Source organism: Phalangium opilio, unplaced genomic scaffold (assembly GCF_054372755.1).
Source record: "Phalangium opilio isolate 3A_F unplaced genomic scaffold, DU_Popi_V2 ptg000090l_1, whole genome shotgun sequence".
Classification (NCBI taxonomy): domain Eukaryota; kingdom Metazoa; phylum Arthropoda; class Arachnida; order Opiliones; family Phalangiidae; genus Phalangium; species Phalangium opilio.
The window spans coordinates 2,791,032-2,863,120 of record NW_028324195.1 but is presented as its reverse complement, the minus strand read 5'-3'; the positions used below and the strand labels follow the sequence as shown (position 1 = coordinate 2,863,120).

Genomic DNA, 72,089 nt, shown 5'->3' with positions numbered 1-72,089 from the left:
TAGATTCTGGTAAAGCGCACCCCTGGTGAGGCGCTGTGAACAGACTAAATAAGAAGATGGAAGTCCTGCAAAATTAACCACCGAGTGTAGTATACTGTATACTTCAATTTTAGCTTGTCGTTCTCGAACTAGTTATCTCGAGCTGTAAGTCTCTAGCATTACGAATTTGTATAGGTATAGTGTCATATTTATAGAGCTTAACTTATAAAGTTATGGTTCCACGGAGTATGAATTTATGGTCTTATCTAAATCATGCGCTGCAACTCGATGCAAAAATGATATAAAAGAACACTCGACGGTATCGGGTATCGTTCCTTTCAACCGAATTCCCAATGGACCGAAATCCCATTCGACCGAATATCCCGCAATGATTTTAGATTTCCAGCCCAATGGCTATATTCCCGATGGACCGAAATCCCAATCGTCCGAATATGCCCCTAAAATTACATGAATATAACTTGAAACACTGTAGCCGTCAGCGATTCGGTGGTGTAGTGGATACGATGTTGGACTGCGAAGCGATAGGTTGTTGGTTCGAATCTCCGAAAGGTATGTTAATAATATTAAAAGTAAATGTTTCGTGATACTAATTAAAACGCTCACTTTCATTCCTTTCAAGGCAGGAGATGCATAGAATTATTAAACAAATTGTGCTTAAAATGAAGTACAGTCTTAATGGTGGTTCCATCAATGTCTTTAAATTTTAAATTAAAATTTTAATATTTTGGTTTCGGGTGGGTTAGGTTAGGTTAGGTTAGCATAGGTTAGGTTAGGTTAGGTTAGGTTAAGTTAGCTTAGGTTAGTTTAGGTTTGGTTCCTATAATTCGTTGACACCTTTTCCAAAATATTCTCCCTTTAAATAGCTACCACCTTTTCCAAAACATTCTCCTATTAATTAGCTGCCACCTTTTCCAAAAGATTTTCCTATTAATTAGCTGCCATCTTTTTCAAAATATTCTCCTATTAATTAGCTGCAACCTTTTCCAAAACATTCTCCTACTAATTAGCTACCACATTTTCCAAAATATTCTCCTTTTAATTAGCTACCACCTTTTCTAAAATATTCTTCTATTAATTAGCTGCCACCTTTTCCAAAAGATTTTCCTATTAATTAGCTGCCACCTGGTCCAAAATATTCTCCTATTAATTAGCTGCCACCTTGTCCAAAATATTCTCCTATTAATTAGCTGCCACCTTTTCCAAAATATTCTCCAATTAATTATCTGACATCTTTTCCAAAATATTTTTATTATTGCTAATAAATTGTTCGTGGTAAGAGGCGGGCTTTTAATACTCATATAAATAATATTTTTACCTCCAAACAAGGTTGGGTTGGGTTAGGTTAGGTTAGGTTACGTTACGTTTGGTTAGGTTAGGTTAGGTTAGGTTAGGCTAGGGTAGGTGAGGTTCGCCGTGATTAAAACGTAGTTAAAATAAGTGCAGTAATACATTTTCAACTCACATTTATTTTAACAATAATAAGTTGTGAAATTAAAAATATATTTAATGCAAAACCACACAGTATGTCTTCTTCCAGCTCAATAGAATTTCGGTCCAATGGGACTATAATAAAACCGCACCTTTGGCTACGTTCGGTCGAATGGGACCCCAAAAAAAACCCCTTCTGGGAATTCGGTTCAATGGGACCAAAGCACGGTATCGTGGTCATTCCGAGATATTACTGGAACCAGACTACTGAAAATTCTACTGTCGACGAAACTCTGCACTATTGCCTAAAGATGAACAGCAAGTACTTCTCAACCCTTTGCGTGGTTTTGTTGCTGGTGGTGGCGATGCTGGGAGAATCCAATGCAGAAAGTGGTATGTTTTACTATATTTATATAGAATCTGTAGTATCCTGCATATGAGGGTATTCAATTCACGCACGCTATTTAATTGCGCTTAAATCATCACAAATTATCAATTTAATCTAGTTAATAATTAATCATAAACCAATTGAAAATCACTTGAATACTGAGATCTAACTAGCATAAAAATACACATTAATTAACTAAAAAGCCGTCAAATACGTAGTTAAAAAACCCAAAAATAACACTTACTCAAATGAAAATAAGCCTAAAATTCAGTTATATTTCAGTAAAAGTACATATTATAAATCTGAGGTAATCGGGACTAAATTTATGTAATTAAGAAAATCCCTTGATTTTATCAAAATAATAAAAATAAATTAAAGCATTGAAATTGATCTTTGACGTAAATGAAATGCAGTATAATCAGAAGTAAGATAAGGGACTAGAAGTATCGAGCTAACCAAATTCTTCACTTGGCGAAAGTGAATATTCTTGAACGGTTGGCCCTCTGGTAGCGGTTTCTGAATTTTCCCTCCAAAACGTGAGACGCTCGTGGCGGTAGACGGTCCAACTAGATTCAAGCACTCGCGTCTGTGTTACGCCGCTTTAGGTTGAGAAGAAGCGGGTTGGAAATGATTTGGAACTCGACCAACTTAAAATCCTCAAATTTGTTCACTAGTGCCAGGATCCATTACCAATGCTAGAGCACTTTACTTCTAGCTTCGTATCTTACTTCTGGTATAACGAAAATAACTACGTAATTAGATGTAGAATCCTGGCGTAAATTATCATAGATTCAAAATGATTTAGTACGCAATTAAATATAAGAGTTAAATATAAATCTTCTTAGATTTAATTAGATGTAAAATATCGATCAATCCCGCTCTTTTTGTCTCTCTATAGTTGCGAATAATGAGAAATCTCCAAAAATGGATTTACTGCGCTCTAAAAGATCCGAATCCCGATTCAAGAATTTCTTATCTAAAAGAGCCGGAAAACCATTTTCTTTAAAAGCTTTAATCGATTCATGTTGTAATTGTCGATGTGGTAGAAAATAGAATGGTAACAAAAGGCAGATATGGTGGTGGGTATGTTTTAATTATTTCTGGCTTCAAAACACTCGCAATTATTGTAATAAAAATATACTAATTAAGTACAATAATGTTAATATAATGTATAAATACTGAAATAAAGAGAAATATTCGGTTTATTATTTCTAAGATAATTACCGATTAAAATCTCCATTGTCCGAGTCTCTGTTTATGATTTTGAAACGCCGCGTCATTGGTTGTTGAAAATTGCGTATGTTAGTGTTACTCAAACGATAAATTTAAGGGGTCACACCTAAAACATTCCGATTAAAAAACCTTGTAAAATGTGTCCCTTAAGCATGGTTTTCACTGGGCCGAAAAAAACTACTTTGCAGCTGGACGTCAAACGTCAGATTTGTTTTTTACGTTGTCGGTCAGCGTTATAGCGTTTTCACTTAGCGTAGTTCATGCAAATAACGGAACGAAGGCTTAACAAATAAACTGAACACTGCACTAATTGCGGCCCATCTATAGTATTTCTTTTTTGCAATCTTTGTTTCTAATATCATAAAGATTTGTATTGTTCCGAACCTCTTCAATAAACCTTTCAGCGTTGAACTTCGGCATTCTCAGGGATTTGTACTAGTAACTGACTCGATTAGGAACGAAATCAATAAAAAGATGGCGGACCACGGACGGCCTCTTCCGAACACGCGTGGTCGAAAATTACGTCAGGACTCTAGCTTATTGCTGATTGGCTCGCGCAGAGCGTTAACGTTGAACGCGGCCGAAAAAATAGAAAGCCAATATCGCCACACTCAACGTAATTTCTGTCCAGCGTAACTAGGTTTTTTTCGGTTGTCGCTTGACGTCGGGAGAAAAGTCGTGATTGACGCCAAGTGATAACCATGCTTTAGGGTGGCAACATGGCGATAGAAGTTACATTTCCGATTCTCAAAAAATACAAAATGTAGTTGAATGTTTTGTTACGAAAACCTAGTTGTTTTTCGCAAAAATGAAACCTGCAATTTAGTTATGAATTTATGGCCTTAGCCTGGATGTTTATTGTTTTTGCCGAGATAATTAAAATTGCGTCATGGATGTCTGAGTGGAGTCTAAAACTCCAGACCATGGGCATTGCTCGACGCACGCATTCGATGGAGAACTTTGCGATACATCTAAACAGAAGTGAGATGAGACCAGAAGTACTGAGCTAACCAAATTCTTCACTCGGCGAAAGTGAATATTCTTGATAACACACCAACGGTTGTCCCTCTAGTGGCGGTTTCAGAATTTCCCCTCCAAAACGTGAGACGCTCGCGGTGGTAGACGGCCGAACTAGATTCAAGCACCCAAGTTCGTGTTTCGCCGCTTTAGGTTGAGGGGAAGGGGGTGGGAAATTTTTTTGGAATTCGACCAATTTTTTTCTCTCTAGCGTAGGCGCGATTGAAGCGGCGTAAAATCCTCAAATTTGTTCACTAATGCCAGGATCTATAACCAATGCTAGAGCCCTTCACTTCTAGTATCATCTCACTTCTGATCTAAACCATCTCATTCAGAGATATTACGATAACAATGGACTGCTGGAAATTCTACTGTCAACGAAACTCTACACTATTGCGTTGTTTTGTTGCTGGTGGTAGCAATGGGAGAATCCAATGGTACGTTTCACCAAGAAGTTATATAGAATCTGTAGACACCGGAATGAAAGAGTCTATTTAACTGCACTTAAAATCGAAAACGTGAATTTAATCTAGGGTGACCACTGAAATTTCTAAATTAATTTAAAATTATGGTAGAATATAGAAATTTCCATGAAATTATGGGACGATATAGGAATTACCATGAAATAATGGGAAAATATAGGAATTACCATGAAATTATGGGAGAATATAGGAATTATCATGAAATTATGGGAAAATGAGAAGGAAATATTGGAGAAAATAGGAAGGGCTTAAAAATATAGCGAAACAATAGGAAATATAGAAGAGTGGTCACCCTTGGAGGTTGAGAAATTACTAATAAATCATAAATAAATTGCGAGTAAATCCCATGACTTACGAAAAAAATATATAATAAACCAACTTAGCATTGAAATTCATATTAATCATCGATCATGACTCTCAAATATATTGAAAATCCCATTAACTAAAACCATTAAAAATATATAAATAATATCCTAAATTTAACTAGATATAAAATCTGGAAAACGATTTTTCTAAATTGTTCTTTCTTCTTTGTAGTTGCGAATAATGAGAAATCACCGACAATGAAATTACTGCGCTCTAAAAGATCCGAACTTCGATCGAAGAATTGTCTTCTAACCTAATTAATATTCACAGTTTAACGGAGTTAGTAGAAGATTATTTCGGTAATGACAACGGCTACTGTTCCTGACAACAACATGAGAAGAAAGTAGAAAGGAACGCTGACGCTACTCAGGTCCAAGGCTACTGTGCTTTGCGATGGTCTCTTCCAAATGAACTCTTCAATCGAGTAGTAAAACTCTCCTTTCAGATGTTTGAAAACTTGTTAAGATTTAATCAGGGGAAAGGGGTTTCCATGGGAATATTTATTTTTCTAAGAACACGCAATTCAACAATGAAGCAGAAACATAACGCTGGGTAGCTTTTTCATCAAATTTACTTCATCATATTAAGGCAAAATAATATAGGTCAGGTTTTATTGAATGTTTCAAGCCGTTATTACAATCTAATCTTTTAACTTTTAGAAGAAAATACAATATCTGCAGTGTGAAAAGTAATTTTTTTGCAATTTAGCTTGGAATACATCTATTTTCATTGACTCTTTTTTGAATAACGAAAACATTTTAGATTCCAAAAATATTATATAATGTTCTTATGGCCAGTTTACAAGAAAATCAATTATCAATCATTTCGGTATCCTGCAATTGAAATGAGATACCATTGGACAGAATTCCCAGGCCTGTGCGAGTACTCGATCGAGACTCGAAAATCTAAATTTTAGGACTTGAAAATTATTTCGAGTCCTTAAAAATCTTCACTATTGGACTCGAGGAGGACTCGAACCGAGACTTGACGCCTTATCAAGTCAAAAATATTTACTCGGTGACCCGGAATTTTAAGTGAGTGCCGCATCTAGTGGGGTTTAATCGATTTAAAGTTTAGAATAGACCGGTGATTGGACAAAAATTTGACTTCAGCTAAAGGAGTTAAGCAAACCAAAACCAAAAGTTAAAATTATTGTTACTGCGCGTCATTTTCGTTGTGAGATTTATACTTTGTGAGCAAAATTTGTCCTTATTAGAAATTAATTTATTATAATTCTTGTATTATTAATTATGTAAAATTAAACTAAGTGAATTAAATTAAAGTTAGAATTAATAGAATTAATTTAATAGGACTCGAGTGGGACTTGATATAATTTATCAGGACTCGACACGGGACTTGAAACCTCGTTCTTAGGCTGACTTAAGGAAGGACTCGAGGACTCGATACCAATTAAAAGAATCGACTCAAGATTCTATAAGCGCTTTTTTAAGGACTCGAGACTCAACTCGAACCCCAAAAAACTGGACTCGCACAGGCCTAACAATTCCAATTCAACTGATATGCGGCAATTACTCTGCTTCAGAAACAGCGAAACGTCGGATATCTAGTCACTGGGATTTTATAATATCGGAATGCAGATTTACGTACTAACCCCGTTGAAATTAAACAAATAGAATAATGTTCTTTCTTTTGAGCATGGTCAATGTTTAGGGTGGGATCAGGAACGGAAGTAAACCAAATATTAAAAAAACTAAGCTCAGGAGTATTTTCATACTTTGTTAAAGCTTACCCTTCACGCTCAATAATTTGCGCAAATAACGTGGGGTCCGTTGTTTAAGTTACAAAGCATAAAAATACGTTATACCAGAAGCCGATTAGGCTTTACACATGAAGTACGTTACATGTGCCTTGGGGAGCTACACGATATTCTCTAAGCTCCTAGGAAAGAACCTCCCCTTACGCGGAGGGAAATAGTTCAGTAACGCGGCTCCTTCGGATCCATCGGATCCTTCCGCCTAAAGAACCGATTTACCACGTACCTAAATTCGAGAACAACTATAAAGACTGAGTAGGGTATCTAAAATATTCTTTAGATAAAACTGTTCACAATACCAAAGATTTTTTGGGAGTAAGGCGTTAAAATGTTATCAATCTGGGTAGCTTTTGCTTGGACTATTTAAGACGCCGTGAATCTGTTTTTTACGAGGAATGTTTTCTGGTCTCGCGGTTACGGCGAGCTCAGCCGTCGGCGGCTCGGGAATCGGGATACCGCTGTTACCTAGTAGTTTTAGAGTCTATTATTATTCGCAGAGCTATTTTTCTGTTGAAATTAGGGAACTAGTATAAATATTAAGTAGAGTGTCTGAAATATTCTTTAGTTAAAATTATTCACAATACGAAAGATTATTTGGGAGTAAGGCACGAAGATCATATCAATCTGGGTAGCTATTGCTTGGCCTATTTAAGACGCCGTGCATCTGTTTTTTAACGAGGTATTTTTCTGTTCTCGCCGTTACGGCAAGCCCGGCCGCCGGCAGCTCGAGATGCGCCGCTCGGCCTCAGCCGCTGATATCTACCCAAGGCTTAGTGTAGTTTTCGTGTCTAATTTTATTCGCAGAGCTATTTTTCTGTTGAAATTAAAAGAATATCTTATCATATTTAGTTGAAGACTAAGTAAAGGTCTCAAAACATTTCGAAACTTGAGCTTTAAAACGTTGAATATTTTATAACGACTACGGAACGGTACCGCAAATTCGCCATCCGGGCCTCCCGGTTATGTCGACGGCGAGGTCGAGTCGAGGTCCCATGTAAGAAAATAGTAATAGCCGTCGCCTATTGGTCTGGCATTAAAGAGGTTATCTATGGTAAGGGGGCTCATGATTGGTTAAAAGCTTTTTTGTTAGCTTTTACTTCGGGAATATCATGAAATCCATGGTGAAAGCTATGGAAAAGTGGGACTTACCTACTTTATGTGTGAAGCATAGTCCGCTTTTGGTTATACAGATTGCCATTCGTTCAATGTTTAAATACAATACCATAAAAAGTTTTTGGGAAATGGAATATCACTTGGGGTATATTTTGGACAATATTTTGCGTAAAAAACTGAACACATATTTTGAGCGAGGCTTTATTTATCAAAATGTTATTCAATCAATTGAACAAATTTTGCATTCAAATTACTTTAAAGTCGGTGTGTTTTAGGCTTTATATGTAATGTTTGGACAATAAAGTTGTAAACGGTCTATGGAATACACATCAACTTTTATTGTGACCAAAATATATTCAATATAATTGAATAAATCATGTGGATTTAATCAATAGATTTGTCCAATAAAGTTTTTAAGGTTTTTTATTTTCTAAAAATTGGGCATTGAACATCATGATGGATTTTGGAGTATAGCATGAACAATATTGTGCACACGTTGCCTACGGAATAAGAATTAATTAATTAATTCTTATTCCGTAGGCAACGGTGCACATAATTAGAAACAAGTTGGGAAAACCAAAATATTACCTCTCCGTGTCGAGAAGATTATATAAACAAAATTATCCAATGAAAACACTTTTGCCCTCATCCTTTATATATATAGGAGGCAATGAATGAAATATATCACAATGCACGGGCCTTGGTAGATATAGGAGGCAATGAAGGAAATATATCGCATGCACGGGTCTTGGTTGATACAGGAGGCAGTGATAATCTCTCTTTGTACGAGAGGTTTATCTTTAATATTTAAAAAAATATAATTATTTTTAATTATTTTAATCTTCAATAATTAACATTAATAATAGTTAAATCGTTTAAAATAAAGTTATACCTATTATCTTCTCAAACTTTGCTGATATTGACGTTTAAAGTGAAGGGTACCCCTCTTCCCGCTTTCTTCAAATTTTGGGGTATATATACGATTCGATTCCATTATAATAGTAAGGAAAAAGCGCAATTGCGAAAACCTTACGTCACTCGGAGAGGTAAAAAATCTCTGTGTCGAACGGTCGACACACACTCAGAGGCATGACAAATGGAGAATTTCTATTGGACACTAAACTGTGGCGTCAAAAGTTTATATACCTCCATCGCGTTTGAAAGCAATATCTAAGGAGGATAAATCTCTGCTTGAACAAACATTCAAGCAAAAGCGGTGCCCATGAATGCTTAAAGCTAGGTTCTCACTTGACCGAAAACACGACGGAAACCCGGCGTAACTCGAGTCGACCGAAAACTTTAACGCTGAGCACGACGGAATTGCCGTTCCGCTCGTTTCGGTCGGACTTAAAACGCGTACTATTTTTTCGGTCGTTCCCAGCGTAAATGGAATATACCAGCCAATGAAAATGTGCATTGTAGTGACGTCACTATCGTATGTCCGGGAAATTTAAAAATATTGCGCAATACGCGGACGGTGGATAGTTTGGCGAAGCCAAAAACGACTCGTCTCGAAATGCCTCCCAAAAAGAAGAATGTAAAAAAACAGATTGCATTCAAAGGCTTAACCAAAAGTTTTCTCATCGTCCGATCGTCGCATTTCACTGACTAAATTTTCTTTGTATCCTCATTGTTGCCGCTTCTAAAAAATATTGCTAACCCGCTAACGACTACTTGCACCGAGGACTAGCACTCTCGTGATAGCGTTTGTACATAAAATACGCTATATTTAAATAATTACAAGTTGGGAAACCAAAATAAACCTCTCCAAGCCGAGACGAATTTACTTTCCAAACACAGGTCCGCCAGCCAATGAGACAAACCGTAAATACATAGTTCTAATCGGCGAGATATTGCCATGATCATTTGTAAAGTTTAAAGCGCTTAATAATTGCCAGCGTATCCTCAATAGTTCTAATGAGGACCTAATATCTATCACTTAATGTGTATTTAATTTTCGGCTCACTCTGAACCGTTAAGGTCAATTCTGGTTAAAATCTTATCTCATAGACCCAGTCGTTTCAACACGTATGGAGAGATGCAGTATTAACATCCTTATTATTTAATGAAGCTAAAAGTTACGTTTACACTATATATAAATGTAGTAAAGATGAATTAAAAAGTAAACACCAAATTTTAAATGTTAATATCAAAAGATGTTCTTGGAATATTGAGATGAAACAGAGCTTTATAGCTACACAACTACTAAAAGAATCGTAATGCCGAAAATTATTTAAAATATTTCCATTTAATATTCTGCAAAAAGGAAATGTTATCGTTTTGTAAGAGATCTTATCATTCTACTCGCTTTATATTAACTTTGATATGCGTGTAGTGTTTCGATTCAGATGTAATCTTCATTACTAGTTCTATATAAACTCTCACTTGTGTCACTTCAAAGAAATAAGTTTATCATAAATAATTAATTAAATATAAATGATATTAATTATTTTAATCGCCAGTAAATAACTTTCAAACTAGTTAAATCGTTTAAAATAAAGTTGTTCCTTTTATCTTTCGAAACTTTGCTAATATTGACGTTCAAAGAGAAGGGTACCCCTCTTGCCCGCTTTCTTCAAATTTTGGGATATATATACGATTCGTTTCCATTATAATAATAGATAAAAACGCATTCGCGTGAACCGATGGTGGAAGCCCTGCCATTGGGAGGCTAGACGTTTCTCGTAACCCTAGCCGCTCGCCGCGTACATCTTAAGCTTTACGACGATGATGGAGTAGAAGTCAATGTTACAGATTGTTGTCTATGTGGTATAGACGAAAGACCAATAGATGGTGGTGTTTGAAGCCAATGTTACAGATTGGTGTCTATGTAATACTAGCCGTTACCCGCGGCGTCGCTCCCGTGTAATAAGAACTTCCATCTAAAATGATATAAAGAATGTGAAGATTTTACTGATGACTAATATTTTTGTAGCACCCTAGGAGCGAAGGCACTCGGGATATTTTTTATTACTTTTCACGCGGACATTATTCCATAAAGAAGGGTTTTTAAGATTTTGGCCGCCATTTAAAAAGATGGCAACAAATCGAACCCAAAAGACCTTTCAGCCCGTCTATAGGTTAAAGAAAACCATTGTACTAAATTTTTGTGAAATCGGTTGAAACGCGCGTACTCAGTGGCGGCTCAAGTCAAGTGGAGGCCCCAAGCGGTAACCATTTTGGGGCCCCCAAACTCAAGATATTAAAATTAAATTGTAGTTGTAAGAAGAAATTTATATAAGAAGGCCTAAAATAGCGTCCGGTGCACCCGTGATAGTCGACAATCCTCCCTTAATGGGTGGGAGGGGGGTTGAAAATGAGCCGGGACTTAATATTTTATCTTGATCGTTTTTCTTTGGGGTCGCCTGAGAGCGCTCCGAGATCGCTCCAAATTTACGTGTTACGTCATCGCTCTAGCTCGGAGGACCGAATGTAGTTGCTCCGAATGAAAGACAAAAGTTTTTTCAGAGCGATTATGTGACGTCTTCAGGCGCTCCGAGCGTCTCTAGAGTTGGAGCGGTTGGGATCAATCCGGGTCATTGTAAGACGCGCCACCGTCTCGGAGCAGCTCGTTTTTACCGCAAAGAAAAACGCTCTATGTTTTCCACCATCTATTTCTTTTACCTTTTCGTTAAGCCTTGGTTTGGTATAGTACACTTTATTCAATTTAGAAACAATTACAGAACGAACGATTTTCACGAAGAGACACATATTCAAAATCCATCAAAATATGTATGTTCAAAACCTTTAACTAACTTGTTGATGGCAATTAAAAGCAACCGTCGTGCCGTTTCAGCACTATATCTTCAGTTTCCTTTGCTCGAAGTTTGCTTTTTCTCTAGGTGGAATACGTCATTCGCGTCCGTATGACCTATCCCCATTGGATCCAATGGGAAAGCGCAGAGCAATGAGGGGCATGAAAGGGGTGGGGCTTACTTGTCCACTGACACCGGCGTAAGAGTAGAAGCGTAAAATCTCGCAACTCAGGTCTTCTATATCTATATAAATCAAAGTCCTGAGTGACTGACTGACAGACTGACTGATAATCAACGCCCAGCCCAAACCACTTGCCCTAGAAGGCTGAAAATGTTGCAGGAATGTTACTCATAAGTAGTAGGCGCGTACTAAGAAAGATTTTTCCAATACGCCCCATCTTAAAAAATGCCGACCAGAAATGTTAAAAATCTTCTCTATGCAACAAAGTCCGCGCGTTTCAACCGATTTCGTAAATATTTAGTACACTGGTTTCCTTTAAAATATAGACGGGCTGAAAGGTCTTTGGGTTCGATTTGTTGCCATCTTTTTAAATGGCGGCCAAAAACTTAAAAACCCTTCTTTATGGAATAGTGTCCGCGTGGAAAGTAATAAAAAATGTCCCGACGGGCTGACGGGCAACGCCGAGTGCCTTCGCACCTAGGGTGCTACAAAAGTATTAGTCATCAGTAAAATCTTACCATTCTTTATATCATTTTCATGGAAGTTCTTATTACACGCGAATCCCTTCTTGGTAATACTGAAGGGAAAATATTCGTCATTTATTTCCTTTTAAAACTATTAGTCTCTTCCATTTTTTACTTTGAAAAAAAAAATTGTTAATGGAAGAAAATTAATTTTGCTCAATTCGGGGCCCCATGGCATCCCGGGGCCCCAAGCGGCCGCTTAGTCCGCTTACCGTTAAACCCGCCACTGCGCGTACTTAATTGCATAGAGAATATTTTTTACATTTCTGGGTGCCATTTTAAAAGATGGCGAAAAATCGAACCCGAAACACCATTCCGCCCGTCTTAAGGTTAAAGCAAACCAGTGTACTAAATATTTGTGAAATCGGTTGAAACGCGCGTACTTAATTGCATAGAGAATATTTTTTACATTTCTGGGTGCCATTTTTTAAGATGGCAGCGGATTGGAAACATCTTTCTTAGTACGCGCCCACTACTTATGAGTAACGTTCCTGCAAATTTTCAGCCTTCTAGGGCAAGCGGTTTGGGCTGGGCGTTGATTATCAGTCAGTCAGTCAGTTAGTCAGTCAGGACTTTGATTTATATAGATATAGATAGACGAAAGACCAGTAGATGGTGGTGTTTGAAGCCAATGTTACAGATTGTCGCTTACATCGTACAAGAAAGTGTATTTTTTAAACCTCCTCAATAAAGACTTCCTTATTAACATCTTACCTTTATATACTTCCATTAGATACATTTTTCTTTCTTCGTGGCATGTTTCCGACCACAAAAAAAATACATGGCGGCTATCAATCTATCTAGCGTATGCGTGCACTCTCGAAATTTATGACGTAGTCAGTGGGATAATTTCATTGGCTGAGACACGGGCGTAACATTGAACACGACCGAAAAATGGAACACAATTTGCGCCTGGCCGAGCGGAAATTCCGTCGGGCTCGGCGTAAAGATTTTTCGGTTGAACCCCTTTCTGCCGGATCTCCGTCGTGATTTCCGTCGAGTGCAAGTCTAGCTTAAATGTAGCAGGTGATATATTATTAAACCAGCCCCACTGATGTCAAGTACATTAAACTTAACTTGTTTGAGAGAGTTACCTCTGTTTCTATCGAGGTAATGTGGTGAAATATTTTTGACTGTGATAAATGAGATGAACTTAAATCAGCATCATTTAATAATAGAGCCATTTCAATTCGTGGGTAAGGAGAGTTTTTGAGGCGGGGTTTCGCCAGTCCCCGCCCAGGTGGCTTATTGTGCGCGAAATTTAGCTAAGAGTTCTTCAGTGGCCCGCACGGAGGGAGGGTGAAAATCGGCTCCGTTTATTGGCAGGGCCAACTACGACGTTTCCCCCTTCAACTAATATAACTCTATGCAGGCACATTTTATTTCAAACTCATTCAATGAAAACTTCTAACGTTAAATTATTATGTAATGCAAATAAAGATACAAAAATGCTACATTTTAAACCTCATCTGGTTCATAATCCGAATCAGTCTAATAATCAATATATACGGTTTCATCGTCATAGTCACCCTCCCTCCGTGTGGGCCACTGTTAAACTCTATGCTAAATTTCGCGAACAATAAGGCACCTGGGCGGGGACTGGCGAAACCCCGCCTCAAAAACTCTCCTTACCCCCGAATTGAAATAGCTCTATTATTAAATGATGCTGATTTAAATTCATCTCATTTATCACAGTCAAAAATATTTGACCACATTACCTCGATAGAAACAGAGGTAACTCGCTCAAACAAGTTAAGTTTAATGTACTTGACATTAGTGGGGCTGGTTTAATAATATATCACCTGCTACATTTAAGCTAGACTCGCACTCGACGGAAATCACGACGGAGACCCGGGAGAAAGGGGTTCGACCGAAAAATCTTTACGCCGAGCCTGACGGAATTTCCGCTCGGCCGGGCGCAAGTTGTGTTCTATTTTTCGGTCGTGTTCGGTGTTACGCCGGTGTCCCAGCCAATGAAATTATCCCACTGACAACGTCATAAATTTCAAGAGTGTACGCATACGCTAGATAGATTGATAGCCGCAATGTATTTTTTTGGTCGGAAACATGCCACGAAGAAAGAAAAATGTATCTAATGGAAGTATATAGAGGTAAGATGTTAATAAGGAAGCCTTTATTGAGGAAGTTAGAAAATATACATTCTTGTACGATCTAAGCGATAATGCGACAGAGATACCAATTCAGAGTGCAAAATAAATGTTATGGAAACCACTATAATCTGTCACGTGACCCAAAAATATCTACCGCCAAACTCAAAATTCAGTCGTAGTGTGTTTAGTCTACAGCCGGACGACGGCGTAAGGTAAAATTTCTACCGTATGCTGCGTGATTTGAGCCGGTTTTTTTCGGTCGAGTGGGAATCTAGCTTTATCAGGCACGAAGATGTCATAGTCTGACGCAAGAATCAGGCTGTCAGATTAAACCTAAGCCACGTATTTTCCAGTCAGATTTTATATTCTGTTATTTAGCACGACCAGATCTATCAAACAACACCGGATTCATACATGTACCTCATGAGGTAAGAATTCATACCTCATTCGACCATTTTAACCCCCGTCTGATTTATTAATGGGCCCCCTTTGATGACGTCAGATTTCATATATTTGGAATCACCATTGCCAGTTCTATCATTTGCCACCTTATTTATTCATGTACCTCATGAGGTAAGAAATCATACCTAATTAGGGTCAAACATGACCCCGCCCCTTCAAATGCCCCAGCTGTGACGCGTAAGACGGCCAAGTCTATTAATGAGCATCAAAACTGAACTCATTCCAATAGTCAGACCTTTTGTACTTTATGAGGTAAGATCCAGGCCACTGGCTCTTGGTCTAAAGGGGTTTATGAGGGACGCTGGCTCCGTCCAGATACAAGGCGATATGATTTAAATCAAAATGTTTAAAATTAAAGGGGGACTTTTTGTATTCACCCAAATAAGCATTCTGATCTACCAGAGCAAAAAGTACTCTTTTAGGTAGTTGACCCATGAATAAATTATCTCTAACACATATTTTTGTACCGCTATTAATAGAAAAGGAGTTACACTCTGTGCGAATAATGGGGTATTTCATAGTTGCCACTTCGAGGCATTTGGCGTGGGCTATAAGCACTTCCGATGGTAATTTTACTTTACGTACATAGAGAGATGCCAACTCGTAAACCACTTTCCATTTAACCGCCCCTTCCGCGTGTATGCAAAATTCGTTTGGACTTTTAACAAACTTGAATTTAAGATCCGTCATATTTGGAATGTAACGTGATTGTTGACACAAATCCAAGTGTACAGTTCCGACATATCGATCATACCACTTTTAGCGAAAGCCGCCCTCGCCTTAAAACCCTCGTTCTCGGCAAAAACGTCAAATTTACCGGCCGTGTCTTTGTAAAACAAAAAACTAGTAAGAAAACTAGTTTTGGCCGGTCCTCCATATGTTTCAGCCGTTTGAAACATGGCCTAGTAAGGGTAGTTTTGCGGTGACGGTGTCACGGATCTCTCTTGCATCGAAAGGTGTACTTCGCTGAATAGACTATGGTGAAACAGATTGACGGGTCCCACATTTTTCGTTGCCGCCGGTAATGTAGTTCCATCGGCGGGATTAACGATCCTAACTTGAAATTGCGTCAAGGTCTTAGACATGTCCAAGTAAGAGTCGGTAGTGCCGGCCTCGGAGAACGTGATGGTGGAATTTTCGTTAATGTTAGAGATTGGGATGTATTCGACCCATTCTCCACTCAAAATACTGGTGTTGGTTAGAGGTACGTTGAAAAGTTCAACTTCCGAACTGACGGATCCATGCGAATCGGGGTGAATGTGCGCCATTATATTTTAGAAAAAATATCAGGCCGTGTAAAATATGGTGCTTTCCTCTTCCTTCTCACGACTGAACTGACTAGGTGTTTGGTTTTGCGTTTCCTTTTATTACCACCTCACGTCATTTTTCGAATTTCTTCCGCCGCGCTGAGGGCTACGTCTTTCGCAGCGACTTTACCGTGGGTCTTTACGGATGATCTTATAGGAATACCGCTAGCCACGTCGGTCGCGACCTTTGCACCCGTATTTAAAAACTTTCTCCCAAGGAATATAGCCCCCTTTTTAATTAGTGGCATGGCTCGACGAAAAGCAGAGGCTATAAAATTCCCTAACCCGTAACCGACGTGTTGCGACGGAACACCCCTGTACACAGCCAAAGAACCACCTAGCTGAGAGTGAAAGTGCTTATAGAAATCAACTCTCGATCCATGTCCAATCTGGTTCAGAAAATGATGATCGTAATCCGATTGGGACATTTTCCTGCTCGTGACGCGTTGACTTTAACGCTCTAAATGCAAATGATACGTGAATCACCGTCACTTTCTTATTTATAATGGCGTCCACATTCTACGAGGCCTAAAGTGTAAGGTAACGTGAAGTCTGCCTCGCTCCAAATGTACGGGAATACCGAGCTCGCTCATAATGTTAACTTCAATCGACTGGAAAGTGTTACTAGCAACGGGAAGGTAGTGCGGTCTTAGAAAGTCTTTATCTACCGTCTCACCATCATTACCCTGTATGCTCACGATTCTGAGTAAAGGTACGTGCACATCTCAAACCTGTCTACTTTCGACTATGTCCGAATAAACAAAGAGAGAATGGAGACCCGCGTCCAAATCCACGGGGTACGAAGCTGTTCTAGAGTGAACAAAGGTTGAGGTTTTCGATGGGTCTTTTGAAAATCCCAGCATAATGGCGAGTTGTCCCGGTATAGTTAACATATAATTATCCGCCACGTAAATTTCCACACGGCGTTTACGTCATATGTAACTGAAACTATACTTGGCATTCGAGGGGGTTTCGGACTCTATGATATCGTCATCATCGCCGGCGTGGTTTTTAAGAATTGTCATATCCGAAACGTCATCCTCATCGTAATTAAGTTGCTCTAGGAGATCCTCTATATTTCTATAAACCCTGCGGGTAATTCCACCATTCTAGAATAGGACAGATCCTTCCTAATACCGGTGAGCATGGACGTGCACGTAACGTTCATGTTATTCCAAGTGTGTGGATATGAAATTTCCGCTAGGCTGACTTCATACGGTCCTTGTAATTACACTGGTTAGAGAAGATAAGAAGGTAGAGTAACGGAAAAACTCATGCCTTATCTATTTCCTGAACGCAACTATCGAAGGACGGTGGATAACTTTTCCAACGAACTAACCTCTCTAGTGTCCCGTCTGGTCTGCGACGTTTCCGCAAAATCTTTTCTATTTTAAACACGCTGGTACTTTGGTCTTTCCCAATTTTCTGTAGTTGTTCCTTGTAAAAAATTCCAGTAATGGGGTCGGAATTCAAGTCATGGATCTTATATACCGGCGGACTTCGGGGTAATCTCTCCGCTATTTTCAATAGTTCTTCCGTCCATGTGGGTAAATACCCTTTTTCAAAGATATTCTTATGCTTGCTTATACGAACCACATCGCCAACATTGAAAGGATACTTTAAAGGTGGTGAAAAGTTTACTCCCCCGTAGAGGTTTTCCCAGACGCGTTTCGAGGTTTCCGTGGTGACTTCAATCGGTTTGCATTTTATGGACCGGTGATAATTGTTGTTGTAGGCCCACACCAAATCTTTTAGCACGTCAATATACTTTAAGGTGTTATTTTCCGTAAAGTAACGATACATACGGCTCTTTAGAGTCCTATTGAACCTCTCGACTACCGTAGCTTTTTGCTCGGAATCAGGGGCGAAGAACTCTATCTCTCTTCTATTTAATTCTCGCTGAATTTCCTTGCAAATAAACTCATTTCCATGATCACTTTGCACCCTCTTAGGTGACCGACCAGACTCTAAAACAGCCTTAAATGCAGAAAGAATGGTTGGCCCTTTCTTGTCCTTGGTCGCTACCACAAAAGCGTACTTACTGAAAACGTCTATGCAACAGAGAAGGTACCGGAAACCCTTATTATGACGAGCTACGCTTTTCAAATCCGCCAAATCAATCTGCCACTGTTCGTCGACTCCATACACAATTGTTCTATTTCTTGGGAAATTTTTCCTGGCACTCTTGTGTAGAGTATACGTATCTTGAGTTTTCAGGAAATTTTCAACCTCTTTCAACGAAACATTTAAACCCTGCACTTTAGCCGCTCTATATAAACCCTGCATGCTACCGTAGGAACCCGGGTCGGACACATTAGAATAAATCTCTTTTAAGCTATCCATTAAAGGTGCAATTCAGGGAATTTTGATAATGCCAGAAGAGAAAATCACTAACTTCTATAATTATTATAATAAAAATTATTAATATAACGCTTAAGACTTTAGGGTATTTAAAAAATGACTCGGGTAAACTAGTTAACAGGCTGAAAGCAGCCACCTGGCTATCACAACCTTCCATGGCTTAATACTTAAATCAAATGAAACATATTTTATTCTGTATGACAAAAATACTACGAACAAATCCAATCTCTGAAACCCTCACCATTCATGGACTCGGAAGCTAACTTAAATTCATCAAGTTCCTTTTTTTCAAGCTTTTCGGGAGGACCCAAATCACTTTTTCTAAGTTTAATTAAAGTTCTGGGAACATTCGAGTTATATAAATGTTCGTGAAACTGGTCAGAACCACAGACGGGGGTATTTTTCCTCGATTTCACAGCAGTATACGCTAATAAGTCTACTATATTAGAACCGATTATTCTACTCTTCTCATAAATTAATTCACCGGCGTCCGTCCATTTTATATCGGATGCGAGTTCCATCCACTTGTACTTTGTGGCTTATAGCATTAAATCGCATTACATAACAATTTTAATCACAATTGGGCTTAACCTGTGTAATTTTGGTATATTCTTGTTTAAGTTTTTCTAAACTTTTCAAGATAAAATCAATATTAACATTTTTTATTCAACATTATTTCTGATATAGTCAAACTTCGATAAAAATTAATTTTATTCAATTAATCTTAATTCTTTCTAATCTGTTTTGGTTAAACTTAACATTTATTTCAAGATTAAAATTTACTCTTATTGAAAATTAAGACCACGTGGAAGGCTAGCCCGCTTACTTCTCCGCTTGGTATGCTCCCAATTACCCCAAAACCATTCTCCCATTTCTCACTTAACTCAAAAATATTTTGGTTCCCATTTCAACCAAACGCGTTTCTCCCAATTCCCCTTTAACCCAAAAACTTTCTAAATCTAGCGTTTTTACCTCTCCGAGTGACGTATGTCACGGAGAGGTTCTAATTTCGACGTGTCTGTCTGTGTGTCTGTCTGTCTGTGTGTCTGTGTGTGTGTCAGTCTGTTGTTATTGACTTACACCCCAGGGGTCCGCGTTCGCAGTTTTCAAATCGGAGCAAACGTTTTCCCAAATTCCGGACCGCATTTACAGTTCCCGGAAATTTGGAAAATTGTATTCCACTTACAATGGCTATTATCCATTGCCTATCTAACACCACTATCCTCAGGCCATTTGTCCATCTCATATGGACACCAGTCTTTACACACTGGCTTCTACACACCACCATTTTCTGGTCTTTATCCATCCCACTTGGACACCAGTCTGTACACACTGGCTTCTACACACCACCATCTTCTGGTTTTTGTCCATCCCACATGGACACCAGTCTGTACACACTGGTTTCTACACACCACCATCTTCTGGTCATTGTTTTTGTCCATCCCACATGGACACCAGTCTGCACACCTGGCTTCTACTCCATCATCATCCTTAAGATTAAGACATACGCGGCGATCGGCCAGGGTTACGAGAAACGTCCGGCCTCCCTAAGGTGGGGCTTCCACCAAAGGTTCACGCAATTGCGCTGTTCTTATCCATAGCTGCGATTCGAAATCCTTATATACTACCTATTTGAGTGAGGCAAAGCAACCGGCGTATGCTTCATTTCAAACGCCAATATTAGTCGAGTCTCTCAAGAATGTTTAATTGTTCTTTTTTAAAACGATGTAACGTTCAATAAGGCGAATAACTAACGAAGAAAATATTAAATATTAATTATATTTATTTTAATATTTAAGATAATCTTGTTTCTCAATTCAAAATTAATACGGAAAGAGTTAAAAAGCAGTCTATGTTTTTGTCTGTGTGTGTCCGTCCGTTGTTACACTAGTGCGCTGCGTTAGAAGTTCGTTTTATTTTGATGTGTAAAGAAATCCTACAGAACCATAATATTTCTTTTATCCTTAATATAAAATGAATATGTGGAAATATTTTTCGTAATTATGATGCATTTAGTACTTTTGTAGCTTTAAAGCTCTGTTACATTTTGATATTCCAAAGATCTTTTTTAATATTATTATTTGAAATGGCTGTTTATATTTTACTTAAGCTATACTACATCTATATATAGAATAATCCTGGTCTTCATGATTTCTTGAAGAAAGCTAAGGTCTAGACTCCGGCGGGTATATCTAATATTACCCGCAATAGGCTTAGTGAAATAAAGAGTAAATAATTGAGGCCTGAGGTGAAGTAAACTTTGGGTTTTGATTTTCGTGTCTGAAATGAAGAGACATCAACGGTTCCGATTGAGCCGAAAGTTAGATATACTCTAAAATAATCGGGTTAAGATTTTATAATAGAAGAAAAGATTATGGTGGCAATTAGATTAGTAGGGCTAAGCTACAGAGTTTTTTTGTTCTCTTTAGGGTGCGCATTGACTATCAGTGCGGCTAGCTACAATTTAGCTTTGGTATTATTTAACGTTAACGCTCATGTTGGCAAACTAAGAATATTGTTTAAGTGAGACGAAACGATAGTGTTTACACTGCTAACCAGTTGTGAATGTAGCTATCAGAATATAGGGTAAACAGCTGAAGCGTAGACTTCATTTCCTGTTCTTTTTGCCATTGACTGATTTCCATGTGTCCAAGATTTATCCTTATTGGATGTAAAATGTCGTCTACTTTACTGTATATTCGCTATGCTTGGAATACTGCTTCAATATTTCGTAAATTTTTACTTCAAAAAAGAGATAAAATTCCATATCTAGGAAAATAACTTTGTAGTAGTAGACCGCTTGTCTCGGAGAGGTAATATTTTGGTTTTCCCAACTTGTTTAAGTATACAATGGTTATACCTTTCTTTTTAATTCTTAAGTGTAAAATCGTTATACATTTGTAAATTTTTTGAAGGGCACAAAAAAGATTAGATTAATTAATCTTTTTAGTTTTCGTATATAATGGGGTTACAAATATGTGATTGTTGTATTGGTGTTTGATTTCGTCATTATCAAAATGGAGTGGGTTAGAACCTCGAAGGATCGACTTGTTCCGGTTATTGGTAGGCAAACGATGATGTTGAAGAACACCGCTAATTGTGGAAAATATGGCGTTGCCCTTTTAGCGAGTGCAAGGTTACGGCCGGTAGCGATGATCAGACTATTCTTTATGTGAAAAACCAGCATAACCATTGAGTTAATCATTTGGAAGTTGTGAAAAAAAGGGTCCTACAAAAGTTGAAGAAAGAAGTCGCAGACAACCCATTGAATTCTGTTTTGGAGGTATAAACTGTCTTCGCCTTTATTAGCATTATTATTAATCTCCATGATTCAACAGATATACATCTATGAACTCATACAGTTTATGAAAAGAGAAGAGGTCCATCAAGGAATTGAAATAGACTCCATGAGCCGTCTTCACCCTGTTAGACCACCTCTGAAAAAGTTCCGCGATCTTGAGAACAAAAGGAATATTCTAAGAGAACAATTGGACACCGGCGCTAAAACACCCGAAGAGTATTTGGAGGCAATAAAATATGGTTTTAATTTAGAATAGTAAAATGTATACGATACTTATTTCAATTTTGGGAGAAATAAATATTTGGGTTAAAAATCATTGGGAGAGATAATTTGGGGTAAACTGGGATTGGGATAAGTAGCGTTTGGGAGAACTATTTTGGGGGAAATGGGATTTCTGAATTCCAAGGCTGGATTTGTCCCTTTCTACCCTCTAATCTACCGTTACTCTGCTATTGGCTTCCGTATCCCATTCTGAGAAATCAGTACGTGGAAATACTATTTTCAATCATAAAAAAACATGTCGAATCGTGGCTTTTGTGCACTGCATGCTATTGTTGAATCAAAATTAAACATTCCGTATCTTGGGGAAACCCAGACCGACTTTGGTGTTGTTGTCGTTTTTTTTTCTCTGAAGAAAGAGTTAAAAACTCTAAAAAATTCCATTTTGAAAGCGACAAAGGCCCCAATGGGTTAGTTTTTCTTTTCTTAAAAATAGTAAGATGTTTTCATTTTAACGTTTTTGTACCATTTGAACTTAGTGGAGTAGATGTATTTTAATTTACAGCCTGTTTTTCAAAACTGTGAGAAGTGAAGAAGCGTTATTTAGAGTTTCAGTTCATTACAAGTAAGTGAGTATAATTAAGATTTATAATTTTACGATTAATTAAGTTTGGTAAAGGTTAATATTGAATTGAGTTAGAGTTTAAATCGGTCCTTTTCCCAAATTTGTTTTGGGGAAATCTTGTTTTGGTTAAACTAAACATTTATTTCAAGATTAAAATTTACTCTTATTGAAAATTAAGACCACATGGAAGGCTAGTCCACTATACTTCTCCGTTTTAATTGCTCCATGGTAATTTCTGAATCCCAAGGCTGGATATGTCCCTTTCTACGCTCTAATCTACCGTGAGAGAAGAAATTCCGCTATTGGTTTTCGTATCCCATTCACAGCAAAACTGAGGAAATATAAGTTCTGTTTTACTAAAAAATTTCTGGAACAGTTTTTCAAGGGACAACTCTAAAGGTCCTATATTAAAGGATGAGGAATATGAAGAAATGGTACAGAAGTTGGAAAAAGAGTGGAAAAATAAGCAAATTGATTGGGGAACCATAAAAGCCTTGCTACGTGAGAGAGTGTGCAGCCATTATACCGATCCAAGATGGCGGCGGGTTTTCCCGTTCTCCTCACTTTACCTGTCAGTATTTGATTGATTGATTGTATAGGCTTGAAGTATTATAGGCTTATAACAAAAGATGGTTTTGTAGGAATAAATTTATATAAAGACCATAATATAAAGTAAAAAAGTTATTTTATTTTCTTTAAAAGTATAGGTTCTAATATTAAAGATATTTTTTCAATTTTCATTTTAAAATGCATTTGATTTATTCTAAAATAATTCCTTCTATCTTCGTAAGGAAGATGATAAATTTTAATATTATTTTTAAATCTTACGTAAGTCATTAAGTCTTTCTTTGATATACAACGCGTTAAGTTGTTTTCTAACGTAGAGTTCCAAAACTAATCTTTCGAGATCTTTAGTTTTGACTTTAAAGGTGTGATAAAGTTCTTCCGGGTTTTCTTGAGGTTTTTCAGGCGTTTTTTCTTCAGTCTTGACTTTTATATTTTTAGTGTACGTTTCTGTCTCATCAATGGTAAAGGGTATGTTTTTAGTAGGCCTACCTCTGATAAAATTACATTTAGGGAAATGTTTTAAATGTTCTTCGTAAGGATTATCGAACGGTTTCCATGCTAGCAAAATCCCGTTGCATTCGAAACATTGTATTAGATCATCAGTATGTAACGAATAAAAACCCGCTCTGCTTAAAGCTTTTTTGTAGTTTTTATCTTGAGGCCAGGAGTAAAAAGAGTGATATCTTTGCAGCTCGGAGTTCATGATGCTGAATGAATATGATGATAGAATTATCTGAGTTATATCCCCCCTAAATTTACTACCCCCCCTTTTTTTACCTTCCCCCCTCAAATTCCTTAATACACGAAATAAAAGAAAACAGTATTTAAAAAAAAGGTGACACATTTATTTTTTAAAAATACAAAAGAGATTACAAAGAGTATTTGTTAACAAAAGGATTAAGTTAATCTTTACGGGCGCACTTCAACATGTTTGTAACAATGACGTCATTTTTCAACCGATCTCGTCCAAACTGCTTCATGAATGATTTGTGGCTCTTTCTTTTTGTTCTTTGTATTATATACATAATACAATATAGTCCGCATGTCGAACTTGACAAGTTTTGAAGTATTCTTTTGTTAAAGGACCATTTTCTTGAATTTCTTTTAACAAATTCTTTAATCGAGGGGAGAAAGTTCCCTAAAGCCATGGAGTAAAAATAATAACCCCTTCTGTTTCCATCAAAGTAACAGCATACCGAGTGGGACCCGTCTTTATAGTGACTGTCTAAATTTATTATAATAGATGAAGAAAACTTGTCAATTTTTTCGGGTAATAAATCACTTGGGTAAACACCTAGGAAATGTGGTGTGAATCGTAGAAAGCGTGTTATCTGATCGGTGTTCATTATTTGTTTAACAAACGATTGACACGTTTCTATTTTTATCTATTTGTAACAAAGCCTGGAATTCGGCTAATACGATACAACTAAGAGTAGTGGGTGTGGTTTTTCAAATCCCAATTCTAATCTTAATTGTCCTTGCTTCGTGGGACTCCAATGATCTGAATGACTCGCGTAACCGTCAGGTGTTAAGTCTAAACAGTAAATGGCGTAACCCGAGGCAAAGTCGTCCATAGAGATATTGTTACCCTTGTCATTGTAGTGGCAGTTTGACCCCGAAAATAAAGTGTAATAGCTTCGGACAAATTGCTTTTTACTGTAGTTGGGTCTTAAGGCTCTGGATGGGTTTTGTTCGGAATTGATGAATGCTGCTAGATGACTGACATTCCAATGTCCAAAGTCGAAAGGGTTACTATCCAATCCCTAGTAGCACTGCCGACGTAGGGCCTACATGGTCGGCCTTGTGTGTTACCGACGAGTTGGTAAAAAAGCCACTGATAAGTCGGGAGAGTAATGGTTTGAAAGTCGAAATGTCCGCCTGGAGGGACGACGGCCCGTCGGTTTTCCTACTGTTTTGAGGCTACTATAAAACGACTGTTGGCCGACTATATGTCGGCGTCATTATGCCTACATAAAGCCGCACTCAATCCGACGATTTCGCGGCTTTTTAGTATAGGAACGGTAAATCGTCGGTAAAGGGCTGGTAGAGTAAGTGTTTGAGAGTCGAAATGTCCGCCCGGCGGGACGACGGCCCGCCGTTTTTCCGACTGTTATGAGGCGACTATAAAACGACTGTTGGCCGACTATATGTCGGCGTCCTTATGCCTACCTAAAGCCGCGCTCAATCCGACGATTTCGCGGCTTTTTAGTATAGGAACGGTAAATCGTCGGTAAAGGGCAGGTAGAGTAAGGGTTTGAGAATCGAAATGTCCGCCCGGTGGGACGATGGCCCACTGGTTTACCGACTGTTACGACACGAATGAAATACGACCCTCATACAACACTTTTTAGAGTCGACTTAACCGCCTGTCAGCAAGAGGTCCGACACTTTTGCGACGATCAAACCTTAACTCGAGGCCCGACGGTTTTGCGACGATCAAGCCTTAACTCGAGGCTTCATTCGCTTATAGTAAAGGATACTGATACCTAGTATTGAAATTTCTTTAATACATTTTCAAAGAAAATCACTTTAGAATTTGTACTTTGAATATTTCAAGTAACATACAGGTGAGCATCAGTTATAGCAATTTCAAATATTAAACAACGTATTCGATATTACACGACTAGTCTAATGGAAATATTAGCTGCCTAGCTAATTGGTTTCAACGAAAAGTAAACTTTTTCAGGGCGAGTATAATATTTACATAAATTAAAGCATTTATTAATATTCATTGTTAATATCTTCGATGTGGCCAGTTACTATCTCTTAAAAACAAAAATCTTAATGAAAAATATTATTATACGCTGCCAGATTTTTTAAGGAAAAAGAAAAACATACAATTCTAAAGGGTATTATTTCACACATTTTTCTCTTAAAATGTTTGAAACCGCGTAAAAATTCTGTAACTAAAACAAATTGAGATCTATTTTGGAATTCAGTTTTATTTTCACAACCAAAAATCTCTAAAATACTTAATATATAAGGTTTTTGAACTCCAAGTGCCCCAAAACACTTGCTTCTTTTATATTCAAACAAAGAAACTGAAGGTATACATAAACGTTTAAGTTTTGGTTTCACTTTATAGGGGTGTGGTTCCCAGCAGATGAGAAGCTAGGTAAAAGCATAAACCTGGCTCTAAGAGGTAGATAAATTGATAATTCAATAACAAAATTCAAACCTTACGTGACAAACGAAGACGTTTCTAGTAGAGGTGTGCGGTTAACCGTTTCAATCGATTAACTCGATCGAATACCGAACAGAATAATTCGATTCGGTATTCGATAAGCCCATTTTCACAATTCGATTCGAATATCGAATACCGAACTGACTATTCGGTTAAAGTTCGACTACCATAAATTTAGGTCCTTGGCAATAGAGAGACCCACCTTATTTAAAAAATATCATCCCAATTTTATTTTTCTCCCATCAAAAACTACCAGCAAGTGCATAGAAAAATTTTAAGAAATACTTGACCACCCATGCGGAGAGGTATTTTGAAATTTAGGAGCTTCTAAATGTTCTCCTTGCTTTGTATTGACTATTGGCGAATATTAGGGTTAAAACCCGACTAACCGCGAATAGTTGGCATAGTATTCGCGAATATTGGGGTTAAATATTCGCGGTTACTAGGCTTAACTATTCGCGATTTATCGGGAAGGAAAAAAATTACCAAGGCCCAACTATTCGGTATTGGATTTGGAATAAACTATTCGTTTCGGTATTTGATAAAGAAATTTTTTGGTATTCGATAACCGGTTCGATACCCAAAAAGTGGTATTCGCACACCCCTAGTTTCTAGTTTATATAGTGTGACAAAGAACCTTAGCGATGAAATTCAAAGTTAGCAAGCCTAGAACTAATCATTTTCGACCACAAAAATCTCGTTTAAACATTCTAACGACTCAGCAGCGTCAGAGATACTGGAAAGGCTGACTTGCTTTCGCACTAGCAGCGCCCTCTTCGATGATGACGTGCATGGCGTTAACTAAGTTACGCCAGTAGAACAGAGGCGTGTCACCTGACCCGAGAAATTACAGGAGGGAAAATTCAAACTAGAAAATCAGATGTGTTTTCTTGCTTTGCAGTTTTTTGAAAGGTTATGTTTCTAGTGTTGCCAAAAATAGAGTATTATCAACTTCTAATTGTGGGTCGAAATATAGTATAAGTTAAATATTTAACAAAAATATTTTGGTGGCATATGCTGAATAGTAAAAGTCAAAAAAAACCGTCCCACGGAAAAAGAAGGCCTACCAACAACTTCGTTTATCATTTTACTCTTTTTAAACTTGACAATACCGACTAGCGGGAAGGAGTTGGTAATCAATTGGAAAAAAATAAGTCGAAATTTTCTAGACGGTAGGCAAGCCTAGTTCAAACCACCACAGTTCCAACTGTCGGATAAATGTCGGTTACTAAACGGCCTAAGAATAACTTTGCTTTTAAATTTACTCTTCTTAAACGTCACAATACCGACTAGCGCGAGGGAGTTGGTAATCAATTGGCAAAAAATGTGTTGGAAATTTCTAGACGGTAGGCAAGCCTACTTAAACTATCTCAGTTCCAACTGTCGGAAAAATTTCGGTAATTAAACGGCCTAAGAATAACTTTGCTTTTAAATTTACTCTTCTTAAACGTCACCATACCGACTAGCGCGAGAGAGTCGGTAATCAATTGGCAAAAATAAGTTGGAATTTTCTAGACGGTAGGCAAGCCTACTTCAAACCATCTCAATTCCAACTGTTAGATAGATGTCGGCATTGCCAACTAAAAGAAGTAGTCGGCTTCAAGAGTCGGAAAAGTGTCGGAATAAGCATGGTACAGCCGACTGGACCGCAAACCGACTATTCGACCTTTAACCGACTGTTATGCGGAAGGCTTGTGCTACTGGGGATGTTCCATTGTAAGCGGTATGCTTTACAATAGCTACTGTAATCCTTAAGGGCTGGGTGCCCAGGTAGATGTTTCCGATTGATGTGTTTAAGATATTAGGCGAGATTGTAAATATTTTAGTTTCCGTTCTAGTGTAACTATATTGGGCGGCTTTAATACTTAAGGCTTGTTCATGAGCAATAAGAATTTTAGGGGCTAATTGCAACTTTAAGACGTATAATACGGCTTCCACGATGACGGGTTTATAACCAGTGCCTGCCGCGGGAAGTTTACCCATAAGACAAAAATTAGATTTGCTTCTGTGTAATTTTAATTTCATAGAAACGCCGTTTATCAGATATCGAGGGATATTAAACAGGTCTACGTAAAGGCTGGAATACATTTCAATTTCCTCGGATAATGCTGTGAGTTTCTGTCGTTTAACAAAACCCATATTTTCTGTAAGCGAATCCATACTTCCGCTTGTATCTTTGTAAAACAAAGAAGCCCCCAAATGAGATTCTTTAGCCGCCGGACCGTATGACGTCAGAGCCGAAAGCAAAGCCGTGTACGCGTAGTTACTAGCAGCGGGTGTTGTTGCGCAATCACCCAGCTTCAAATCGACACGCTCAAATTGACTGTGTTGGAAATTATTTACGGGTCCAACCTCGTCAGTGGATGTTAAAGCGGTTCCATCTTCATTTACAATTTTAGTTCTGGTGTTGGCCGTGTTGTCCCTGTTTCCCAACGTAAAACGTCAGACCACCACCTGACATCGCTTGTTGAGTATAATAATCCGTGTAGACACATCTTTTGTTATCAAACGCGTTGGACTTGCGCATCTTAAATGAACTTTACAGTGCAACAGTCCAAACTGAAATAAAGCCGGTTCGCCCATGTGATCCTTTATATAAATGCCAACCTCGCTAATATAATGTTTTGACAAAGGGACGTAATGGGGTGAGACAAAAGTAAGGCACACGGCATCCCCGTGTTTCTTGTCTTCGATGGGTATAATACGTAGGAGGGGGGCGTGGATGTTACCGACAATTTCCCCTTCTACCAGGTCGCAATAAATATATAATTGAGATGGTACGTGGTAGTTTAACCTGGCTGGTCTATCGCTCAAACCTTGTATATTGAGATGGTCTTTGTACCCCAAGATGTCGGCTAATGATTTGTGGGTCTTGGAGATAATTTTTGTATCACCAGAAGCATCGGTTTTTAGTTTTACATGTCCCGTCGTTTCATTAATATGAAATCCAACACAGTCAATTTGAGCGTGTCGATTTGGAGCTGGGTGATTGCGCTACAACACCCGCTGCTAGTAACTACGCGTACACGGCTTTGCTTTCGGCTCTGACGTCATACGGTCCGGCGGCTAAAGTATCTCATTTGGGGGCTTCTTTGTTTTACAAAGATACAAGCGGAAGTATGGATTCGCTTACAGAAAATATGGGTTTTGTTAAACGACAGAAACTCACAGCATTATCCGAGGAAATTGAAATGTATTCCAGCCTTTACGTAGACCTGTTTAATATCCCTCGATATCTGATAAACGGCGTTTCTATGAAATTAAAATTACACAGAAGCAAACCTAATTTTTGTCTTATGGGTAAACTTCCCGCGGCAGGCACTGGTTATAAACCCGTCATCGTGGAAGCCGTATTATACGTCTTAAAGTTGCAAATAGCCCCTAAAATTCTAATTGCTCATGAACAAGTCTTAAGTATTAAAGCCGCCCAATATAGTTACACTAGAACGGAAACTAAAATATTTACAATCTCGCCTAATATCTTAAACACATCAATCGGAAACATCTACCTGGGTACCCAGCCCTTAAAGATTACAGTAGCTATTGTAAAGCATACCGCTTACAATGGAGACCAAGTTCAACAATGTTCTTCAAGAAGAAAATCTTGAAAATTATTTTTATAATTATAATTTATTTTCTTTAATTTCGGGTCAAATAACTTATTTAAAAACCCGTACGCATTTACTAACTCATTTTTAATTTTATTTGTATTTAATTTTATAAGTTTTATGTTTAAAATAAATTGAATTGAACCGAAAAACAGTTATATTTTCTAAATACATATCATACATTTTTAAGCTATCTTTTTTTCTTTTACTAAATTTAATCCTATGAAATTAGAGTTTAGAAAAAAACTAAACTTTGAAGGTAAAAATATAAGCTTAATTTAAATAAAGAGAAGTATATAAAGCCAAATCAGAATTTATTTTTTTTATAAAATTTACAATTTTTTTTAAAAAAAAAATTACAAAAAAGAATTTTTTTTTTACATTTTTTTTTAGTTCCCTACCCCCCCCCCGCCTCACGGCCGGCTGAGTATCTGCACTAGAGCCGAGAACCCTTGGAATAGTACGTCATCCCAGTTCTCGAACACTAGTGCAGCAGCCGGCGGGACCTCCAGATACCTCACCCGGCGGTACAAGGCCAACTGCCCCAGCTCGAGGGTTACACTGAGGAAGAGAGAGAGTAAAATTAGTTATTACTTGTTAATATTATGTATAAGAAATGTATTTAGCTTACCGGAACCCTCGGCAGTTAAAGGCTAGGAGGCTGTAATAAAAATTATAAAATTTGGTTTAAAATTTTTTACGGAATAAAACCTTTTAAAAATACTTACTCATCAGGGATGAAGATCGAATGATTATAAATGACCTGCCGAACCTGATTCAGCAGGTCATTTAAATAATCAGCATCCCCAATGACCTCAGCAAGTACCGCCAGGTACAGCTGGACTTGGTAGACGAGGCTACGAATAAATAGAAATTATAATTTCGCGTTATATTACCCCAAAGATAAAAGGTTCACTTACAAGTCACTATTGACATTTAAGTCAGCCTCTCCCGGCCGAGGCATGGCTTGCCACGGATAGTATATGGCCGGGAGAGGTTGATAATAGTGTTGAGGTTCGGGCGTCGGCGGTGGGGTAGGTGGAATCGATGGACTAGTCGGTGGCGGTGATGGACTGGGCGGCCGGCGCTGTGGTCCGACGACGCAGTGAGGGCGCCGCTGTGGGCGTTCGGGAGTCCCCGAAAGGGATGTCCCCTGTGAGTCGGAAAACTCACAGGGGGAGTACGGGGTGTCTACACCATGCACATAACTATAGAGAAAGATTTTTTAGGTCTTCTCTCAAAAAACTAAGTTTAAAAAAAGTTTTTTTTTCATGCCTTGATGTTGAAAGGTCCATAGGTTGCTGGCTCATTTTTGGTTCGAGAGAAAAGTGATGTCTTTGGGGTCTGAACCTCGGCCTTTTATACCTTTTACTCTGGTCAGGGCGTGTTCGAGATCAAACACGTGTCCCCAAGATGGTTAGCATGTACAAGGGTAAAAATTTTCGCGGGCAAATTGGTCCGAAGCCATGTCATTGGACCACAGTATATCTCCTTTTAAGGAGATTTTTGAAAAATTCCCCCAGCATTTCTTTATTTGCTCATCCAAGCTTCTTTGGTTATCAGTAGAAGCTTCTTTAACCGTATTTACCATCTCGAATAGTGACAGATCATGTTAAAGGCTTATAGAAGATACCATAGTGAGAGGCAAGATGATGTCAACGCGTTTGTTATGCTGGCCTACCCGCGTGAACCGCGCTTTTTCCCCCCCGCGAGCCGTTTGGGGCGTCCGACCGCGTTTAGGGGGGTGGGGGGGGGCACGCGCGCGCTTTAATTAATCGTGTTTAAGTAAGAATGATAATTACAAAGTTGTTTCATTCAAGTATTAGACATGATACCATTCACTACACCTGGAAACTTAATTATTTTTGGTCCTTCGGGATCAGGTAAAACAGTTTTATGTAAAAGAATAATAGAAAATAAGGATAAAATGTTTCAACCTAAAGTTGATTTAGTTGTTTGGCATACAGTATATATCAGAATGGTTACGATGAATTAAAAGAAATGGGTGTAATTATGCGTCAAGGTTTACCCGACGTTACTATATACGATGGTACTCAAACAACATTAATCGTATTAGATGATCTCATGTTAGAAAATAAAAATAATATTTTATCAGAAATATTTACTAAACAATCGCATCATAGGAAATTATTCGTAATTACCCTTTTACAAAATATATTTGAAAAAAACTTGAGAACAGCTTCCTTAAACGCTTATTACATGATTCTTATGAAAACCGTAAGAGATCTTATGCAATTAGTGGCCCTTTCTAAACAATTGGCACCCAACAACTCAAAATTTATAGTAGAATGTTATTTGGACGCGACTGAAAAACCACACTTTGTGATTTAACCCAAAATTGTCATTCCGATTTAAGGTTTAGAACAAATATTTTACCGGGAGAACAAATAGTCATCTATACTCCCAAGAAGAAAGCTATATAATTAAACAACATTTCCTAAATTCAATCATTCTTTACGATGTCTCCAAAGAGAAAGGTCAAGAAAACATCGTTGAATAAAAAGAAAAAAAGTTTAGCAGCTAAGAATATCAATTTAATAGCCGCTTTGGGGCATTTAAAAAAACCACAAAGATTAGCTATTCTTAAAAATTCTAATAGAGAAATTATTGCTTCAATTAGCGAGTGTTGTCATAACGCTTTACAAGGCGCCATCAATTTGAAACCAGACGTTTATAATAAACTGTGTAAGCATAAGAAACATATTCGAAAAATTGCTTGCAAAAATACTCATTGGAAAGACAAAAGAGCTATTTTATCTAAACAAACCGGAAGTGGTTTTTTAGCGTCCTTTTTCCAGTAATTTCGAGCCTTTTAGGCGGATTATTTGCAAAATGAATAAACAGTTAGTTTACGCTAATAAAATGACCTTAGTGCCTTGTGAACAACAGCAACAACAACACGAACAAATTCCTAACCCCCCACCACCACGTCAATTAATAACTACAACAACAAACAATGATATTTCAAAAAACAATGCAGTGTTATCAGTTGGATAAAGAGATGAACCTAATTATCTCAAATCCCACTTTAGATGAAAGAACCAAGTGGGTTTTTTACGAGGAAGCCTTGAAACGATACCAGGGCATCTTGAAACCCCGCCCATCGAATAAACACGACACCTGGATTAATATGTTTCCACTGAAATATAGGGGAGCAGCGAAAAAGATATTTGATCACTTGACAAGTAACTCTCATAGTATACGCTGGGATGATGCGGGGGTTCTTTATGTGAATGACCTTAAGATCCCTGATTCTGATATAGTTCAACTAGTATATTTTACTATACAACCTATGCTCTTCAACAAATACGGGGTAACTCGTTCGCTTATGGGGATTCCCCCTACAGGATGGACAGAATTTGAACCTTTTGTTCAAAACTTTCTACCTCCTAAAAGTAAATCAAAGACTCTCTCAGCAGCACCCTCATCAATCAAGAAATCGCCTCTCTCCGTACCCTTAAAAAACAGGCTTCGACCCCGAACGTATTTAAGAGCGAAGAATAGATTAACTTTTGACAATAAAGCCAGCCCCTTAATATTAAAGAAGCAACCTTTTAATACCAAGGGTACAGTATGGGAGGTCTATCGCAGCTCCAAAAAGAAGAAATCTTAAAGGACACCTATCTCAACAGCAAACACAGGTCAGGGTTCACGGGTTTAGCCCCCTTGTGCAGGGCGGTTCAACATCTTGACATTTCGAGAAGCGACGTCAAAGCCTTTCTAGAGGCCACTGACGTTTACACACTACATAAAACTGCTATAAATAAATTCAAAAGACGTAAAATCCCTGTATTTAACATCTCGGATAGGGTCGAAGTTGATCTAGCTGACTTGGGGTCAATCGCCAAGTACAACGATAACTGGAGATACCTTATGGTAGGCATTGATTGCCTTTCCCGAAAAGCTTTTGTGGTACCCATGAAAAGAAAACACGCTGCCGAAGCTACGAAAGCTCTCGAAATAATCATCGAACAAAGCAAACCTAAAGCCATCTGGTCCGATTTAGGAAAAGAATTTATTAATTCAAGTACGCAAAACTTTCAAAGAAAAATAAAATCAAATACGGTTCTATGACGTCAGAAAAATTCCTCTGTCCTTTTGTAGAAAGATTAATTAAAACTTTAAAACATCGAATATTCAAAATGTTGACTCATTTCAATTCACATAGATATATCGATCATTTGCCAGACATAGTTAAAGGCTACAATGCCTCTTATCACTCCGTAATAAAAATGGCACCCAATAATGTTTCCCCATCTAACGTTCTGGAAGTCTACAAAACATTTACAAGCCTGAATTGAGTAATAAGCCTACTAAAAAAGATGTCAAATTTCGTGTTGGTGATTTTGAAAGAATAAGTAAGCTTAAACCAGAATTTTCTAAAGGTTAGGAACCTAATTTCTCGACGGAAGTATTTGTCATTTCCTCTATTCTGAGTTTCAGAAAACCAGTGTTATATCGTCTGAAAGATTTGGACGACAAGCATATAAGCGGGTTGTTTTACTCGGATCAGCTCATTCGAACAGTGGAGCCCAAACTGTTTAAGATAGACTCCATACTCAGGAAACGTAAACGTAAAGGGAAATTAGAATATTTTGTATCGTTTATCGGTTTACCTAAATCACAGAACTCTTGGGTAACAGCCGAAAATGTCGAGAAAATCTGAATTCTATTTAACGCTACCTAGCGACGCTAGTATGGATATCTACCCTAATAACACTATGGGTAGTTACATCACTAAACTACCGGATCCTATTAATTTACAAGGACAGTGGGAAATTTCGTTAGTAGACATAATATTTACAAACAGCTTTTACAATGTAATATACAAAACCAATAAGAGAAAAACACCTGAAGATTCATTGGATGATGGCAACTTTAAAAAACCTAAAAACACCAAGTCATGCGACTTAACATACCAGGTTGAACGAAAAGGTGCAAAACTGACCAGATACGAAATCTATCAACTGCATAATATACCGGCTGGTCATTACAAATCACTAAACCACGTTGTGGAAACTATCAATACTTCCAAAGTATGCGAAAAAACAGCTTCTTTATTTCATATTAATGAAACGACGGGACATGTAAAACTAAAAACCGATGCCACTGGTGATACAAAAACTATCTTCAAGACCCACAAATCATTAGCCGACATCTTGGGGTACAAAGACCATCTCAATATACAAGGTTTGAGCGATAGACCAGCCAGGTTAAACTACCACGTACCATCTCAATTATATATTTATTGCGACCTGGTAGAAGGGGAAATTGTCGGTAACATCCACGCCCCTCTCTTACGCATTATACCCTTCGAAGACAAGAAACACGGGGATACCGTGTGCCTTACTTTTGTCTCACCCCATTACGTCCCTTTGTCAAAACATTATATTAGCGAGGTTGGCATTTATATAAAGGATCACATGGGTGAACCGGCTTTATTTCAGTTTGGACTGTTGCACTGTAAAGTTCATTTAAGATGCGCAAGTCAAACGCGTTAGATAACAAAAGATGTGTCTACACGGATTATTATACCCAACAAGCGATGTCAGGTGGTGGTCTGAGTTTTTACGTCGGCAAACAAGGACAACACGGTCACGGCCAAAATGGACATGGCATAGGGTCCTTCTTGAAATCTTTCGGTAGATACGTATCACCTTTCTTAATTAAAGGGGCAAAGTTCCTTGGTAAACAGCTTCTGGGCACATCTTCAGAGATTATAAACGATGTCGCCGCTGGAAAGGATCTGAAAACTTCCGCTAAAAGAAGGTTCACCGAAACGCTGGATGATGTACAACAACAATACGGTAGAGGGGGTGCCAAACAAAAGAAAAGACTAGCTAAAAAGAAAAAAATACCAAAGAGAAAGAAATCTATAAAACAAAGCAACACAAACAAATTTAAATCAGATAAACGTAAACTTTCGTTCAAAACGGTTCGCGATATTTTCTCTCCCTAAAAAATGACCGAAGCTTGCAGTACTGGTTTCGATATTTTCGCCACCCCTCCCCTTCAAACGGCCATCGAAAATTCCAAATGGGTTCTGTATCAACCTTTGACTTCCTTGAAAGGGGACCAACCTATTGAATTTGAAGTAACGTCTAGCGGCAGCGAATACGTGGATACAGCCTTAACAATGCTGTACACCAGAACTAAAATTGTAAATGAAGATGGAACCGCTTTAACAGCCACTGACGAGGTTGCACCCGTAAATAATTTCCAACACAGTCAATTTGAGCGTGTCGATTTGGAGCTGGGTGATTGCGCAACAACACCCGCTTCTAGTAACTACGCGTACACGGCTTTGCTTTCGGCTCTGACATCATACGGTCCGGCGGCTAAAGAATCTCATTTGGGGGCTTCTTTGTTTTACAAAGATACAAGTGGAAGCATGGATTCGCTTACAGAAAATATGGGTTTTGTTAAACGACAGAAACTTACAGCATTATCAGAGGAAGTTGAGATGTATTCCAGCCTTTACGTAGACATGTTTAATATCCCTCGATATCTGATAAACGGCGTTTCTATGAAATTAAAATTACACAGAAGCAAACCTAATTTTTGTCTTATGGGTAAACTTCCCGCCGCAGGCACTGGTTATAAACCCGTCATCGTGGAAGCCATATTATACGTCTTAAAGTTGCAATTAGCCCCTAAAATTCTAATTGCTCATGAACAAGCCTTAAGTATTAAACCAGCCCAATATAGTTACAGTAGAACGGAAACTAAAATATTTACAATCTCGCCTAATATCTTAAACACATCAATCGGAAACATCTACCTGGGTACCCAGCCCTCAAGGATTACAGTTGCTATTGTAAAGCATACTGCTTACAATGGAACATTGGATAGTAACCCTTTCGACTTTGGACATTGGAATGCCAATCATCTAGCAGCTTTCATCAATTCCGAACAATATCCATCCAGAGCCTTAAGACCCAACTACAGTAAAAAGCAATTTGTCCGAAGCTATTACACTTTATTTTCGGGGTCAAACTGCCACTACAATGACAAGGGAAACAATATCTCTATGGACGACTTTGCCTCGGGTTACGCCATTTACTGCTTAGACTTAACACCTGATGGTTACGCGAGTCATTCAGATCATTGGAGTCCCACGAAGCAAGGACAATTAAGATTAGAATTGGGATTTGAAAAACCCACACCCACTACTCTTAGTTGTATCGTATTAGCCGAATTCCAGGCTTTGTTACGAATAGATAAAAATAGAAACGTGTCAATCGTTTGTTAAACAAATAATGAACGCCGATCAGATAACACGCTTTCTACGATTCACGCCACATTTCCTAGGTGTTTACCCAAGTGATTTATTACCCGAAAAAATTGACAAGTTTTCTTCATCTATTATAATAAATTTAGACAGTCACTATAAAGACGGGTCCCACTGGGTATGCTGTTACTTTGATGGAAACAGAAGGGGTTATTATTTTGACTCACTGGCTTTAGGGAACTTTCTCCCCTCGATTAAAGAATTTGTTAAAAGAAATTCAAGAAAATGGTCCTTTAACAAAAGAAGACTTCAAAACTTGTCAAATTCAACATGCGGACTATATTGTATTATGTATATAATACAAAGAACAAAAAGAAAGAGCCACAAATCATTCATGAAGCAGTTTGGACGAGATCGGTTGAAAAATGACGTCATTGTTACAAACATGTTGAAGCGCGCCCGTAAAGATTAACTTAATCCTTTTGTTAAAACTCTTTGTAATCTCTTTTGTATTTTTAAAGAATAAATGTGTCACCTTTTTTTAATACTGTTTTCTTTTATTTCGTGTATTAAGGAAGGGTGGGGGGAAGGTAAAAAAAGGGGGGGTAGTAAATTTAGGGGGATATAACTCAGATAATGCTATCATCATATTCATTCAGCATCATGAACTCCGAGCTGCAAAGATATCACTCTTTTTACTCCTGGCCACAAGATGAAAACTATAAAAAAGCTTTAAGCAGAGCGGGGTTTTATTCGTTACATACTGATGATCTAGTACAATGTTTCGAATGCAACGGAATTTTGCTAGCATGGAAACCGACCGATAATCCTTACGAAGAACATTTAAAACATTTCCCTAAATGTAATTTTATCAGAGGTAGGCCTACTAAAAATATACCCTTTACCATTGATGAAACAGAGACGTACACCAAAAATATAAAAGTCAAGACTGAGGAAAATCCACCGGAAAAACCTCAAGAAAACCCGGAAGAACTTTATCACACCTTTAAAGTCAAAACTAAAGATCTCGAAAGATTAGTTTTGGAACTCTACGTTAGAAAACAACTTAACGCGTTGTATATCAAAGAAAGACTTAATGACTTACGTAAGATTTAAAAATAATATTAAAATTTATCATCTTCCTTACGAAGATAGAAGGAATTATTTTAGAATTAATCAAATGCATTTTAAAATGAAAATTGAAAAAATGTCTTTAATATTAGAACCTATACTTTTAAAGAAAATAAAATAACTTTTTTACTTTATATTATGGTCTTTATTCCTACAAAACCATCTTTTGTTATAAGCCTATACAATCAATCAATCAAATATTGACAGGTAAAGAGAGGAGACCGGGAAAAACCGACTCCTCCCCCTTGAGTGGCCGCCATCTTTGTTCGCTATAATGGCTCCACACTCTCTACCCTATCTCGAGACTCGTAGTTTCCCCCATTCTTGGCCCTCTCTACCTTATTTGTCCATGAAAAAGGGGTATGAATTTACTGTTAATATTTCTAATGATCGCATCAAATAGACCAGTTTTTTGTAATTCTGTTAATGAAATTATAGAGGTGGCATTCAATATTCCATTAGAAGCATTAACATAACATGTATGATTTTCCAAGGTGTTGACCATAATGCATTTACAGGGTTGCCACGGAATATTCAAAACCAAATTCCCTGACTTTTCCAGGTTTTCCCTGACCTTTTAGGCCGTAAGTGTAAATGTTTACAGCACGTTTTAAGTGCTTATAATTAAATAAAGTCTCTACATTTAAGTTTTCCAATGTATTTTTCACACCAAAATGATTAAGAAACATTTTAACTCTAAATAACAGTCTAAGAGAGCATTTACTTTACAAAAACAATTCTAGACATTTTTAAGGATTAATCTAGAGTTTTCTGTGTTAAGAGAGGATGAGAAACTTTCATTACTCTTTCAATAAAGACTTATCCCCAGAAATTTTACCTACTAAAATAAAATTCCCTGACTTTTCCCTGACCTTTTTGGCCCATTTTCATATTCCCTGACTTTTCCAGGTTTTCCAGGTTCTCCCTGACCCGTGGCAACCCTGATTTATCATTGGGGTTTGGAGTGGTGCATTTGTCGGTCGTAGTTTCATCGGTAGTTTGTTGAAAAGCATCAATCCCCAATCTTTCAGCTAGAATTTCTGCGTCTGCTGGTCCATTTATTTCAGCTGTTTCACTTGCATGCAAAGTTGGAGATTGTGAGAGATGATTCCTTTTTTTCAGTCTTTCCAATCTCCCATTAGCCTTGAACTTTTGTTGATCATGTTTCCTTAACGGGAGTTTTTTGGAAGGAACAGCCAAGGGTCTAAGCCTGGGAGGGTAACTTAACTTATCTACAATAATAACTCTTATTATAATTGGTTTTAAATTAATATTATACGCTTAAAACATACCTGAATGTTCATATTTCGGTTGAAGGCGGTAATCCTCTAATTTAAAATGAAGGGAGCAGACAACCATGGACTTGGTGTGTGGCTTACCCATTTTTAAAGCTATATCCCATTGTTTCGACAATTTAACGTCGAGTGGAAATTTACACCCATACACGCTGCAGTATTTAACCATTGTTTAATTACGTTTAAATAAACAGCAAAACTGACAAAAACTAGCCAAATTATCGTTGAGCAGATAGTTGAGTTGTTGATTTAATTTTATAATTATCTTTGAGCAATTCAATTTAATTAACTTTAATTAAACCATGAGTATGTTGATTGCGTTTGTCATTAATCATGGTATCGCCGGGATTAAGTTACATTTAAACACCTGATTAAACTATCTAATCATCGATCATCCGTTAAGCCTTGAACCTTGCAATAGGAGGCAGAGAGACAACAAACTAATATTTGGATCTTTCAGCAACTATCGTTAAATTTATTACTTAAAAAATATAATTTTTTTTAAATATAATAATCATATTAGCTAATTATAATTATTTAACTTTAAATGAGTATGTAATTGATATAAATTACATTGCAAAAAATAATTTGGCGGGCGCTACGCAAGCCTCCGGATAATTCTCTCTACTCTCTCTCCTCTCCCACTTACAAAATCCAGTTGCAGCTGGTTGGCGCGCGCCGGGAAGGGGAGGGTGGGTGGGTAGGGGATCCACATCCTTCTACCCGCTCGCTTCTACCTCTCTCTACTCTACAGTCTAACTTAACTCGGGTTTTGTACTAAGCGAGCGTGGGTCAGTTGGTTGAGTCACGGATTCAGGCGCCTTCACTGGCGTCTAGTATGGATCGGCACATCGCAGGTTCGAGGCCCCGCACCGACGGAAAAATAATTTCAATTGAAATAAAATACGTTACGACACCTATGAGGCGTAACGTGAACTTCGGGTGAAACTCCTCAGGTCACAGCAAAAAAACAGCCAGCCAGCCAGCAGCGGTCAGAACAATAGTTTTCCAGCTCTAAAGAGCGGCAAAACTAAAAAATTTAGTATTTCACACACCGATGTTAAAACGGCCAAAGAACCGACACTAAGTTTAAGAAGTATTTAAACCCGTATTTATTATGATATTACGTCATGTAGGAACTATGAATTTTAGGAATGTAAGGGTCTTAAATTAATAATACTTCAATTCTAACTGAAACAAAAATATCCCTAGCCTAATCTTAGGCGAACTTGAAAAAATGCAAAATAATTGATATTAACGTTGTACTTTTTTGGCCTTGAAATATTTTTTTCGAAATTAAGCAACATTAGAAAAGGACAGTGAAGCAATATATTTAACATTTCCAACACTTGTCAAAATGTAGTAATAAAAAATTAAGTACTTCTTAGTATATCGAACTGCTTGGAAAATATAAAAATGTTCAAAAATATACTATTTCTTAACTTGAAATAATATTTAAAAAAAAAAGTAGTTTCATGGTTTTTGAAAACCTTTGGAAACAAAGTAATATTGAAGTGATAATGGAAGCTTCAAGCATTAAGTTTCTTTTTAAGAGTATGGTATGAGACTAAGCAATTTACAGAATTTAAATATCTGTTGAGAAATAGTGTAACGTCTATATATTAGTTGTAGATAATCTATTATAGTGTAATGCATGTTTAGGTGTAGATAATCTCTTGTAGTATATTGCTTGTAGATTATGTATATTTATTGTAGGTAATTGATTTCTTGTTATCATAAACTAAATATGAAGAACTAAAATATGAAGGATAAAACAATTATACTCTTTGTTCTTTTACTGTTATCCGATATAACACTTATTCTATTTCCGCTTTGTTAGGGCGTTTGGCACTATCACCATTGGCGTCCTGTCTACTACAATTTTCACCTCCGAATTGACCTACCAATGGAATGCTTCTATAAACAATACCGTCAATTATTTTACAAGAGGGAGCAACTCGTTCTACCCATTTACCTATGCTATCCTTAGTACCTACTGAACCCTCCTCTAGAAAGGTCAAGAGGCGACTAATTTTCGCGTCCATGCGTTGTTCTTCTATAATTAATTCTCTATCTAGAATTATTGGTTCCGTCTGTTCTATTTCTATTTCTACTAAACCTACAACGGGTTCTTCCGTTTCTGAAGCTTCGGGGATACGTGCGAGGGCGTCCGCTACTACATTGTTTTTCCCCGGAACATAAACAATTTTAAAATCAAAAGACTGTAACTTTGTACTCCATCTAGTGAACTTTCCGGTTGGGTCTTTTGCATTTTTCAGCCACTCTAGAGACTTGTGGTCTGTAATGATTTCAAATGGAGCGCCCTCCAGGTAAACCCTGAATTTCTCTACTGCCCATACTATGGCTAAGCATTCCCTCTCAGTGACAGACAGCTTTCTCTGCGCGGCGTCTAAGGTTTTACTCGCGTATTGTACCACTCTACTTTTCCCGTCTACTATTTGGGTTAATACTGCGCCAAGCCCAGAATTGGATGCGTCGGTATAGAGGGTGAACGGGGCTTTGAAATTTGGCGATGCTATGATAGGGGCGGTGCTGAGTCTGTCTTTCAACGATTCAAACGCGCTTTGTTGTTCAAGCCCCCACTGCCAACTAACATTGTCATGAGTCAGGTGATGTAAAGGGGTTGCTATATCCGCGAACTTGGGGATGAAACGACGGTAAAAGCCGTTCATTCCCAATAACCTTCTTAGTTGTCGTACGGTGCGAGGAATAGGGTATTCTCGGATTGATCTCACTTTGTCAGGGTCTACTTCTATGCCTTGACTAAAAACAAGGTGTCCCAAGATATGTGCCTTTTTACGGCAGAATTGAGTCTTCGATGATTTTATTGTCAGACCGTCTTTTAGTAAAATAGTTAATACGTTTTCTAAACTTTCGAGATGTTCTTCGAACTTGTCTGAGACTATGTATAAATCGTCGAAATAATCAAATACTCCTTCTCTCGTTAACCCACCGAATAAATTATTCACTAGTCTTTGAAATGTAGCTGGGGCGTTTGTCAGTCCAAACATCATAACTTTGGGTCTATATATCCCTCTATGCGTGACAAAAGCGCAAGTGTCACGACTGCCCTAGTGTAGCGAAACTTGCCAATACCCACTTCTCATATCCATGACTGTGATGTAATCGGGGGCTCTTATGGACTCTAAAATATCTTCTATTCTTGGCAATGGATACGAATCCCTGCGTGTTATGTTGTTAAGTTTTCTATAATCTATAACTAAGCGGTGTTTTCCGTCAGGTTTACCAACTACTAAGGTGGGAGCAGACCATGGACTACTACATGGTTCAATGAGATTCAAGTCTAACATTTCTTGAATTATTCCATCTATTATTTCTCGTTTATAAGGAGAATATCTATATGGGAGACACGCTATAGGTAGACTGTCGCCCGTGTCGACGTAATGCTCCGTGGATTTAGTTAAACCTGGGTTAACGAAAAACACACTTTTAAATTTAAAAACTAGCGCTCTTAATTTTCCCTTTTTATCTTTATCTATGGGTGCTTCCTCTATCGCCTTACAAATAGCTTCTCTGTCGAACTCCTCGTCCTCAAATAAATTACAATCTACTAAATTAAAATTACTACCATTATTATAAAATTCGTCTGAAACGGAGGGGTTCGTATCCCAACACCAACTCATTTGACCATAACTAACCGTCATACCGGAAGTCCTTAAAAAGTCCAACCCTAAGATACAAGGATAAGCCAGGTCTTTGAGAATGATTGCCTCGTGTGTCAAAAGCTTTCCTGAAATTTCTAAAGGCATTTGTATTGCCGTTTTTACTACTATTGAATTTTGATCTACTACTCTAAGTTTAATATTGATGGGGGAAATGTTAAATCCTAGCTGCACTAAACTACTACTAAGGGTACAACCAATTAAAGAAACGGAGCTTCCTGAATCTACAAGTGCTAGGGTAGGAATACCCGCTATGTTAACCTCTATGAGGCATTTCTTTCGATCACTAGTTTTTGACACGTGGCAGTCTATGGCGAAGGGGCTATTTTTGAGGATTACTACTTTCTCTTTGGGGGGGCTCCCTCTCCCCTGGGACCTCCCCGTTTCTCGTTTCCCGCTTGCGGGCAATACCGTTGAATATGGCCCTTTTTCCCACAGCTCGTACATACCACTGTAGGGCAATCAGGTACTTTGTGCCCTTCTTGATTACAATGCAAGCACCTAATGACTGTTAAAACTAGGCGGATTCGATCTGGGAGGAAAATTACTACTATTTTTGTGTCTACGATGCCCGCTTCTGTGGTATCTATTTTCAGGGTCACTATTATCCCTAGAGCTATTTTCCCTGGTTTGACCGCCAACTTTTCTTTGTGAAAGTTCGACACGTACGGCCGCCTCCAAAAGTTCACTAACCGTATGAAAAGTTGCGGTTGCCAAGTATGGCTTAATGCTATCTCGTAGATTGCGGGTCACATATTCTATTTGGATGGGAACAGGCAAGGGGGTTTCCAATTGGAGAAAATTTTCCCTCATGTTATTTACATACTCGCGGACTCCTTCATTGTACCCTTGTTTTTGATTAATGAGTTCTTCGCTTAGAACAGCATCGTTTACTTGATAAGCAAACTCCTTTTTGATTTCCTTTTGTAGGTCAGAAAATGTGCTTGGCTTAATTGTCAAAGATTGCCACCAGTCGAGAGCTGGACCCTAAAACATTTGCGGTATCCATGTCTGAATGAATAAATCATCTGGCATTGCCAATGTTTCTCTAATTTGTTTTACTTTCGTAAGAAAATCCTTCGTATTCATGTCCGAAGGTTTTCCCGTAAAAGTTGGCGGGGTAATTTTTGGCATCCTATTTTGAAACCAGCCCTGCGCTAGAACTGGCTGACCGCTATAACCCGTTTGGCTTCCTACTATACTACTAGTTTGACTACCATGTATGGGTGGTACTGAACTAGTTTGACTGACAGAGCTAGCAGTCAGGGTGCCACTAGGAGTTTGAGTTCGAATTTGCAATTGGGCCTGTAAATCAGCTATTTGTTTTTTCATTACCGTCAAGACTAGCGAGGAGATTAACTGCATTCCAGGCGGAATGGGGTTGCTCGTTGGTGGTAATAGATTTACGGATGGTGAGCTTATGCTACCCATGGTGCTAACTAGTGGATTTCCTAAAACTGGGGGTGTAAGGGAAGCTGAAGTTGCTACTACTATATTACTTGCTCCCTGGCTCCCACCAACTCCGCCACTGGGTGGTGTTTGGTTCATGGTTTTAGACCGATGGTTTCGTTCCACAATTCGTCTAGCCGCTCTTTTTATGCGCTTCTGTGTTTGCACTTCTTTATATGCTTTAATACACTCAGGACAGGAATACAAGGTTCCCAACTGCGGTTTGCAAAGTGAATGATCGACAGTTTTCCACATTTAGTAACTATTAACTATTCTAACTAAAACTGGGGTGTCTTCGTACTAGTTACGACTGGCATAGAAAGACACATAGTAGCAACAACAATAGTAGTAGTAGTACTCAGGACGACAATGGTGATAGTGCCAAACGCCCTAACAAAGGTTGTAGTAATAGTAGCAACAATAATAGTAGTAGTAGTATTCAGGACGACAATGGTGATCGTGCCAAACGCCCTAACATACTACAATCGTTCATAGTAGTAGTACCCGATAGCTTAGTTAATATAGTTATGTCCGCCTGTCACGATATTCCGTCATCTGGCCATCAAGGAGCCAGTAAAACCTTACAACGAGTTCGAAAGTATTACACCTGGGAAGGTATGGCAAAAGCCGTTAGTAAATATGTCAAAACATGTAGGATTTGCCAAGAGCATAAATCCCCTCCCGTCAAGCAGGCAGGATTTATGAAATCGGCTGAACTTTCTCAACCTTGGGAAATAATTGGGATAGATCTGAAGGGTGAGTACCCTAGAAGTAAGAAGGGGAACACTCATATTTTAGTAGTAGTAGACTATTCCACCAAGTGGGTTGAAGCTTTTGCTTTAAAAAAAAGCAACAACGAAAAACATAGCTAACATCCTGGTGAATCAAGTATTTTCTCGATTTGGCGTTCCGAAAAGAATAGTCTCAGACAATGGGTCACAATTTGTGTCAAACCTAATGCGCGAGGTTTGTAGTCTCTTTAACATCAAGCAGAGATTCACATCATTCTATAGCCCTCAAAGTAATCAAACCGAGCGAGCTAATAAAACCTTAGGAATTATGATAAAATGCTACGTCAAAGAAAGCCACCAATATTGGGATGAAGGCCTTCAACAGTTCGTCATGGCATTGCGCGCGTCGAAAAACGAATCAACAGGATTTTCACCTTCGTTTTTAAATTTTGGTAGAGAGATAAGAGAAGCGCCCATCATGAATATTGACCACAATCAAATATCGAAAGCTTGCGAGCAAATAGAACCCCTTCGTAAGGCAGAATTAATTAGTAGCGCCATAAAAAAAGCCCAGGCTAATTTAGTAAATAGCCAGCAAAGGAATAAGGCTATTTATGATGAAAAGAAGCGAGAGTTCGAATTTGTAGAGGGAGATTTAGTTTTAAAGAAAACACTACCAATCATCCGCTGGGAATAGGTTTTCCGCCAAGTTAGCACCATCCTGGGAAGGTCCGTTTATAATAAGCTCCAAATTATCACCCTATTCCTACACTCTCCGCCCACAGGGTAGTAGCGTGGTTTTAAAAGGGACATTCCACTTACGGGAACTTAAGCTCTACAATGAGCGTGACCAAGTGGATCGGGTAACCCCGATGGTCAAACCTAAACCCATAGAATGCGGTAAACCTATTCGGCCCCCACTGGACCGTACCTTCCACATGCAATTGCGAACTAGACGCTAGCGCACGATTTCCGTACTAGGAAAGGTACACTCCTATCTTACGTCATATTGTCCTACATTACAGGTCGCCTTTAGTAGATAGAAAGTGTGCGAGCTGGCCCACTGGCGTCAGACAGTGCCAGATGGCACCGGTAAATATGGCGTCAATGGGCGCCCACATCATTTTTCTTCTTATGGCGCCAGCGAATCAAACCTTTTTCACCCAATCTTGTTGTGACGTACATGACGTGTATGGTGTCAGTGAATCAATCATGGCGTCAATGTTAGGCTTAAGCGTCAACAGTGGTAAATAACCCCTGTCATACACGTCGTGTTCACTATAAGAACGTGATTGGTCTAAAAAGAGCGCCATGTTTACATGGTCAGAAAGTCACGTGACATTAAAGTATAAAAGACGAGGACGGTTTAAACATAAGACATTCTACATCCTTCCTTGAAGTACCGATCCAGATCCGAAAAATGTAAGTATAAATTTCTTTAAATATAAGTTTATGGTAGTTAATTCCTCCAGCATTTATCGATATGGATTTAAGTATGCAACACCCCTTTACCGGACTAGTAGCCGGAGTCACCGGCTGTGGGAAAAGTGTTTTCGTAGGAGAATTAATTAAGCATAAGGATATATGTATTTCACCCACCCCCGAAAGAATAATTTGGTGTTACACGGAGTATCAGTCGAAACTATACGGTGCTATACTATCCCATACTCCGAGTGTAGAATTTCACGAGGGCTTATTAGATGTTAACACCCTAGATGCTAGTGTGAGGAACTACGTTATATTAGACGACTTACTATGTGAAATAGCGAAAAATAAGGACGTGACGAATCTTTTCATTAGGGGCTCGCACCATAGGAACACCTCAGTTTTAATTTTAATGCAGAATCTTTATTACCCCGGGAAGGAAATTCGTACCTTAAACTTAAATGCCCATTACTTGGTTATATTTAAAACACCACGTGATCAGTCTGCCATTATCCATCTTGCGAAACAAATTTCGCCGGGAAATAGTAAATACGTGGTAGACTCCTTTAGACAGGCGACGTTGGAACCTTACGGCTATCTATTTGTAGACCTTAAGGCTAACACCCTAGATAACCAACGTCTAAGAACAGGTATACTTCCAGGTCAACAAGCAGCACTGTTCATACCGAAATGACGGCCATCCTTGAAGCGAACGTTTTCCGGATTAAGTGGCAATGGATAATCAAAGAGCTGACGATGTTCCTGAAGGAGACCGACGTCCACGAAGTCTGGATCTTCCAATCCCCATGCAAGTTCTCAGAGTTATCCACCAAGGATAAAAGACAGTGCAGGTGGCTCTCACGGAACACTTGCGATCTGGCATTCGAGGAGGGCGATTACCCATACGAAACGACGCAGGAGGCCGCCGACTACATCCGAGCAAGAGCATCGTCATACGTGACGAAAGGAGCGGAGAAGGCCGAAACCCTATCAAAGTTCTTGGGGTGCGAGGAGGAGGAGAAGGAGCGGTTGAAGAAACATCGACACGTTATAAGAAGAGTTTCGTCTAACATCCGCCCTTCAAAGAAAAGGAAACTATTAATTCAAAACGGAGGTTTCATCCCTTTACTTCTCGGTCCGTTACTATCTATCATTAGTTCAGTAGCAGGTGCGGCTATAAGTCGAGCTATAAAATAAAAATGGCGCGAAAAATGTTATTAATTTCCGAAGAAACGTATAATAGGTTAAATTCAAATAGTGGTTTAAAAGTCGACACTTCAATGGAGTTGGATAAGGAAGACAAGTTGAAATCCATCATAAACGATGCTAAATTAAACGATACCGATAAATTATTAAGATATAACCACGTACTTTCGAGGGAAATTAATAAAACGGTGAAAAGGGTGAAAGAAAAACCTGCGAAAAACCGGAATTGGAGTCCTGAAATCGTCTCTTCGGTTCCTTCCTATAGCGCAGCTGATTGTTTGAACTTGTACAAATGGATTGACCGTATATCAAAAATAAGATGGACACACGCGGGAGAGTTAATATATGAGAACCGTAAAATCATCGGTTCAAATATAATTGATTTATTAGCTTATACTGCGACGAGTTCTAAAAAACGGTCGTCCGTCATTGGCGCCCCACAGTTTTACCAACTTTTGTATACGGTTAATGTACCAAGATCATTAATTAAAATTAGAAAAACAGACCTACCCCCGCCTGAAAAAAGTGAAGCGAAGAAAGAAAAAGTGGAGAAAGAAGAAGAAGTGAAGGGGGATTATTATTTCCCCGCTCAGACTGGTGAAGGTTTCGGAAATTGGATAAACTTGTAGCACTTGTTGTTAATAAAATACGATTCATTTACATTCCACGTTTCATTCATTTTAAGTATTCCGATATGGAAGGTTGCGATAATCAGGTGGGTACTTTTGGGGTGTTAGCCAACCTAGAAGACACATTTTTTAAATCTCCTAAAATTTTAACTGTGGTTTTAGTAATTGCCATATTCCAAATTATAGAGGTTAGCGATTTTCTCTTCAGGCATTATCATAGTGTAACCAACTGCACCCTTAATGGATAGACTGAAAGAGATTTATTCTAATGTTTCTGACCCGGGTTCATATGGAAGTGTTCTCGGATTATACCGAGCGGCTAAAGAGGCTGGGTTAAAGGTTACGGTAAAAGACGTAGAGACATTTTTAAAAACCCAAGATACGTATACATTACACAAGAATGCTAGAAAAAACTTTAAGAGAAATAGGACAATAGTTTATGGGATCGATGAGCAGTGGCAGATTGATTTAGCTGATTTGAAGAACCTAACTCGTCACAATAAAGCGTTCAGATACCTCCTGTGCTGCATTGACGTTTTCAGTAAATACGCCTTTGTGGTGGCTACCAAGGACAAGAAAGGACCAACCATCCTTAAGGCTTTTAAGGGTATTCTCGAGTCGGGTCGCTCGCCGAAGCGAGTGCAAAGTGACCACGGTAATGAGTTCATATGCAGGGATGTTCAGACGGAGTTGAAAAGAAGGGGGATTGGGTTCTTTGCCCCGGATTCCGAACAGAAGGCTACGATAGTTGAAAGGTTCAACAGAACTCTAAAAAGTCGCATGTATCGGTATTTCACGGAAAACAATACCTATAAGTACATTGACGCTCTTAAAGACATGGTTCAAGCTTATAATAACAATTATCATCGATCCATAAAGTGTAAACCTGTTGAAGTCACACCCGAAACATCGAAACGGGTATGGGAAAACCTTTACGGCGATATAGACTTTTCCCCACCATTAAAGTATCCTTTCGATATTGGTGACGTAGTTCGGATAAGCAAACATAAGAATATTTTCGAGAAGAGTTACTTGCCCACGTGGTCGGAAGAACTTTTCAAAGTGGTGGAGAGATTACCTCGTAGTCCACCGGTGTATAAGATCCGGGATTTGAATTCGGAACCGATTACTGGTATTTTTTACAAGGAGCAATTACAGAAAGTGGGCAAAGACCTAAATTCTAGTGCGTTTAAAATAGAAAAGATCCTGAGGAAACGCCGCAGACCTGACGGAACGCTGGAGAAGTTAGTACGTTGGAAAGGATACTCTCCGTCTTTTGACAGTTGGGTTCAGGAAATAGATATAGTATGAGCTTTTACATCACTTTACCTTCCGACTCGTCGATGAGGTATTTTCCCGGCAATACGAGAAGTAAATTCAGGGCATACCTCCCTGAACCCGTAAAATTGGAAGGATTTTACGAAGTAGGCTTAGCGGAAATTAGCTACCCGCACACTTGGGATAATTTGAGTAAGACATGCTCGCTTATACTCGTGAGTAATGGTAAAGTGGTATATTCCACAATTATAGAGTTACCCGCTGGATATTATGGTATTATCCAGGACCTTATCGAGCAACTTAACTACGTCGAGGATGGTGTGTCAAACGAAACTACACGTAAACCCTCCACCCGTGTCAAGTATTCCTTTAGTTACATAAAACGCATACGACGAGTACAAATTTCAATCAAAGAGGATTATTGTTAACTATACCGGGGGAGTTAGCCGTTATTCTTGGATTTTCGAAAGATTCCACGGAATCCACGACTTTTGCTCAGTCTACAATAGCTACGTACCCCTTTGACCTCGACGTCGGAGTTCATTCACTCTTTGTTTATAGCGACGTGGTCGAGTCTAGACCCGTGGGAGATGTACACATACCTCTACTAAGAATCGTTAGCGTACAGGGTAATGACGGAGAAACAGTGGACAAGGATTTTCCTAGTCCACACTACCTCCCCCTCGCCTGCAATACTTTCCAGTCAATTGAAATTAACATAATGAGTGAGCTTGGCACACCCATAGATTTCGTGAGAGGAAGAGTTCACGTTACTCTACACTTTAGACCCCGTAGAATGTGGTCACCATTATAAATTAGAAGGTAAAACAGACTCTCGTGTCATTTACACTTGAAGTTTTAGATGAAGAACGTCGTCAAATCAAATATGTCTTTTAATCAATCGGACTACGATCAACACTTTTTAAACCAGATCGGACATGGCGGGGAATTTGATTATTATAAACACTTTCATTCCCAAATTGGTAATTCTTTAGCGGTATACAGGGGACTTCCGGTGCAACACGGATTGGGAAACTTCATTTCATCGGCCTTCCGCCGGGCTATACCTCTACTCAAAAGAGGTGCCAGTTACCTCGGTAAAAAGTTTCTGAACACAGGTGCAAAGGTTGTGACTGACGTAGCTAGCGGGATTCCCTTAAAAGCATCGGTCAAGTCTCATGGAAAAGCCGCGGCTAAAGACGTAGCCCTTAGTGCGGCGGAAGAAATAAGAAAAATGACGGGGAATGGTAATAAAAGGAAACGCAAGTCTAGATCACTCGTCAGTTCAGTCGTGACAAGAAAGAGGAAAGCAACGTCCTTTAAACGACCTGATATTTTTACCTAAAAAATATAATGACACACGTCCATCCCGGTTCGCATGGGTCAATCAGTAGCGAAGTTGAACTTTTCGACGTACCCCTTACCAATACCAGTATTCTGAGTGGAGAATGGATCGAATACAGCCCCATCTCTAACATTAACGAAAATTCGACAATCACGTTCACCGTGGCTGGCAGTTCCGACGCGTATTTGGACTTGTCCAAGACTTTACTACATATTCAAGTTAGGATTGTAGACCCGTCAGATGGAAAAACAATCCCAGCAGCTGCGGACAAAGTTGGACCAGTAAATAACTTCGTGCATAGTCTTTTCAGTGAAGTACACCTTTCGGCTCAAGAGAGATCCGTTACACCATCACCGAAAAACTACCCTTACAAGGCCATGTTTCAAACGGCGGTGACGTTCGGAGGACCTGCCAAAACCAGTTTTCTTACTAGTTCCATGTTTTGCAAAGACACTGCTGGGAAATTTGACGTGTTGGTCGATAACGAAGGGTTTAAAACAAGGGCGGCTTTCGCTAGAAAAGGGACAATAGATATGGTAGGAACTGTACACTTGGATCATTGTCAACAACCCCGATACTTCCCAAATTTAACGGATCTCAAATTCAGGTTTGTTAAAAGTCCAAACGAATTTTGCGTGCAGGCAGCCGGTGCAGTTAAATGGAAAGTAGTTTACGAGGTAGCATCCTTGTATGTTCGTAAAGTAAAATTACCAAGTGTTAATCGCTCACGCTAAATGTCTGGAACTGACAACTATGAAATGCCCGATTATTCGTACGGAATGCAACACTTTCTCAATTAACAGTGGTACAAAAATATGCGTTAGAGATAATTTATTCAAGGGTCAACTACCCAAAAGAGTTCTTTTCGCTCTTGTAGATCAAAATACGTATTTGGGTGATTGTGGAAAGTCTCCTTTCAATTTTCAACCTTTTGATTTAAATCATATTGCGCTGTACCTCGACGGAGCGAGTGTTCCGCATAAGCCCCTTACCCCAAACTTTTCAGGTGGTCAGTATATGAGATCTTATACCAATCTCTTTACCCAAACCTCTCAATAGTTATTGGACGAGGGGAACTATTTCACGAGAGGAATTCCCCAATGGGAATTGCATATTCGCTTTTGATTTAAGCCCCGACCTTAAAAGTTCGACCTCTCAATTTCAGTTGATAAGGAATGGTAATCTACGATTGGAATTAAAATTCGCCAAAGACTTGCCCCAGACTATCACAGTTTTATATTACTCTGAGTTTCAGAATTTGGTTGAGATTGATAAGAATAGAACTGTCATATACGATTACAACTAGAAGATTATGGACACTATACAAATAACTAGAATTAAGGAAAGGGATAAATTCACCAAGGATCTTTTTCGCCGCGGATATGTTACTTAAAACTGTGAAATCTTTCCCTTCCCTATATATCGTGAATACGGGAATGTCGGATACCAACGGAGAACATTGGACCGTTATCTACTTTTCTAGTAACAAAAATACAGAGTTCTTTGATAGTTTTGGAAACCCACCGGACATGTTTCAATTCAACGATTTCGTAGAAAGAAATAGTGTTACCGTAACTTTTAATTCAAAACAATTTCAAGGAAATACCAGTAGGACATGCGGCGGGTACTGTATTTATTTTTCTTTGTATAGATGTAGAGGTATTAAAATGTATGATATTTGCTTAAAATTTGTGAAAGATAAGAATTTGAATGATATCGGAATTTATGTACAAGAGATTTTCAATAAAGTTTTTTTAAATTTAAATGTGTGTTTTTCTTGTTCAAATCGCGCGCGAATTTATTCCTACACACGTGCGCGGGAATTTTCTTACACATGCGCATGCGCGGCCGGTCCTCGGGCTGGGGGTCTGCCCTCCCTCCTAGAATGAATTAATGTTGCCTAAGTTGTATGAAGTAAGTGAAAGAGAGAATTGGTATTTAAATATAAATTTTTATTGAGAATGAGAAACCTTAAACTTGAGGCTTAAAACTCATTTGCGGGAGAGGGTAAAAACAAAACTTAAAACTATACATTCTACTTGAACATAAAATTATTTAAACTTAAAACTATACATTATTGAAACTAAAAAACTATTTATTATTGAAACTTAAAAACTATACATTATTGAAACTGAAAAACTATACATTAAATTATTTAAATTATAAAAAAACTAAACATTAAATTATATAAACCTAAAAACTATTCATTAACTAACAATTATTAAACATCTTTAATTTTAAAATGACCGTGCGAGTACGTCGATATTCCATCGATGATGAACCTCTTATCATCGCAAGGGTTCAGCGCTAATTTCCTCTGCGTAACGGAATAGAGTTGATGTTTTACGCTTACGATCCGCTTCATCTCCTCGATGGTAAGCTCCCGCTCTAGGAGACATTCCTTGTATTGGGCATGTCGGATCTTCTTTTGGACAACGCGACGACAGACACCCTTCGCCGTCTTCTTTTCACCCTTTGCCGACAGGATACTGTACATTTTCGGCCGCAAGCCGCAGAACTCCTGGATCAAAATGCCATTGAGTTCATCTTTGAACTTCCCAAGCACCTTCTTGTTTTCATCACTGAAGAGTGGATGATCCTTAGGGTAGCCGGAAAAGTCATACATCTCCTTGTTTTGGGCAAAGTCGCGGGGAAGGTCTTCCGTGAAAATTTGATAGGTGAGACTGTCTGTAATTATACATAGAAAAAATAACATTGGATTAGTTTTAAAATCAAGTAAAGGTTTTTTATCTATATCTATATAAATCAAAGTCCTGACTGACTGACTGACTGACTGACTGACAGACTGACAGATAATCAACGCCCAGCCCAAACCGCTTGCCCTAGAAGGCTGAAAATTTGCAGGAACGTTACTCATAAGTAGTAGGCGCGTACTAAGAAAGATTTTTCCAATCCGCCGCCATCTTAAAAAATGGCGCCCAGAAATGTAAAAAATCTTCTCTATGCAATTAAGTACGCGCGTTTCAACCGATTTCACAAATATTTAGTACACTGGTTTGCTTTAACCTTAAGACGGGGTGAATGGTCTTTCGGGTTCGATTTTTCGCCATCTTTTAAAATGGCGCCCAGAAATGTAAAAAATAATCTCTATGCAATAAAGTCCGCGCGTTCCAACCGATTTCACAAATATTTAGTACAATGGTTTCCTTTAACCTATAGACGGGCTGGATGGTATTTTGGGTTCGATTTGTTGCCATCTTTTTAAATGGTGGCCAAAAACTTAAAAACCCTTAATGTCCGCCTGAAAAGTAATAAAAAATATCCCGACGGGCTGACGGACTGTGCCGAGTGCCTTCGCTTCTAGGGTGCCACAAAAATATTAGTCATCAGTAAAATCTACACATTCTTTATATCATTTTAGATGGAAGTTCTTATTACACGCGAGCGACGCCGCGGGTAACGGCTAGTATATATATATAAATCTATAGTAAACGATTAAAATACCTGTATCCGTGATATGAAGTTTGACATCGCTGCCATATCTAGCCTGCATGGTGTTGTAATGGAAGTCATACATTACTAACTTTGACAAGTCCAATATTGCAAAGCCAGTGTAGATGGGGCGGTCCAACTTGAGAGATTTCTTCAGCCGATGGATTCCAACCAGCTCGTTCCTGAAGATGGTGAATCTCTGGAATGTAGGGGAACTGGACTTCTTGATGGCCTGTTCCCGGGTCTGTACAAGGTCGAAGTTGATTCGGTTGTGAAGGTTCTCCATCGTCTTGCCGAAAACGCTGTTAAAAGATAATAATTAATTTACGTGTACAATAATAACTTGAGGGTTAGGCGGGTTCATACCTATTATTAGCTAGCTTGAAGAAATCCTTTTCAAAGTCGTTGGTCGCCTGCTTCCTCTTTTCTGTATTAAATTCAATAAAAGGTTTTAACCATGCGCCCTGCTCGAATGTGAGGATCCTATGGATTTTTCCTAATTTCATCCCCTTAGCTAGGTAAAACTTGAGGTTTCGGTAGTGAAGAACATATTTCTCCCTGTTATAAAGCGAGGGTAATAATTTTGGGAGACTATCCTTAACTTTAATTTTGAGCTTATGCAATTGTTCCACCGAAAACGGGGAAAGCTCGTCCACGCTAATAACACGTGCTTCGGGGGCTAGGGGAAGGCAGTTATGTTCCTCGTGCAAACTTTCCAGGTACTCAAGATCTACCTCTAGAATAAACCCCTGGGAATCATCATCTGGGTGATTCAAAATAATTTCACGGGTGAAATCCTGACAGGGTTGAATCCATCGAAAACCACTCATCGGTAGGTGGTGACACATTACAGTACCGTAAAGGTTATTACAGTCTAGGTAGGTAATGTAAGAGCTACGTTTTGCTGGGTCGAATGTTTCGGGAAGATCCTTATTATTAGCTATTGCCAACCTATGTGTAATTAAAGAAACACCCCCTCTTATCGCCTTCTCAATAAAAAGATGCATATCAGGGTCTAATAAAAGTTCCAATCTTTCTCGGGTCATGCATAGCGCACTTTGCCAAGCAAAGCCGGGCCTGTATATGCGTGCGCACAATCTAACTTATAATATTCTAAACACATGGTCCTGAAACTCTCGAAAACATCCGCTAGGAGCAAAACGTCGGTCGTAACATAAGTCATGATACTCGCCCAGATTAGCGATTTGGAATTTCTTCCAAACTGTTTGAGCCTGGGAATAATCCGCATCACTAATCTCCTCGTCCGTCAGGTATTGAAAAAGCCATCCTTAGTGGTAGCTCCGTCTCGTCGAATTTCGTCTGGCAGTCAAAGTAGTCGTGTGGGTAGACCTGTTTCCTCAGTAGATGTGGTACTTCCTCGGCGTTGAACACAGAGTTTAAACATTTAAACTTGTCAGCTCCTCCTCTGGCCAGATTTGCCACGAGTGTCTCCAGCGATGCAGGCATGAACCTAATTGAGTCTAAAAACCTTAGATTACCAAGAGAAAATGAAATATAAGTTTCCGAATTTGTAGGAATGCACTTAATCTCCTGATCTTTAACCAACCCTATCTTATTCATTATTAGATGGGCGTCGTAACGAGAGAGATTGTGCATAAAGACCGGAACGAAATTCCTGCTCCTCAGCTTCAGGTTACACGAATTATGAGCGGCTCCCCTGTAGGCTCCGGTAGTATGATCATGGTCAAGTACTTTACAATCATTTACGGTAAAGGGTTCGTTACATAGGTAGCAGTCTTGGGCCGAGGCAAACTGCGCCTTATCTAAGTTTGATAAATTCATGGGGGTGTTAACTTTAATTTTACCCTGAATAATTGCATCTTCACGCAAAAGGTTTTCTAAAAACCTTTCCGTGGCATCTACCCCACGATAAGTAACCGGTTTGGACACTGAACCATCGTGACCAACAATCACATAGCTGAACCCACAGGAGATATGCTGCGAAGTTTTCGTGGTTGGAGAGAGTTCACTGTCGGCGTCACATCGATGAACTTTGCGAAGAATCGACTCGAAGTCAGCGTAGATGACGTATTTAACCTGTGGGAATAGACAAAACATGTTATCAGTGATAATGTACTCTATAATGATAACCGAACTATCTCCCCCTCTCTCATGTATCTAATCTTAGCGTTGTCCCCTTTCCCCCTCCCAATGATAAATAATAATAGTTTTAGCTTAGCTTTTGTTGCCAGGCAACGTTTTTGAATTCCAGAATGGGTTCCTTCACCGGCATCTCGATTTTCTGGGGTCCGTGTAGGCTGCACTCCTTGATGTGGTCCTTGTAGTTTGCCTACGAGTTCACACCGGAGAAACGATGTAGGCAATAACGTCAGAAATAGTTCCTGTTCTTTTGTTCGGTGAACGTTCTTGCAAGAAGTCGGGTCATGCTGCGTTTCAATAAATGATTGTGAAAAATTGTATTATGTTAACTGCAATAAGAATACAAACTTTTATTGATTTACGTTTTTTGAAGTATCATTATAAATAAATGTCTGATTGAGCTAAAGTTATGGTCCCCTATATATATATATGTTTCTGCTTCGTGCAGATTTTGAAAATGTAAAGCAGTTTCTTAACATTCTTAATTAAAATGAAGACTGAAGGAACAGATATTAATCAAAAATGTCTTGATTAGAATCAAGACCTAAAAATTATCGATAAGGCTGAGGTTATCACTTGTCTGAAGGATCAGATATTAATTTTTCTTTTTAATTGAAACTTAAATGCATGCTTAAGAAAAAACAACGTTCCATTACCGTTTTCCGTTGAAATAAATTATTTTACTGATAATCAATTTCAAAAATTTACTTATCTCGGCTTTTCGACCACAATTCCATTCCCCGAAAACATTTTATCATTACATTAATTACTTTTGGGAGATAACGTGTCAAAATAACCTATAAAACAATAAAAAACTGTAATAGCGGTCTGTTAAGCCATGACAACAACCTTTTAAAAGTTAGAATAACTATATAACCCATTCGAGACTAACAGGACCTGAGCAAACTATAGCTTAACCTGCTACTAGTACGAAGAGGGAGAATTGATGTAAACTGGAGTTGAAATTTCATCATGTGCGACCTGCGGCCCAAAAACTCTCCCATAGTCCCAGTGTGTGTAGAACATAATGTTTTTCGCTGTTATCTGCTAAAATCAATCTTTCTAGGTAGTGCCGCCTCCTCATTTGAATATTTCATGGTATAATAAGGTTTGAACGAACAAAATTCTAGATTACTATTTTCACTACCATGTCCCTCTGCTACCTTGAAGCAAAATTTCCTCTCTTTTTGCTGCTCATTACCGGTGCCATTCCCTTGACTTTCAGTTCGTTATAACTACTATCATGAGTTTATTTATTTCAAACCAAAATATAAAAAAATGGATTCTTTTTCCATTTGTGCTACTTAGAATTATAAATGTATATAACGTTATGCAGTGCCGAATCAAATACTCTCTAACCATTGTTAGAAATTAGAGAGAGAAATTGGGCAGTAACACTGATCATGCCCTGAACTATGAGAAAGAACAGTACGACGGTTGACTAAAGTACACTTGATATTACATCATTTTGCAAAACCGCGAGTAAAAATCTTGCTGTCCCTATTGAATTTGGCGCCATTGGTTTTAGAATAATTAAAATGTTCCACTGCGAAGCGTGCCGGTCACGAATGGGGATGTAACGTCTTTAGGAACCTTTTAAACGCAAAACCATACACGTACTCTCCCAAAAGTAATTAATGTAATGATAAAATGTTTTCGGGGAATGGAATTGTGGTCGAAAAGCCGAGATAAGTAAATTTTTGAAATTGATTACCAGTAAAATAATTTATTTCAACGGAAAACGGTAATGGAACGTTGTTTTTTCTTAAGCATGCATTTAAGTTTCAATTAAAAAGAAAAATTAATATCTGATCCTTCAGACAAGTGATAACCTCAGTCTTATCGATACTTTTTAGGTCTTGATTCTAATCAAGACATTTTTGATTAATCATCGTTTGGTTTTAGGATATACGCGGCGATCAGCTAGGGTTACGAGAAACGTCTAGCCTCCCTAAGGTGGGATCGCCACCAAAGGTTTTCTCAATTGCGCTTTTTCCTTACTATTATAATGGAAACGAATCGTATATATACCCCAAAATTTGAGGAAAGCGGGCTAGAGGGGTACCCTTCACTTTAAACGTCAATATTAGCAAAGTTTGAGATGATAATAGGTATAACTTTATTTTAAACGATTTAACTATTATTAATGATAATAATTGAAGATTAAAATAATTAAAAATAATTATATTTAGTTAAATATTAATGATAAACCTCTCGTGCAAAGGGAGAGATTAAATAATTGCCTCCTATATCTACCAAGGCCCGTGCATGCGATATATTTATTTCATTGCCTCCTATGTCTATCAAGGCCCGTGCATTGCGATATATTTTTCAAAACAACAACAAAATGGGAAGCTCATCTCAGAAACATATAGCGATTTTACTGACTGCATTAGAGCACTCTAAGTGCACTCTCGGCGCGTTTTCGTCCGCCACTGGGAACACGAGTGCAACACTCGCCCAGAATCGCGTTTTCCACTGACCCCAAAAACTGCCCGAGAATTGCTCTTTCGTGCTCCGAAAAATTCGACGGAGCGACGGTGCTCGAGGATGACGTAATAAAATTAAAATCGCGGACCACGCGGTATCTCATAGAAGACAGGCACTCGCTTATGCTTATGCATTTCTGGAATCATCTTCTCAAAGTTCTGAAGATGAAGAATACGAGGTTTTTTACTTTAAAGATATTACGCCTCGTCCTAAAACCAATAATTATATCAGAGACGTTGTTAATCATTACTCAAAATAGATTTTTTGTAAATTAATTGAAATGTTAATTCTATTAATTGGTTTCAGCCCATTTGCGTCAAGATATACACACTTTATTTTAATTTCGTCTCCGGCGCCAATTTTGATTATTCAGAGCGCGCTCGGACCTCTCGATCGTGTTCCAGTGACGAAACTATACTCTCCAAAACTCGCTGAGGGCAGTTACGTCATCCTAACGCTGATAGCACTCTTTGGAGCAGTCAGTGGAAATCGCTAATAATAATTTCTTTTCTTTGTATATGAAATGAAAATATGCATAATATTGCGCTCCTTTAATGGTATGAATCCTTGCCTGTCTATTAATATTTTACGTAGGAGTAATACGTTTTTAGCGAAGTCTAGAGAGAATAAACATAAGCGAGATTGTTTCGGAAAAAAAAATACTGCTTCCACTAATGGGTTTATACTCCTTGTTACTGTTGAACCTGACCAGTTCCTTCTTTGTAGCCACCAAATACCATAAACTATCTAAATATATAACATAACCCAACCTAACCTAACCAAACCAAATCTAACCAAACCTGACCTAACCTGACCAAACCAAACCTGACCTAACCTGACCAAACCAAACCTGACCAAACCAAACCTTTAATATGAAGGGTAAAACATAGAAAAACATGGAAAATATATATTTTTATTAATTTCCGCACCTTAATTTTTTTACAAATTAACCTCGAATAAATGATATTTATTGAAGAAACTTTTGAATGCGCAAGCTAAAGTAAAGTTTAACCTTAACGTACCTCATTTTTTAATAATTTTATGCTTCTAATGCCGATTTATTCCGCTTTAAACAAAGCCCGCTCCGTAATTAACCCTTCCGGGCTAAGTAACAATGCGACGAGACTGTCAATTTTTAACGCGTTAATTTTCTTACTGTTGTTGTCGTGTCCAAAGCTAAACCGTTAACTTTGTGACGGCATCGCGCGAATCCCTCCAAATTTGTAGTAAACGACAAAAAAACATTACCACGCTCTAGGGTGCCCCCAAGCAGACCTTAAAGGAAGCTGATGCCGTTTTCCAAGGAGCACTATTTAAGGAGACGTAGCTGTATTTTAATTCACTAATAAGGAAACTTTCACTCTCTACCCAACAAAATTAGTCCATGGGAAACGGCATTAGTTTTTTCTTCGTATTTTAACAACCAATTCCTATGCAGTGTCATTTAAGGAGATCTAGGTGCGATGAAGGCATTATTAATTAAAATTAAAGCTATAAAGTTCAAAATAGCCATTTTTTAATTTTGCCAATAGTTTAAACTTTAAAATACTTTTAAACATCGTTTAAAAATTAATTTGATCTAAATTAGCCAAAGGGGGCGAATGTTTTAGAAAGGCATTCAAGAGGTTCAAATTGGCTTTTTAATCATGATAAGTGGTTTGTAATACATTATTGGAATTAATTTGGTCGTTAATTAAAAAAATTAAAAGTGGCCGAAGCTGAACTTAGTACAGAATTTTTTATTTTATTATTATTATTATTATTATTATTTTCCGTTATATTGTCGGCGTTTGTAGAGCGTTTGTCGTGGCACAATTGTTAGGATAAACGTAATGATTGATTTTGATTAAAATTAGTATAGTTTTTGAGACTTTCCTATAATAAATATTAAAGCCATCGAAGTTTAAGATTTTTAAAATTTTGACTTTAGTTGTTTTTAGGTTGTCGAAGGGTATAAAACCAAGTTTTTCTCATAAATTACAATTATTAAAATCACCCTTAGACACCCGCTTAGTGTGAGATATTTTTTCAACCAATAATCAAACCGGATCTTTCCGGCGGGTGACTCGAAAAATTCAGTATTTATTTGGCCTATTGTAAGAAATTTAATTTAATAAAATTTAAATAACTAATCAGGATAAAACGAATTATTAATTTTCTAGAAAAATTATGAAACGTTTCCAAACACTATAGTAATCCCGACTCTAATGGTCATTAAAGTAATTAATTAAATAGACTTTAATTTCTGTTCTCACCATTGAGTCACTTGTGTTTATTAGGGGGGAATACTTGAAAGGGGTTTACAGACATAAAAAGTGAAAGTGTTCTATCGGATGAAAACCTAGATGGCGCGAAGCGTCCACTCCCTTTATTAATTTTATCTGCTCTGTTGTTTATCTTTCCTTTAGCTAACTGCAAAAATCACTTCATCTACACTGTGTGTAGAGCATAGACAGACATACGAAGCCCACCCCTAATCCCACTCAATTAATAAATTGAGTCGGCATTGAATAAACCTACGCTTACTAAAGTTCTAAGATATTAAAAACTTCGTTATCATTCAAGTAACGATTTATTTTTCTAGAAATTTTCATAACTATCAAAATTGCCTATCAAAGATTAGTTCATAATGCTAATCTCTACGTTACTCAGGAATAATTTCTTCATTTTCATTTCTTGGAGGACCGCAGGGCAGGGTGGTACTCCATAGTCACAATGCCGCTTAACGTGGGATGATATTAAGGTTTGTTGTAATGAAAGTGACTTCAAGTTGATTAAATTCAATTAAAGTAAAATATGAAGTTCCGAGAGAAGTGCGGACATCTCTGAGGACCCTTAATGCGCTATCGGATCGAAAATACGGCTTTCTAAGTTAAAACACAGAAACCTTTGTTTCTCGCAGATGTCGATGAAAGTTTCAATATCGTGGTAAGCCACGCCAGACGTAACTTCACCCTTCCAATTCGTTTGAAAAATATAAATAGCGATTTGAAATCTTTGTTTTGGGTTTTGATACCAGCCGTTGGGGGCTGCAAATATCCGGGATTTGAAACGTGCCGTTGGGGGCTGCAAACATCCGGGATTTGAAACGTGCCGTTGGGGGCTGCAAAGATCTGGGATTTGAAACCTGCCGTTGGGCGCTCCAAAGATCTGGGATTTGAAACCTGCCGTTGTGGGCTGCAAATATCTGGGAATTGAAACCTGCCCTTGGGGGCTGCTATTATCTGGTATTTGAAACCTGCCCTTGGGGGCTGCTATTATCTGGTATTTGAAACCTGCCCTTGGGGGCTTCAAATATCTGGGATTTGAAACCTATCGTTTGGGGCTGCATATATCTGGGCCTTGAAACCTGTCGTTTGGTGCTGCAAATATCTTGGATTTGAAACCTGAAGTTGGGGGCTGCAAGTATCTGTGATTTGATAGCTGCCGTTGGGGGCTGCAGTATCTGGGATTTGATACCTGCCGTTGGGGGCTGCAAATATCCGGGATTTGAATCATGCCGTTGGGGGATTCAAATATCTAGGATTTGAAACGTGCTGTTGGGGCTGCAATTATCTGGGATTTGAAACGTGCCGTTGGGGTCTGCAATTATCCGCGATTTCAAACGAGTCGTTGGGGCTGCAAATATCCGGGATTTGATACCAGCCGTTGAGGGTTGCAAATATCCGGGATATGAAACGTGCCGTTGGGGGCTGCAAATATCTCGGATTTGAAACGTGCCGTTGGGGGCTGCAAATATCTCGGATTTGAAACGTGCCGTTGGGGGCTGCAAATATCTGGGATATGAAACCTGCCGTTGTGGGCTGCAAATATCTGGGAATTGAAACCTGCCCTTGGGGGCTGCTATTATCTGGTATTTGAAACCTGCCCTTGGGGGCTTCAAATATCTGGGATTTGAAACCTATCGTTTGGGGCTGCATATAGAGTGATGTGCATTTTTAGAATTTGGATTTGGTTTTTCACGGTTCGACACGCTCTTGACTCTACATTCTAATAGTTTAAATTTTAAAGTGTTATTTCGAAATTATTGTTTAAAATAAATGATTATGAAGATAATTCCTCCAAATTCTTACTAAACCTTTGAGCAGAAGTCTTTTTTCCCGTACTTATGCCAGCTTCTTCATCAATATTGATGATATCTCTTTCGGCACTCGAGATCAATGCGTTCTAAACATTTGGATTTGGTTCTTCTATAATTTAATTAATAGGAATGAGCTTTTTGAAGCTGAAATCAAACTATATACTCGGTTTCAGTCGGCATTGCGGAGTACTAGATAATATATTCATTATTAAAAAACCGTTTTCACAAACGGAAAAAACCTGATATATACTACATCGTTGATTTTGGGTCGCCACTCACTGTTCTTGTCACGGCTTCTAAGGGACAGATATTATAATTTATTCTAACCGTTTCATATAACACCACCATTTATTAAAGCGGTAAAATTACGTCATGACAATTAATATCGCATGTCAGGACAGCATCAACTATTAAAGCGGTAATATTACGTCATGACGATTAATTTCACATGTCACAGCTAAAATTGTCGATTCTTATCAGGGGCGTCAACTTCATTATCTTAACACATTTTCTTTACTTTTTATTTCGGCTGACATTTTTGAAGCCAAAAATAAATTATTTTTACCATAACAACGAAGTTATGGTAAAAATGTCAGCCGAAATAAAAAGTAAAGAAAATGTGTTAAGATAATGAAGTTGACGCCCCTGATAAGAATCGACAATTTTAGCTGTGACATGTGAAATTAATCGTCATGACGTAATATTACCGCTTTAATAGTTGATGCTGTCCTGACATGCGATATTAATTGTCATGACGTAATTTTACCGCTTTAATAAATGGTGGTGTTATATGAAACGGTTAGAATAAATTATAATATCTGTCCCTTAGAAGCCGTGACAAGAACAGTGAGTGGCGACCCAAAATCAACGATGTAGTATATATCAGGTTTTTTCCGTTTGTGAAAACGGTTTTTTAATAATATGTGTCCCTTCCTTGAAAGGCTTGGTCTTACTGATAATGAAATATGAAATGATTAATTTCAAACTGAATGGATATTTAAAATACTTTTATAATGTATGGGAAGCAAGTTTTTATTTAAGCAGTAAGTTTTATTTTTTTTTATTTCAATAGTAGAAGGTAAACATCCTTGGGATTGGGTAAAGCCTATCGCGATAAGTTATTTTTGAATCGTTGTAAACTATCCAAGACGTTTTTTTTTCTTCTGACTTAACCGTTGCAATATACTGTGACATACGCTAGAGTGAGACCACCAAAGTCTCAATAAACGTATATATATCAGCCAGTAGAGGCAATAGAACCTCTGATCCCCCACCAGCACAAGGGTTTAAAACGAATTGTCGTTTATTCGCGTGAAGCCGTAGGGTTGCCATTTCTGCACCTCAGAAATACTTTCGTGGCTGCTTTTAGTAGCACAAGGGTTAAAAACGAATTGTCGTTTAGTCGCGTGAAGCCGTAGGGGTTGCCATTTGTGCACCTCAGAAATACTTAACTTAAAGGGGGCTGTTTGCAATACAAGGGTTAAAAATGAATTGGCGTTTATTCGCTTGAAGCCATAGGACTGCCATTTCTGGCGTCAAAATTATCTACTCTCCCGTTCAAAAGAGGGGCAACCGAGCCTCTGACCACCCACCGTGACATACGCTAGAGAGTACAGAGATACGTACATTTTAACTTCAGTGCCTTGGAGTTACGAGATTTTTGAACTCGAGTACGTCGTTAAAAGATCCCCCACCATGATAAGAGCTAGCTAGAGCCCACCCTCGAGAGAGAGTCGAGAATTACTTACGGCGTAAATCTTACGCGACCTACGGTCCTACGCTTTTAAGAGCACAAAAGTTAAAATCGAATTGTCGTTTATTCGCGTGAAGCCGTAGGGTTGCCATTTCTGCACCTCAAAAATCCTTACGCTAAGGGGTCCTGTTTGCGGAACAACGGTTAAAAACCAATTGGCGTTTATTCGCTTGAAGCCATAGGCCTGCCATTTCTGGCGTCAAAATTATCTACTCTCCCGTTCCAAAAATTTGCCCGTACAAAGGCAGGAAACTCGAACGACCCGTATATATCAGGCAGTCTGTCGACTGGCTTAAATACGAATCCGTTTTTCCGTTCCCTAAAATCCGTGTGAAACTGAGAATACACATTTTTATAATATTACTTGAGCTCTTCTGTGCCGTAGCATTTTCGTCACCATCAGAATCTGACAGATTACCGTACTCTGGCTCCAAAATTTCTTCTTGAAATTCTTCTTGAAATTTCATTTATATGATATACTAATCTTTGCTTTTCGTTCTGCCAAGATCTCATTCACGTAATTACTTGAATGAGATCTTGGTTCTGCTTATAAAGATCTTACCATTAGTTGAAACGGGGGGCTTCCGTTTTTTAATTTCAGAGTCGCTCTCATCTAAAATGTTATGCACGAGCACGATTATTGTCAATTTAATACAAAACTACATTATTTTGTTGTAAAACTATAGTTTTCACTTAATTCTAAGGGAGCGGTAGCTCCCTTAGATAAGGCCTGATGACGGCTTTAATGTATAAGGAAGGTTTTTGGATTGGTTTTAACTTTTTTCGTACTAGGTTTATTGTTTCGAAATTTTTCTACTGAACTAAAATCCGGGCCCTTAATATGTGGTAAAAATTTCAAGATGATCCACCTAATAGTTTATTTTATAAAGCATAAAGTTGCTAAGGGTGGTTTTCATTTCCATAAAATTAATCACAGATTTTGGCGAAAAACTAGAGAATCTCCATAGAAATAACATGGGAAAGTTTCCAAACTTACCCATTTTGTAACTACCCTTACAAAAATAACTATACGTTTGATAGATTTGAAAACGGTCTTAAATGAAAGCCCCATTTTTAAAGTGGGCGCCAATTTTTGTTTCATTAAGAAAAACAAAGTTCAAGTATTGTTTTTAATAGTTTTAAGTACCTGCTCCGAATTACGTGGTTTACCTTTAAACTGTGGAACTTAAGACTTTTTTGCTTGGGTTAAGTAATAAAGAAAGTCATTCTAGGACTTACGTCGTTTTACTGCGGATAATCAAATTGGTAGGGCAATTAGCTAGCTTAATTGTCATTATAACTATCGCGCGTCCAACTAATTTAGTTGCGAAGTACAGATTAAACTTAATTAAACAAAATAAGCAATCAAAGATAATTAAACAAAATAAGAAATTAAAGATAATTACCAATTACAGGTAAGTAAATTTTTACACGAGTCTAAACTATAACATCTGTTTGTGTACAAGTCTACGGAATCTCTTTAAGCGCAGACCTACAGAATATTTTTGTGCAAAGGAGTATAAAATCTCTTTGTGCAGAGGCCCCTGCAATCATTTCGTGCACAGACCTATGGAATATTGTTTTACACAGGTCTACGGAATGTTTTTGTGCAAATCTGCATGGAATCCTTTGTGCACAGGTCTATGGAATTTTTGGTTCATGGGTCTATGGTATATTTATGTGCACAAGTCTGAAGAATCATTATGTGCAAACAAGTCTGAAGAATCTTTATGTGCACACAAGTCTGAAGAATCTTTATGTGCACACAAGTCTGAATAATCTTTATGTGCACACAAGTCTGAAGAATCATGTGCACACACAAGTCTGAAGAATCATTATGTGCACACACAAGTCTGAAGAATCATTATGTGCACACACAAGTCTGAAGAATCATTATGTGCACACACAAGTCTGAAGAATCATTATGTGCACACACAAGTCTGAAGAATCTTTATGTGTCCAAGTGAAAAATCTTTATTTGCACAGGTCTACGACTTCTGTTTGTGCACAGGTCTACGACTTCTGTTTGTGCACAGGTCCACGACTTCTGTTTGTTCACAGGTCTACGACCTCTGTTTGTGTACAGGTCTATGGAATCTGATTTGCTCATTTCTATGACATCTCTTTTTGCGCAAGTCAATAACATTTGTTTATGCTCAAGTCTAAAACATCTGTTTGTAGTTGTACACAAGCTTAAAACATCTGTTTGTGCACAAGTCTAAAACATCTGTTTGTACACAAGACTAAAACATCTGTTTGTGCACAAGTCTATTCCGTCTGTTTGTGCACAAGTCTAAAGCATCTGTTTGTGCACAAGTCTAAATCATCTGTTTGTGAATAAGTCTATAACACCTGTTTGTGATCAATTCCATAACACCTGCTTGTGAACAAGTCTATAACACCTGTGTGTGAACAAGTCTACAACATCTCTTTGTGCACAAGTCTATAACATCTGTTTATTCACAAGTCTATGACATTTGTTTGTGCACACGCGAGTGACTTCTGTCTGAGCAAAGGTCTACGGAATATTTTTGAGCACGGGTCTACGTATTATTTTTGTGCAAATGGGTATGGAATCTTTTTGAGCATAAGGGTTTGAAATCTTTTTGAGCATAAGGGTTTGAAATCTGTTTGAGCATAGGGGCATTGAAAATGTTTGTGCATAACTCTATGGAATATGATGTGCATATGTCTATAACATCTCTTTTTGCGCGAGTCTGCGACATTTCTTTGTGCACAAGCCTGTGATTTCTATTTGTGCACAAGTCTACGCAATTTGTTTGTGCACAAGGCTACGGAATCTGAGCACAGATCTCCGGAATCTGTTTGTACACAGGTTTACGGAATCTGTTTCTTTACAGGTCTACGGCATCTGTTTGTGCACAGGCCTTTATGTATTATATTTTTATGCATTGGTGTACGGAATATTTTTATGCACAATTGTACGGAATATTTTTGTGCACAGGTGTACGGAATATTTTTGTGAAAATGGATACCGAATATTTTTGTGCACAGGTGTACGTGATATTTTTGTGCACAGGTGAACGTGATATTTTTGTGCAAATGGGTAAGGAACATTTTTGAGCATAGGGATATGGAATGTTTTTGTGCAGAGGTCCATGGATTATTTTTGTGTACAGGTATATGGAATGTTTTGTGCACAAGTCCGCGGAATATTTTTTGTGTACAGGTATATGACTCATGTTTGTACACATATCTATAGAATGTTTTGTACACCGGTCTAGGAAATATGATTGTGCACAAGTCTATGGCATCAGTTTGTGATTTGACATCTATTTTCGCACAAGTCTATGGTATCTGTGTTTACAGGTCTACAAAATATGTTTGTGCACAAGTCTGAAGAATCTTTATGTGCACAAGTCCACGGAATCTCTTGTGCAAATGTCGATGACATCTCTTTTTGAGGAAGTCTATGAAATCAGTTTTTTACACAAGCATATGCCATCTGTTTGTGCACAAGTCTATAACATCAGATTGTGCAAAACCGTGTGTACAAGTCTGTGGAATCTATTTGTGCACGAGTCTACGTAATATATTTGTGCGCAAATCTATGGAATCTGTTTATGCGCTAGTCTACGGCATCTGTTTGTGCACGGGTCTACGGAAAATGTTTGTGCAAATGGGTGTGGAATATTTTTGAGCATATAGGGGTATGGAATGTTTCTGAACAGGTTTAAGGCATGTTTTTGTGCACAGGTCCATGGAATATTTTTGTACACAGGTCTATGTCACATGTTTATACAAAAGCCAATATAATATTTTGTGCATAGGTCAATGGAATCTTTTTGTGCACAGCACAGTTTTATGAAATATTTTGTGCGCAGGTCTAGGGAATATTTCTGTGCAAATGGTTATGGGATAGTTTTGTGCTATGGGTATGAAATCTTTATGTACACAGGTCTATGGAATCTTTAGCGCGCAGGTCTGAGGAATGTTTATGTGCACAAGCATATATAATGTTTTGTGCCCAGTTCCGTGAAATATTTTGTGCATATCTCCATGAAATCTTTTGAGCTTAGGTCTATGGAAACTTGATGTGCTCAAGTCTATAGAATGTTTTTGGTGCACATGTCTATGACTTCTGTTTGTGCAATAAACTATGGAATCTGGTTTGAACATGTCTGTGACATCTGTTGTGCACAAGCCTGTGACTTCCACTTGTGTACAAGTCTACGCAATTTGTTTGTGCACAAGGCTACGGAATCTGAGCACAGATCTCCGGAATCTGTTTGTACACAGGTTTACGGAATCTGTTTCTTTACAGGTCTACGGCATCTGTTTGTGCACAGGCCTACGGCATATTTTTTTGAGCACAGGTCTAGGGAATCTTTTGTGCACAGTTTTATGGAATCTCTCTGGGCACAGTTTTATGGAATCTCTTTGGGCACAGGTCTATGGAATATTTTAGTGCACAGGTATATGGAATCGTTTTGTGCAAATGGGTATGAAATTGTTTTGTGCAAATGGGTATGGAATCTTTATGGAAACAGGTCTATGACTTCTGTTTGTAAACAAGTCAAAGACTTCTGTTTGTGCACTAGTCCGTGGAATCTGATATGCACATACCCTTGACATCTCTTATTGCGCAAGTCTATGATGTATTTTTTTGTGCAAGTCTATGACATCTGTTTGTGCACAACCCTGTGACTTCCGTTTGTGTCCAAGTATCCGGAATCTGTTTGTGCACATGTCTATGGTATCTGTTTGTGCACAGGTCTACGGAATATTTTTGTGCACAGGTCTACGGAATATTTTTGTGCACAAGCCTACCGAATCGGTTTGTGCAGAGGTCTAAGGAATCTGTCTTTCCAAAGGCCACTGCATCTGTTTGTGCACAGGTCTAAAGAACATTTTTCTGCAAATCGATACGGGAAATTTTTGTGCATATGGATATGCAGTATTTTTGTGCACTGGTGTACGAGATATCCTTGAGCATATTTTTGAGCATAGGGGTATGGAATGTTTTTGTGCAGAGGTTCATGGAATCTTTTTGTGTACAGGTATATAACATCTCTTTTTGCACAAGTTTATGACATCTGTTTGTGCGTAAGTCTATGACATCTGTTTGTACGTAAGTCTATGACATCAGTTTGGGCTCAATTCTAAGGGATCTGTTTGTGCACAATTCTAAGGGATCTGTTTGTGCACAATTCTAAGGGATCTGTTTGTGCACAATTCTAAGGGATCTGTTTGTGCACAATTCTAAGGGATCTGTTTGTGCACAATTCTAAGGGATCTGTTTGTGCACAATTCTTAGGGATCTGTTTTTGCACAATTATATGACATGTGTTTTCACAAGTCTATGTTATCTACGAAATATGTTTGTGCACTCAGGGTGACCACAAATAACCTTGTAATAGTTATAGGAAAATAGGAAATTTACAATTGATTTACAGGAAATTATAGGAGACTAGCTGTTACCCGCGGCCTCGCTTGAGTGTAGTAAGAACTTCCATCAAGTATGGGTACATTTTACTGATTCGACTAATATTTTTGTAGCATCCTAGGAGCGAAGGCACTCGGCGTCGCCCATCAGCTCGTCGGGACATTTTTTATTATTTACACGCAGACATTCTATAAAGAAAGGTTTTTAAATATCTGGCCACCATTTTAAATGATGGCAACAAATCGATCCCGAAAGACCATGTAGCCCGTCTATAGGTTAAAGGAATCCAGTGTACTAAATATTTGTGAAATCGGTTGAAACTCACGGACTTTCTTACAAAGAGAAGATTTTTTACATTTCTGGGCGCCATTTATGAAGATGGCGGCGGATTGGAAAAATCTTTCTTAGTACGCGCCTACTACTTACGAGTAACGTTCCTCCAAATTTTCAGCCTTCTGGGGCCAGCGGTTTCGGCTGGGCGATGATTATCAGTCAGTCTGTCAGTCAGTCAGGACTTTGATTTATATAGATATAGATGTATAATTAAAAAAACAGGAAAAGACAAGAGAACTACTCTTGAAAAAATAGCAAAATATAGGTTGCAAATGCTTTGAAAGTAATAAGACAAGATTTACAAAGGAGCTTTGGTTTAATTATAACCATAAGTTCGTAAGATATGTTACATAAATTTGTCACTGGAAACAGAGCTTGTCTCGAAGTGACGTAAATGAAACGTCATAGATTCTCGTAAAGCGACGTCTGATGAGGCCCTGTCAAAGGCTTAGTACAGACTTAATAGGAAGATGGAGTAGAAAATCGCGTGTAGTCAATTCTCGCGTCGTTCTCGAACTAGCTCTCATTAAGTCTCTAGCATTTCGAAATATAGGAAGTGTCATACTTATGGAACGTAATCTTAGAAACATATGCTAAAACTTTAAAACATCACAGACTTCCCTGACAAATATTTTTAGAGGCTTCCATAGCTTTGGTGATAAATAACAAAACCAAAAGTGAGAGCGCACAAAATATCTACAATTTCAAAAAATAGGAAAATATAGGAAAATTATCGAAATTATAGGAACTAATAGGAAGACATCCGAAAATAGGAAAAATTATAAAACTTAGGAAATGTGGTCACCCAGCGCAGGTCTATGGAATATGTTTGTGCACAGGTGTATAGATTGTTTTTGTACACAGGTCTACGTAATAATTTTTTAGCCTACACTGTTAGAAAAACATGTGCTATATTGAACAAGGTGGCGTTCATTGGAGTGTCCCCGTACGAGCACAGCGTTTTGTTCGATACAGAACACTAAACTAGTGTTCAAAACCG

The 72,089-nt window shown here is 38.3% G+C and overlaps 4 protein-coding genes across 4 annotated transcripts; 2 read left to right on the top strand and 2 right to left on the bottom strand.

The window, feature by feature from the left end:
* Window positions 1-15,113: 15,113 nt before the first annotated feature.
* Window positions 15,114-16,102, bottom strand: LOC149644992 (uncharacterized protein F54H12.2-like). Its single transcript, XM_089850394.1, has 2 exons — window positions 15,797-16,102; window positions 15,114-15,590 (listed from the first exon to the last, which is right to left on the bottom strand). Exons 1-2 carry the CDS (start codon window positions 16,100-16,102, stop codon window positions 15,114-15,116), a joined length of 783 nt encoding a protein of 260 aa, XP_089706520.1.
* A 32,966-nt stretch (window positions 16,103-49,068) lies between these two features.
* Window positions 49,069-50,139, top strand: LOC149644991 (uncharacterized). Its single transcript, XM_089850393.1, has one exon. It carries the CDS (start codon window positions 49,069-49,071, stop codon window positions 50,137-50,139), a length of 1,071 nt encoding a protein of 356 aa, XP_089706519.1.
* Window positions 50,140-51,459: 1,320 nt separating this feature from the next.
* Window positions 51,460-52,757, top strand: LOC149644990 (uncharacterized protein F54H12.2-like). The gene is made up of 4 exons (XM_089850392.1): window positions 51,460-52,139; window positions 52,255-52,338; window positions 52,458-52,460; window positions 52,511-52,757. Exons 1-4 carry the CDS (start codon window positions 51,460-51,462, stop codon window positions 52,755-52,757), a joined length of 1,014 nt encoding a protein of 337 aa, XP_089706518.1.
* A 915-nt stretch (window positions 52,758-53,672) lies between these two features.
* Window positions 53,673-56,087, bottom strand: LOC149644989 (uncharacterized). Its single transcript, XM_089850391.1, has 4 exons — window positions 55,967-56,087; window positions 55,271-55,331; window positions 54,917-55,206; window positions 53,673-54,139 (listed from the first exon to the last, which is right to left on the bottom strand). The coding sequence occupies exons 1-4, from the start codon at window positions 56,085-56,087 to the stop codon at window positions 53,673-53,675; spliced, it is 939 nt and encodes a 312-aa protein (XP_089706517.1).
* Between the last annotated feature and the right edge of the window lie 16,002 nt (window positions 56,088-72,089).

Bases quoted from the DNA above. Each gene is read 5' to 3' on its own strand.
- LOC149644992 (XM_089850394.1), bottom strand. From the start codon at position 16,102: ATGGCGCACATTCACCCCGATTCGCATGGATCCGTCAGTTCGGAAGTT. The intron at 15,591-15,796 runs GTACACCTTTCG...TTTCGCTAAAAG, and splicing joins ACCATAGTCTATTCAGCGAA to TGGTATGATCGATATGTCGG.
- LOC149644991 (XM_089850393.1), top strand. From the start codon at position 49,069: ATGGATAGACTGAAAGAGATTTATTCTAATGTTTCTGACCCGGGTTCA.
- LOC149644990 (XM_089850392.1), top strand. From the start codon at position 51,460: ATGACACACGTCCATCCCGGTTCGCATGGGTCAATCAGTAGCGAAGTT. The intron at 52,140-52,254 runs GTATGTTCGTAA...CTCAATTAACAG, and splicing joins GTTTACGAGGTAGCATCCTT to TGGTACAAAAATATGCGTTA.
- LOC149644989 (XM_089850391.1), bottom strand. From the start codon at position 56,087: ATGACTTATGTTACGACCGACGTTTTGCTCCTAGCGGATGTTTTCGAG. The intron at 55,332-55,966 runs GCAAAGTGCGCT...AATTTAATACAG, and splicing joins TACAGGCCCGGCTTTGCTTG to AAAAGAGGAAGCAGGCGACC. The intron at 55,207-55,270 runs GTATGAACCCGC...ATCTTTTAACAG, and splicing joins TTCAAGCTAGCTAATAATAG to CGTTTTCGGCAAGACGATGG.